This window comes from Mesocricetus auratus, unplaced genomic scaffold (assembly GCF_017639785.1).
Source record: "Mesocricetus auratus isolate SY011 unplaced genomic scaffold, BCM_Maur_2.0 Super-Scaffold_6731, whole genome shotgun sequence".
NCBI lineage: Eukaryota > Metazoa > Chordata > Mammalia > Rodentia > Cricetidae > Mesocricetus > Mesocricetus auratus.
In genome coordinates, this window is record NW_024429185.1 from 15,466,874 (window position 1) to 15,538,008 (window position 71,135).

General features: G+C 45.6%; 2 protein-coding genes and 1 long non-coding RNA gene across 4 annotated transcripts; 1 reads left to right on the forward strand and 2 right to left on the reverse strand.

Annotated features, from left to right (window-relative positions):
• Window positions 1-27,506: 27,506 nt before the first annotated feature.
• On the reverse strand, window positions 27,507-43,889 carry LOC121139161 (collagen alpha-1(I) chain-like). The gene is made up of 3 exons (XM_040742285.1): window positions 43,769-43,889; window positions 33,476-33,999; window positions 27,507-29,108 (listed from the first exon to the last, which is right to left on the reverse strand). Exons 1-3 carry the CDS (start codon window positions 43,887-43,889, stop codon window positions 28,929-28,931), a joined length of 825 nt encoding a protein of 274 aa, XP_040598219.1. The 3' UTR covers window positions 27,507-28,928.
• Window positions 43,890-50,785: 6,896 nt separating this feature from the next.
• Hand2 (heart and neural crest derivatives expressed 2) lies at window positions 50,786-53,239 on the reverse strand. Its single transcript, XM_005075151.4, has 2 exons — window positions 52,606-53,239; window positions 50,786-51,239 (listed from the first exon to the last, which is right to left on the reverse strand). Exons 1-2 carry the CDS (start codon window positions 53,158-53,160, stop codon window positions 51,141-51,143), a joined length of 654 nt encoding a protein of 217 aa, XP_005075208.1. The 5' UTR covers window positions 53,161-53,239; the 3' UTR covers window positions 50,786-51,140.
• Window positions 53,240-54,226: 987 nt separating this feature from the next.
• Window positions 54,227-70,158, forward strand: LOC106021548. 2 transcript variants are annotated; one of them, XR_005876003.1, is made up of 5 exons: window positions 54,227-54,393; window positions 54,810-54,914; window positions 67,104-67,164; window positions 67,880-67,972; window positions 69,992-70,158. It is a non-coding gene; the product is annotated as an uncharacterized LOC106021548 (long non-coding RNA). The 2 variants fall into 2 exon arrangements; XR_002383851.2 differs by having other exon boundaries at window positions 67,880-70,158.
• Window positions 70,159-71,135: the final 977 nt, after the last annotated feature.

Consider the following 71,135-nt stretch of genomic DNA (forward strand, 5'->3'; position numbering starts at 1 on the left):
TATGCTTTCCTGACTGAGGAAGTTCTAGTTAGCATTATCTATAACTGTACAGGGTATGATGAGTTACTTTATTTTTTTCTTTTATAACTAAAAATGTTTATTTGAATGGCAATGTATTTTCTCTTAGACTGCTGACTGTTTATATTCACATACTAACGAGATGGAAAGGGACATAAACATCATCATTCTAGCCAAATAGAATGCAGTTTTTCTTTTCTTGTGGAAAAGGAGTTTTAATTTAAGTATTATTTAATTAGCCACCACTTCTTTTGTTTTATTTTTTGAGACAGGATTTCTTGTAACTCGGGCTGGCTTTAGACTCACTATGCAGTTGAAGCTAGTCTTGAACTCCTCTCGGTACTCCTGCCTTCACCTCCCGAGTACTGGGATTATGTGCTGTGTTGCCCTAACTATTAGTCACCACTTTTCGGGGCTGTGGCAAATCCAAAGCCTTCAGATGAGGTCTTATGTAAGCTGATTATAAAGTAGCCAGATCTCTCCTCTAAAATCCATTTAGGGTAGCAAATAATTTTTTTAAATTTTATGTGCACTGGTATTTTGCCATACTTTTGGAAAGCTCCTTCACACAGCATGTGAATTCTTGAAATTAAGAACTAAAGTCACTGTTTTTCAGAGACAATGGTTCTCATTCAGCTGAGTCTCTGGCTTTCCCTCTGGAGTTAACTGAAGTCATATGATGTCACAGTCACAGACGGCTAGATCAGCTCTGTGTTCCAGGCAGGACTTCCGGTCACTACTGTGTTCATTTCGCTAATACATTTCATCCTGTGTTGGAAGATTGCATTGCAAGGTGAGGGCATTTTTATTTTTTAAAAATATCTGCATTTGAGAAAGAAAGATTGCAAGAATGTCTACTCAGGAGAAGAAAGCAAATAAGAGAGAGCCTGTGTAGCGGTTAATCTTTTGAAATATCTCTCCCTCCTTCTTCTTCCTGTATTCCTCCTCTCTTTTTGACTCCATAAGAACTAGGGCATTCCCTGCCTACTGCATCAAAGGAAGGCTGTGACAAGACAGAGGAAGGAAGAGCTTACCCTGTGATGCCCAGTTGAGACAAAGCCTTTAGGAATCAAGGAAAGATCTCTACACAGACTGGAGTTCCACCTGGGCATGTATCCCTCCCTTTCTTTTAAGGGACGTTTGAAAATGTAGGGGATGGATGAAGAAGGTGTGTGTTACCCACAACTACAAAGTATTATCTCATTATTTCAAAATAGCCAGCAGTGGCAGTCCCGAACATCAAGGAAGGCCAAACTCCAAGTGTGAAAATCACCCTTGTTAAAAACTCTCAAGGGTGGGGGTGGGGAGTCATAGAGGAAATCCAATTTCTGAACATTTCTGGTGGGATGTAAGATGCACACGTGTTGTGAAAAACAGCTAGCAATGGAACATAAATTCACCAAAGGCTCCAGCGGCTCCACTTCTTGTATGGCCCAGTTGAAAGTGGTGATAGGAAGAGAACCTAGGTTCCTAGAAGCATCGTTCGAAACAACCAGAAGTAATGAGTAGCCCAAATGTCTGTCATGGGAAGAATGGCTTCACAAATCAGGCCATACTTACACTAACGAAATATTATCCAGCCTGAAATCGGACATATGCTTCAAAAACGTTACATGAACTAAGCCAGTAACAAAAAGACAAACACGGTGTAATTCCACTTCTAAGAAATGCCTACAAGATTCAAATTCACCAAGATAGATAAAACATAAGACGGAAGCTTGCCAGGGCCCAGCAGAGAAGGTGCTGGGGAGGTGGTGTTTAATGCATAGTTTCAGTTTGAGGAAAACACAAGATTCCCAGGACGAATGGTTGTATGATGTTGTGAACACACTTAATATATCTTGAACTGTACCTTTGAAAAAGGGTAAAATAGGACCAAGGATGTGGGTAGAGAGCTTGCCCAGTGTGTGAAATCCCTGACCCCTGGTCCCTAGCACCAGCACTGCATAATCCTGGCATGGAGGCATATGCCTGCAATCCCAGCACTCAGGAGCTAGAGGCAGGAGGGTTCCAAGTTCAGGGTCATCTTCAAAACCAACCTGTTTGCTTTATTTGTTTGTTTACTTTTCACACAAGGTAGCCCTGTCTCTGTGTAACCCTTGCTATCCTGGAACTTACTCTGTAGACCAAGCTGGCTTTGAACTCACAGAGATCCACCTGCCTCTGAATCCAGAGTGCTGATATTAAAGGTGTGAACCACTACCACCTGGCTTTGTATTTATTTTTAAAGATAAAATGGCAAATTTTTTCTGTGTGTGTGTGTGTGTCCAGTTAAAAAATGGGTGGGGATCACCGATGAAGAAAGCTTGACAGCTTGACATTAAGTGGAAATTTTTTCTGCCATGGGTACCAAAAAAGGACTCACCAGCCTAGAGACAAGCATGAGAAACAAAAAGCAATGGACTTTTGAATAAGGATTCTAACTTCTCTTAAAGGATGAGCAAAAAATTTTTACAGGTTTAAAATAGAGGCCACTTGGGCAACCTGGGCCTTACTCCCCTGACAAAGCCCCAAGATTTCTATTCTATTCTATTCTATTCTATTCTATTCTATTCTATTCTATTCTATTCTATTCTATTCTATCCTATTCTAAATGGGGAAGAATAAAGCTGCGTGTTACAACATGAACATCCAAGTCTTAGTATCACAAAATACATAATCTTCAGTAGTTACAAAAATTATTGTATGCCCTAAAATGGCAAGGAAGTTGCAGAGAACACTCACAGGGATTAAGAGGCGGCCATCAGAGCTGAAGGTGATGCCACTGGAATTGAGTTTGGGTTGTGACAATTTAAATTGGTAAGCAGTGCAGTGTGCACAGACAGAAGCAGAGAAGCCACCGATGCCTTAGTTGTCTGCAAGCCACCCTGGGATCCACATTGTGACATCAGACAGGAAAGGTCCTGAACTGACTAAAGAACAGCTTGCACTAGAATTCAAGCTGCATCATGAGCTTTAATTTCTTGTTCACAAGTCTGGTCTATTACAATAAGCCACTGTTTCATCCTTGCAAGCTCTCTAACCTGCTACTTGACACTTGGGACCTTTGTGATACTATTCCGTAGGAATCTTCTCACTTGCATGAGATTTGCATCATTAGAGACTTTTAAGGGACATCAGTAAAAGACACTCCTTTGTGGGTTCTTTATTTTACCTGCACAAGATGGAACTGGTTGCCCCATCTTTGACAAGTTGATATTGGCAGCGATGTACAAGAGAGGAGCATGTCCAAATGAAACAGGGAATGAAATGTGGAAGCTTGGGAAATTGCCTTCTTAATCAAGTTCTCCTCAGCAAGAAATGTTGAATGTTTGTTACTCCCTTATCTTGTGTCTCATTCTCCAGAATGTAGAAACCTGTAGCAGGCTTTCTTGGACCACCAGCCCCCAGATCATGACACAGAGACTTATTATTAATTATGGAAGCTCAGCCTTAGCTTAGGCTTGTTTCTAGCTAGGTTTTTTTCAACTTAAGTTAACCCATTTCTATTAATCTATCGCTGCCCCAAAGCTCATTTGCCTCATCTACATTCTGCCCATCCTGCTTTCCTGCTTCCTCTGTGTCTGCCTGTCTGGCCCCTGGCTGATTGGTCCCCTTTTTCTCTCTGCCCACCAGTCCTGCTTATCCCCCCTCTGCCTAGCCATTGGCCATTCAGCTTTTTATTAGACCAATCAGGTGCCTTAGGCAGGCAAGGTGAAATAGCAACACATCTTTACACAGTTAAACAAATACAGCATAAATAAATGCAACACATCTTTACATAGTTAAATGCAGCATAAATAAATGCAACACATCTTAACACAGTTAATTGCTCTGCAGCACAAACAAATGCAGCACATCTTTATCTAGTTAAAAAAATACTCTATTCCACAACAGAAACCCTACTGCAGTCAGTTGCTGAATGATTAGTTGCTTATAATATAAATATGTTCTGGAATTCCTGCTTTTTGTGAAGGTGTGACTTAGAGCTTAGAAATGGGGCAAAGGTAATGCATGACTTTAATCCTAGTACTTAGGAGGCAAAGGTGGGTGGATCTCTGTCAATGTACAGCCAGCCTGGTCTATATACAGTTCTACCATAGTCGGGACTGTATGGAGACTTTGTTTCAAGAAAGAAACAAAGATAAAGGAAGGAAGGGAGAGAGGGGGGAAGGAATGAGGGGGAAGTAGCCACTGCATGAAAAAGAGGAAAATTTCCTTCCATTTGACCTCTGTTACATGGATGCTTTCCTATCTCCCATTCCTGCCATTCCCAAAATGCACTGGAGTATGGGTTAACCAACATATTCTATAGAGAGCTGGGACAACTCAACCTGTCACACGCAAGCAGTTTTCACAACAGGTGAATATCTTCTGCTCGGGAGTGGAGGACAGAAAGTGGGTTGAATGAACGGTTAAGCTACTGGTGTGAAACCTTTTCAGTACGTGGCCTTATGTTTGCTTTTCTTTAAAAGAATAATGCTGAACCATACTGAGTTTTAATTGGGTTTGACTTGCACAAACACTTGGATTTCAGTTTCTAAAATGTAAGCTAACTGGGAAAACATAATCCCTACTTAATATAGTTTTCATCTGCCTATACCAATGCAATATGATTATGTCCATGCTGATTACAGGTTCTAACCAGAGTCTCATGGAATAGGTGGTTCCCATGGAATCTCACCTCATCCCTTTTCCCCATTTTTCTATATATAAATGTTCCCTTGGATATTCAGGCAAATCCTTGTAATCCTGGGAATGCGCTCCTTAAGTAAGTAAACCCTTGTTGGGGGAAAAAATATACCAGCCCTGGTCTTCATCACATTCCTGTACAGTGCTAAGCCTAAGCTTGGGTGATTTCCAGTTCTCTGGTGTCTAGAGACTTCATCTACCCATACGACTTCTGAATGTTTTTATTTTCCTCATGTTTCTGTTGTGGGTTTACCTCATGGTTCTCTCCCCCCTCTCTCCCCCCCTCCCTGAAAGGTATGCACCCTGCAGCCTCAGTAATGCTAGCTCTTAAATGAGTCCACAGTACGGAATAATAAATGGGATTTTAAACAGTGTTTGAAGTGGGTGTGAGCCCCACTGCACATTTCAAGACTGACATTCGTGCAGAAGCAACTGTGGAAGATGGCGACTGGCAAATGAATCACAGATGAGGAACAAAAACAAGTGACGTAGAGAAAGTGAACAGACACAGCTTCCAGAAATGATTCTCTATTCCTAATTAGGCATGATAACCGGAATGCTTGGTTATTGGTTTGTGCTCACTTACATCTTTTGGCCTGTTTTTTAAAAAAAGGAACAAAAAAGTCACTTCAAGGAAGCCACATCCCAACTCCAATGTGTGGCACGATTACCCCATGCTAAGAATTAAGTAGCCATCTGACCTACAGTAAAGCTTGTGTTCGTGACACACTGAGTGTTTCCTTGATCTCTCTTTGTTGCACATGGATTCGTTTCTACAACATTCTTCCATTTATGAACTTAGCATGTAATAATCATAAAATAAGGAGAATGGATAAGGAACCATCAAATGACTAAATCACCAGTCAAGGTATACATGACTACTGATAATCAGAATCTCTCTCTCTCTCTCTCTCTCTCTCTCTCTCTCCCTCTCTCTCTCTCTCTCTCTCTCTCTCACACACACACACATACAGAAACACGAGAAATCCACAAATATTTGAGTAGGAAATTAAAAATTACTTTAAATTTTAAATTTTAAAGCAAACATTTGCTTGCTTTAGATTGTACATCACCCTGAAGGAACTTGGAGAAATCAGAATATAGTTCTTTGATAAAAAATCATGGGGTCAAGGGTGTTTCCATGGTAAATTATGTAAGTGGCATGTATGAGGCCTTCGATTCAGTCTCCAGCACAGCATAATGATGTTGATGACATTAATCAAAAGTATAATATTATATTATAAAGAATTGAGTACAGGAACTCACTTTAGGCAGCTGAAAATTTTTATGGCATCAATTATCAGCCCATCAATGACCAACAAATTGACAAGAGGAAAAATTCTCACTTGTTTAATGGAATATCCTAATGATAGTCTTTTTTTCTTTTTTGCATTATGTTTTATTTTGTTTTTAAAAAAATCTAACATCAGGGGCTGGAGAAATGGTTCAGCAGTTAAGAGCACTGGATGCTCTTCCAGAGGTCCTGAGTTCAAGTTCTAATAACCACATAGTGGCTCACAACCGTCTGTAGTGGGATCTGATTCTCTCTTCTGGTGTGTGTGAAGACAGGGAACTCACATACATAAAATAATATATAAAGCAAACTCTCAGCAAGCATTTCCTGATTCTACAAGCAATTAATATTAATTTCTGTTTATTATAACTTTTCTCCCTTCCATTTCCCTCGTTCCAAACCCTCCCTGGCCTCCTTCAAATCTGTGATCTCTTGTTTTCTTGACAGTGAAGTTGAGTGTAGATGCTTTCACCTTAACTCATGGACATCTCTGGTAGTGGGGCCACCGGGCTCATCCAATCCCAACGCAGAATACTATGAAGTTGGTAGCCTCACTATAAGGCATTCTTCACAATATGAAACCTGAACCCAGTAAGACTTCAGAAAAATAGAGTATATAAGGATGAACATGTTAAACCACAATGAGGAAAGAATGAAAAAGTATATACAAATGTGGGGACACCAGACCTTGAGCAGAGACCTACTTCCCCTTCAGCCTGGGAGCAGACAGCTGCGAGATAATGTTTACTGAAAACAATTCAGTGCTATAAAGCTCTTGATAGGGCTCAGATAAGGGCTTGCTCACTGAAACACCATGACTTTGACACCCCCTACGGCTAGATACTTCTTCCTGTTACCCCCGCTGTTTCTCCCCATTCTGGGGCAGGAGATTAAACCACCAGCCAGGAGGGTGAGAAGTCTGGGAGAGTTGTTGGAGAATTGTATGTAGAAGGATGGCAGAAGTCCTTAAAAAGGGAAGCATTTTTTTCTTGGGGAGAGCTGTGCTCCTAAGCTGACTTGGGGAGATAAAGTTTTCTTAAAGCAACCGACCGGTCTCTGTGTCATCTATCCCGACCACCTCGCTACATTCTCGGATGCAGGCTGCACAGCAGATGCGACATACAAACACATATGTGCATACAATAACAGTAGACAAAAGAAGTCATGAATTTGAAGGAGAGCTGGGAGGGGTATTTGAGAGGGCTTATGGGAAAAGGGAAGGAGAAATGTAATTAAAATACAATCTAAAAAATAAAAACTAATATTCATTGCTTGTGTAATAAGGAAATGCTTGCTGCTAGCTTTTTATAAAAACAAAATAAAACATAATGCAAAAAAAAGGTAAAAAAGACTAACTAGGATACTCCATAAGACAAGCGGGCTGGCCTCTTAAAGAGTGTGTAGCCTGGGAGAGAGTAAGGTAGGAGCCTGCATGGTCATAGATGGAAACAGACTGGAGACAGATAAACAGCTGTAACCTGTGTTTTTTACTACAATTGGAAATTGAAAAAAAATCTACAAAATGGAGGTAATAATTTGAATTTGGGCATAGTTTTATATTATAGTAATGTATGAATTTATTAAGTGGGGCATATTGGAATTTGGTTACATGCGAGGGTGTCACACATGCAGAATACGTGTGACTGCTTTGGAATGGTCTTACAGAAAAAATACATGGCTGGGGGTGGTGGTCCATGACTTTAATATCATCACTTGGGAGGCAGAGGCGAACTCTCTGTGAGTTTGAATTAATCCTAGTCTACATAGTGAGTTCCAGGCGGTAGGGCTGCACATTGAGACCCTGTCAAAAGCAAGAAAACAAAAACAGAGAGATGAATGAAAGATGGCAAGCTGATAGCAAGTTTTGAATAAGGGTTTGGGGTTACAGTGTTCATTTACTAATTTTCCATTTCTCTGCATGTTTTCCCTTTTGTACATGTGCTTTTATGATAGGCTGTCTAAAGAGCTCACCTTTAGAACATTTGCAGATTATGGTATGAATGAGGCCATGCGCTCTACCCCTTAGCACTGTAAGCAGAAGCAATACAAACACCTGACAAGAAGCAATTTAGCAGGGGGTGGGGGAGGCTTACAGTTGAAGGGATACATTCCATCACAGCAGGAAAGCCGTGACAGCAGGTATGTGAAGCTCAGTAAGCCTCTTATTACATCTGTGGTCAGGACTCAAAGAATAGGGCCATGCTATCAAAACTCAGGGCCTGCCCCCAGCTCCCAGTGACCCACTTTCTCCAGCAATGACCCACCTCCTAAGGTTCCAGAACCACCCAAAGCAGCACCTCTGGCCAGGAACCACCGGCTGTCCAAACACGAACTTCGGGGAATATTTCACATGCAAACCACAATACCCACCATCACTAACTGAGTGAATAATGTCTGAAAATCACATGTTTCAAAGTCAATGTTACTCCCATTCATTTGGGTCAAATTAGCCTGCATAACTCATCCCTGAAATTAAAAATGAGATAGTAATACTTTCTTAACTGATAAGTAAAACCTGGGTATCTTCATTACTGTTCTACTACTGTGAGGAGACACTGTGGCCCAGGAAGCATTTAATTGGGGGCTTGCTTACAGTTTTAGAGAGTGATCATCATGGCAGAGAGTGGCAGGCATGGCACTGGAGCAGTAGCTGAGGACTCCATCTGATGCATAAGTTACAGGCAGGGAGACTGAGGCTGGGCTGGTGTGACACACCTCCTCCAACAAGGCCATGCTGCCTAATCCTTCCCAAACAGTTCTGCTAAATGGAGATGAAGCATTCACACATATGAGCTTATGGGGGGCCATTCTCCTTCAAACCCCCACACTGTGCCGCCCCAATGGCTAGCTCAATGGTCCAGTAGGGAAAGTCACCTCTGCCACCAAGTCTGATGCCCAGAGTTCAGTCCCTAGGGCCGACACAGTGGAAGGAGAGAATCAACTCTCTAAGTTGTCCTCTGATCCCCGCAGGCATGCGCACTCATATCAGTAACAGACAAAAAGATAAATGCATTTTAAAAAAATGTAAATAAGTAAAATCTAAGCCTGCTGCGGTGGTGCATGCCTTTAGTCCTAGAACTTGGAAGGCTGGGGTAGGAGAATCTCAAGTCCAAAGACCCTGTGTTAACAAACAACACAGAACAGCAGTGAAGTAGAAACTTCATCCCTCTCACGAAAAAGCCCTCCTGGTCACTGGCAACAAAAACAGCCGTAGCAAAAATGATTATTTAAAATATACCACGTAAAATTTCCCTCATGTTTTATCATCCTGTAGAGGAAAACAAGAATTTGAAGTGGTGGCAGTACCAGGTTTTTACATAACTTAAAATGAATATAGATTAATTTCTTGCTGTGGAATAACCTTTCTGCACACTGCGAATATGTGTCACTTGGACTGAAAGTAAAAAGCTGAGTGGCCAATAGCTAGGCTGGACCTTTAGGGCAGAGAGAACCCCGGGAAGAGGAAGGGCAGTGTTTCAAAGTGATACCAGGATGCGGAGCAATTGGCACGGGCATTACGTGGTAAGGGTAACTGGGCCACGTGGAAGAAATGGGTTAATTTAAGTTAGAAAAGCTACTTAGAAACAAGCCTACGGTATTGGCCGAATTTTCATAGTTAATAAGTCCTCATCATTATTGGGGAGACAGCAGTCCTGACGAAAGGGTCTGACTACAATTTCATGTCAGTGTGTGTGTGTGTGTGTGTGTGTGTGTGTGTGTGTGTGTGTGTGTGAGTGCATTCATACTGCTGGGGATGAGCGACAATTTTGGGAGAGAGAGTTCAAGACAGGGTTTCTCTGTGTAGCCCTAGCTGTCCTGGAACTTGTTCTGTAGACTAGGCTAGCCTCAAACTCAGAGATTTGCCTGCTTCTGCCTCCTGAGTACTGGGATTAGAGAGGCATGCACCACCATGCCTGGCTTAAACAATAGCAACAACTTCTTTTGTGTTGGGGATCAAATCTAGGACTCAGTGCGTGTTAGGCAAGAACTCTACCAACAGAGCTATACTCCCAGCCCCAATGTATGCCTTCTAAAAATAGAGGATTTAGCTGAAAACAATCCTGCTTATCACAAATCACTTATTTCAAATAACTTTTCCTTCAGTTGGTTGAAAGACAGAGTATCTGTCCAAATAAAAGTGAAATAGACTTAGGGACCGGTCCACAGCTGTGGCAGTTTTCAGGTTAGCAAAAACAATTTGCTTTTCTCACCTTTTTGTTTTGTTTTGTTTTTGTTTTTCGAGACTGGGTTTCTCTGTATTGTTTTGGAGGCTGTCCTGGAACTTGCTCTGTAGACCAGGCTGTCCTCAAACTCACAGAGATCCACCTGCCTCTGCCTTCCGAGTGCTGGGATTAAAGGTATGCGCCACCAACATCCAGCTTCTCGCCTATTTTTATCCAGCTTACTTTCCTATTTGTATGTATGCACAGACTGTGTCAACCAAATAAAACATTTATATGTTACCGTATACATTTGGAGTAACTTGTCCTGATGTAATAGAATGATGATTCATATTGCTGAGATTCATTCCCTATAGGAACAAGGTAAATATCAGTTGGGCATAATGGAAATGGCATAGAACTGTAAATTATAAAACCTGGGTGAGAGACAACACATGAACATGTACTTGATTTGAGGCAAGTCTCCAGTCTCCATAAGCTTTAGAATCCTTAGTTCTGCCAGGCAGTGTTGATGCACACCATATCCATCTCTGATTTAAATAGATGGAAGGCTCTTTGACTGGGTTGGAAGGATCCATGAGTCTCCTGAAATTAATGTGTGATAGTATGCAAGATTTTTTTGAGACATGGTTTCTCTGTGGCTTTGAAGGCTGTACTGGAACTAGATCTTGTACACTAGGCTGGTCTCGAACTCACAGAGATCCATCTGCCTCTACCTTCTGAGTGCTGGGATTAAAGGCATGCACCACCACCGCCCTACCTGTGCAACATTTTTACCAGGAGAGGTGTGATGAACACCACATTATCATAAATATTCACAGTAATTCCTCCCTAAGGTACCATCTGTTCCCCATTCAGTGTTTTGGGCCGACTCTGTGATTTTCTTCCACCGAGAGACCAAAGTGGGCTTCCAAGCTTTAACCTTAAGCATCCTTGAAGCTTTCATTCTCATTCTCTTGGAACGCTGCTGCCATCAAGTAAATTATCTCCAGTCTTCTGGCTGGTAACTCATGGCCCAGCTTCCATCCAGAAGGCACCACCAAACATACTATGGGGGCTACCTGGATCATTCAACCTCACTTAAGGCATTGAATAATTTAAGATGGCTGCAGGATGTCAGGAAAATACGGGAACCAGGCAGATTTGTCCATAGGTGCAGAATTGTGAGAAAAATAATAAAACAAGTAGTATATGTGTTATCCAAACCTCTTGGGATTAGAAATGCTTCCAACTTCAGATTTGTTTTGTATTTTGAAATATTTGCCTATGTGTGGTGATATATTATTTATGGTTTATTAAAGTTAGCCACAAGTCATAGAGGTCAGGCAGTGGTGATAGACACCTTTAATCAGGAGACAGGCAAATGGATCTCTCTGAGTTCAAAGCCACCCTGGCCTACACAGAGTGAAGAGTAACAGAGGTCATGCCTTGGATCCCAGCACTTGGCATCACATGACTTTAATCCCAGCACTAGGGAGGTAGAAACCGGAATGATATGACTGGATGAGAGAGGAATATAGGGAGACAGGAACTCAGAGCTTTTACCTCTGAGAATTCGTGGAGACAGGCTCAGTCACTTTGGTTTGAGGTAGAGGTAAGAGCTAGTGGCTGGCTGCTTTGCTTATCTGACCTTCAGCTTGAACCCCAGTAGGCATCTCTGAGTTTTTATTATTCGTGCTACACATATGCATAACGAGGTACCTTGTAGATAGGACCCAAACCTGAACACATTCCTCATTTGTGTTTCATATATCTTATATGTATAAGCTGGAGGTAATTTTATTTACTATGTTGAATGTGCCCACATTTGACTGTCTTTTATCAAATGAGGTCAAATGCAATTTTTCACTTACAGCAACATGTTAGTACTCAGAAATTTTAGAGCTTGGCCTGCTGGGTTAGGGGATGTTTGGTATGGCACTAGCTAACTATTTCAAAAGGCTGCTTTGCTTTTATATGATCCTTAAAGCTTAAGAACTATTGGATTGAAATAAGCTGATGTAAAATATGGTTGTGTGCCTCTTCTTTGTTCATGAACTATGTCATAGTCATGATTTAATTAGAAAATCTTAAATTCAAATGGCATTTTAAAGCAAATCCTGAAACTTTTGAATAGCAGACCTTAGAGTTTATAGTTCAAAAATTTTCCTACTTTGCCCTTAAAAACAAAAAATGTGGGCCAGTGTCTGGGAACCTCTCTCGTTCTCCATATTTTTTCAAAGATTAAAGCAGTTGCATCTGCAGATTCTATTAACACTGTGGTTTGTTATTTCCAGACCAATGTTTGAACTTCCTTAGGACAGCTGCCATTGGCTCATAACGCTGCTCCCCTTCAGTTCTTTAGCAAACGCTGTCCAACCGCTTGTCTAGTCTACAGAGAGGCTACATACAGCCTAGGGTGCTCACCTCGTTTCCCTCACCTGAGACACCGTGTCAGCAGAGCCATGTGGACGCAGCTGCCTTCTGGACGTGGCCGTTCTGAGTCTTTCCTTACATATTCCTGGCAGATCTCTTCTGTACTCGTGTTTTTCTTCTCCCCAGACTGTTATTCATACTCGAGACTCACCATCTTCCTACATATCTTATCTCAGTGGACTGTTTCATGAATGAAGACACTAATCTTTCTGGCTACCCCACCCCCACCCCCACCACCCCAGTGCACTTTGATTTTTGCCATTTGAAATGGTAGCATCAGAATTTTATCTGGCAGCATGTCTCCTTGTCTTTTTGGAATTCCAGAGAAGGGTGTGAAAGTCAGGCTTTTACGGTTTCCTGAAATTTTCTTAAGCTCCTGCTTAACAGTGTGTCTGGCAGTGACGACATCCCTCTGGAATTTTCTGATGGCCAGGTGGCCCTCTTCCAGGTTCCTGTCACTTCTGATTTTTCCATTCAAAGCCTCTCAGTTGGCCAGAATTAGAAGCATGGTGTTAGCTCTCCTCATCACTGAAAGATGACATTTTCATGTAGGTTAGTGACTGTCGGCCTGGCTACAGACTTGAATCACTTGGGGGCACTTAGCAACAATAACAACGACATCTGGAGTCCAACCCAGAGAGATGCTGTCTTAGTTAGTAAAGGATCATGGCTTCCTGTCATTTTTCCCCCTGTAGTTTGCTCTTGATTTGTTGAGACAGTATGTGACCAGGCTGATCTCAACTCTCCACCCTCTTACCTCGACTTCCCAAAAGCTGAGGTTATTTGCAAGTGTCTTGTTAAATGACTCAATTTATCTGATTCTTTTTGCATTGCTGGGCTCAAACCCAGAGCTGTGTGCAGGCCAGGAACGTTTTCTACCATCAAACTGCACCCTCATCCCTCTTTTAAAAAATCTGCAGCTATCTTAATGTGCAGTCAAAACTGAGAACACTAATTGAGGAAAGCATGAATTTATCAGCTGTTCTGAATTTAGAAAATAAAACATCTGGCAGATGCCTGAAGAGTCAAAGCCTCCATCATTAAGATTTTTGAAAACTTCTCTTCTCCAGTCCATTAAACTTTAACACAAGCAATCTCGTTCTAGCATGTCTAAACAGGATAATGGCAACCAGAACCGTGATATTACTTTCTGATTGTTGATATGAATCTCAACACAGCTCTAACATCTTTAAACAAGATGAGGCAAAACAGCAAAAACCCTTGGAAACACTCATAAAACATGGTTCAGGACATTCACTATTTTGAAATTCTAAATAACGATGAGCCATGTTTCTCTTGAGACTTTTCTTATTAATTAAGACAAAGATTTGACACAGGAAGTAAATTTAAGAGAATAATTTTCTTCTTCTTTAGGGAGTTTTCAGGTCACTAGTTCTGTATTGGCCAAGAAGTGATTGATATGCCACATGTATTAAATATCAAAAAATTATTTCTTACCACTTACCACACTTGAAACACAATAGGAACAGTTAAAACTTTTACATTCGTATTGTTGCCGTTATTACGTTGTAAATGTGTCCTTCCATGTTCATGGGTTTGAAAGTTATTCTACAGGTCATGAATAGATTAGAGCATGAATCCATGTGAACTAGTTATAAACATAGTGGGCTTGTCAGGAAAGGGTGTTTGGCTCCTCTTCCTCTTCTGCTTTTTACTGTGAGATGACACACCATAAGAGCCCTTTTGGGAAGCTGGGTGGTGGTGGCACACGCCTTTATTTTTTTTTAAAGATTTATTTATTTATTTATTTATTTATTTATTTATTATGAATACAACATCCTGCCTCCATGTCTCTCTGCACACCAGCAGAGGGCACCAGGTCTCATCATAGATGGCTGTGAGCCACCATGTGGTTGCTGGGAATTGAACTCAGGACCTCTGGAAGAGCAGTCAGTGCTCTTAACCTCTGAGCCATCTCTCCAGCCCTGGCACACGCCTTTAATCCCAGCACTTGGGAGGCAGAGGCAGGCAGATCTCTGTGAGTTCGAGGCCAGGCTGGACTACAGAGTGAGTTCCAGGACAGCCTCCAAAACAATACAAAGAAACCTTGTCTTGAAAAATCAAAAAAAAAAAAAAAAAAAAAAGAGCCCTTTTGGGATGCCAGCACCATACTCTTGGACTTGACTTCCAATCATGATATATAAATCAAGTTTTTTTTAAAATAACTTATCCAATCTATAGTATGCTTCTACATCAAGGCAAAGCAGACTAGGGAGACAATTGAGTAAGCAAATTCAGCTTCCCCTAAGGTTACTTTTCTCTTTTCTCAGAGGAAATGGCCAGGGCAAAATTGCCTTTGATACCATTCTCAAAGACAGGTTAAGTGTTGACTAAACAGACATTTAAAATGAATTACCAGTTCACCCCAAAGTCACATGACTTGAAATGAGCATCTTGTAAGGGATCTTGAAAAAGGGGTTGTTGACTTTGACAATCAAGACATTTGGGGGACTGTTAAGTATGATTCAGCAGGCTTTTTCTGTCTGTGTTATTGGACATGATGAAGATGCAGGAAGAAATTGGATTAGAGGTGACCAAGAAAGAGCACAAATGTGGGGTTTTCCTGGATGCTAACATGGGGCAAAACTCTGGCAGTAGAGTGTTTTAAAACCCAACATCTAAGCTGCTCTGAGTTAGCTATGGAAAAATGTCTATTTGGGGACAGCAGAAGTCCAGAGGTATGGTCTATAGGAATCCACAAACACACCAACAGAAAGAGTAAGCAACATTCTCACGTTGAAACACAGCAACTGCTTTCAATCAAGCAGGCCTCTTTGGAATCACAGGCATTTGTCAATAATTCAGTTTTGCAATATGGTTTCATCTGACAAACTCTCAGTAGAAAGCACATGTAGAAAAATGGTGTCAAATAACATTAAAGGGTGTGTTTTAAAATTGTGTACACTAAGAAAATGAGTGTTCATTCTCTCTTCAACTCTAACGCATGCCATCTTGAGCTAGGATTACAGAAGTTTGAAAACAATGCATAAGAAGATGATGGAATGGAAAAAAATGACAAAACAAGTAGGAGCTTAACAACAGAGTAAAGACGTTTGATATAGGGTTTCCCAAACGGGTAGGTTATCCTAGACTGAGTATTATTTAGACATTAGCTAACTGAACAAAAATATTTCATTATTTTTCTCAGACATCAGTACCAAAACAACACACATTTTTCTGTGTATTAGCTCAACAATCATAGATTCATGTATGTGTTCATGAAATATTTTTTTAAGAAAACAGGTTACATTTCTGCTCATGTCAAAATTATCTCCTTCCTTCCTATCTTGCTTCCTTTCTTCTTTTCTTTCAGGCCTTCCTTTGATTCCTTTATTTTGCTGAGATTTGAACCCAAGTCCCGTTGCATGCAAAGTGTACACTGAACTAACATTGTGAAATCTTGTTAAAGAGTCTTGTTGACTTTCTGGAGAAATGAGAAAATTCCCATTGCTTCAGAGTGAGGTCCACATTTTAGCAGAGGAACTATAATATTAGTTATGACTGATTGAAAATAGATTAAGCCTTTCATCACTTAGAAATAAGGAGCCAGGTCTGGGTAATAGGGTTCCTGCATAGACAGAATGCTATCCTGTGTTCAGAGTCATTCCACTGGGGAAAAAATCTATTCTATAAATCGTTTGCCATAAGAAGAAAGATCATGTTCTTCTTGCCTCTTCCTTCAGCAATGCAGGAAAAAGGAGAAAACATACTTAGCACTTCCAATAGTTGGTTTGGGTTGTGGTTGTATAAGGCATACAATCTATCTCCAAATTTCATCCTAAAATAGTAGGTATTCCTATTTGGGACAAATCCAGCCAGGGTTGAACAAATGCTGGGGTCAAAAGAGAAGATATTCTACCTCCTCATCTGAATTGAGTCTATGTGAATTCATTTAAAATGACAGCCCGGATTTAGATAAAAACATGCTTGAGAAACAATACTGCTTGGTAAAGAAAGAGGTTAATGAGGGAAATGCAATCCCTACTCGATGCCATTGGAATGCAGAGCCACAGTTATTTGCATGTGTGGTATCTGTAAAAGGTCCAAGGAATTTTGTTTTTGGTTTTTTGAATTGTTTATAATGTATTCTCTGTTTGTTCCAACCACTAACAATTCCAAGAAATGATGGAAATCAAAAGACAGAAAAATATAAATGAATTTGAGTTCTAGGAAAACTACCAGTTGCAACATCAACCCTAACCACAGTTCATAAAGCAGGTGATTATGGGGACAATAAGAACAAAATGCCATTAAATCAATAAAAAGCCCTGACTCTTGCCAACTCTGAAATAGCGCCTGGAAGTCTGACACTCCAAAATAGTCCATGCCAAATTTTGCAACAAAACTTCACCAATAATGATGTTCATTTCAGGGACTTAGTTTAGATAGTCCAGGCTGCTGAACATGAAACAAACTGGATAATTTTTGAGGCTGTTGCGTTTCATTAAATAATTCCCAGAGTGTCAAATAAAACAAAGCGATTCTTTTTAAAGTAATCCTGGAAAGGTCAACCACTTTCCAATGGACCAATTTCTCATCTCACTTTGAGGTAATTTCCTCTCACACTTCAGGTTCAAGAATTGCTTCATTAAAGAACACTGATTTCACAACAACCCCGTTTGCCTCTGAGGCTCAGCAGCCAGAGCAGAGGCCAACACTGGGAGGCCACAGGAGCCAGGTTTTGGGAGCCAGGATGTCTTGGCAGAATGTCATGTGCAGCCCACGGTTCCCGTTTAATATAGATAGAATGGCTGTCACATTGCACTATGGTGATAAATATTACTTTTACATAACAGTAGAATTACCATTGGTTAAGCTTTTATTTCACTGTCATGACTGAATCCTCCCCCTAGGCTTTAAAATATGCAAGACTAAATATGAAGCAAAAATTAAGCTTATGATGTGTTAAAATTTATATTTCTGGCAAGTTCTTTTAGATGCATACAGTGATAAAATTCTACTGTGCCTAGTTCCCTCTGGAAGCCTCCATTCCCCTCCACTGATATTTTCAGTGGACAGGACTGGCTGTTAGTATGAGGTGACTGTTGAAGGATTCAGAGAGGATTTCACCCCACCCTGCCAGTCACCTCCATTCACACCTTCTCAAGAGGATATACAGCAGTGGTTCTCAAGGTCTGTTCTTTGGACCAGTCTTAGTATCACTTGAGAAGTTATGAGAAACGCAGGTTCTTAAGCTCTGCCTCAGACCAACTAAAGTAGAAATGAGGGCTCAGGCATTTTTTGAAAACATTTATTTAGTTTGTGGGGCATGTGTGTGCCTTGTTATGATGTGGATTGCGGTGATTGAACTCTGGTCATAGACTAGACGGTGAACTCCTCTATCCACCGAGCCCACTCACCAGCGCAGCCCACCCCCCATCATTTTGGTGATTCTGTTACCTTCTAAAGCTTAAAAGCATATGCTACAAGGGAAAATACACCTCTAGAATACCACAAAAAGAGCAGCAATGACTTCTAGGTTGGTAACGGGGAAATTGGCATATCCCTGATTTCAGAGCTCTAGGAAACCTAAAATAGAGTTTGTAGGCAGGTCTGGTCCCTCTTGACCAAGATCACATGTAAATTTCCTTTCCCCCTGGCTGAGCAGATGGCACAGAGACCCAAAGCCATTTGCTTTGTACACTTGCAGGGTAAGAGAGAGGCCGAAGGCCGCACCTAAGTTGGGTCTTAACCCAGCCAGATAACCTCAGCATCTGAGATGCAATAAACAGGGGGATGGCTGGCATCCTCAAGGTCAGGTCCACAAAGTCAACTTTCCAGAAAAGAGTAAAGTGATTTAATCAGTGTCCTGAAATCTGAGCAATGGGAACAGTACCTGCCACTCTTCAACACTGGAGCGGAGGATAGAAACAGAGGTGGAAACCACTGAGCCTCTGAAGTGTCACTGTCACCCAGAACCATTCTACCAGCAACTGTTAAGACACCAGGACCTCTTTTCAAAATTCCCCCACAGTATTGACTTCAGGATGAACCAATAGTTGACAACCTGTGGTTTGAACCCCACTGCTCTAAGAAAGAAAGAAAGGAAGAAAAATGCTGTTCTAAAATGCACATTGCAATAAACATACGACTAGCATTATTTTCTAAAAAATCAACAACACATGTCCTTACTAATGTTGCTGAGTGCTTTATGTGTTAGTGTGTGTTTTTCTGTCACTTGAATTAAAATCCCAAGATTGCTATAGACCATATGCCAACTCTATTCCCGCAACATTCCAATGAATTTAAAAATTACTTTTATTGAATTTATCTTAACTTCAAACTTGATGATAATTTTCTACAGCCAAAATGGCCAAATGTCATGACATTAGTAATTATTTTCCAGATTTCAACTAGCATTTTCATTCAGTGGAATTTGATTTCAAGCAAATTAATCAATGTAAGTGTCTAATGATGGGGTTTCTCCCCTATCCTACTATACAATATACAAAGACTGGAAACATTACCAAAGTGTTTTAAATGGCGTTTGAAAAAGAAATGCATGCACTTTAGGAAGATGCAGCCTCTCAAATAACGTGGGAAAGAACCCGAAACCCCTCCTCTTGATGCTGAAAGATTTCTTCTTTATAAACACGCGTGAATTGCCACGTAGGCCACCACAAGAGACACTCGAAGATATGCTCCTGCACCCACTCTGAATGTGCACACCGAGCGCGCGTGCCCACCCGCCCCTGTGTCATCTGCAACCCAGACAGACTCAGGACGCGCGGGCAGATGGGAACAGGCTCTAACCTCTCCTCGCTCTCTTCCCAAATCAAAACCCACCGTAAACACCACGAAGAGCCAGGAAACCTCACGGCTTTAATCATTTCCTTTCCCCGAGCTCCATGTGGCACACAGGACACTCCGCTTTCCTTTGGGCTTGTCGGCATCTTGCGAGGGGTGTGGGAGAAGAAAAAAGAGAAAAGCAAACCGGTGTCTGCAGAGGCGGAGAGAAAGCGCCGGCCCCAGACCTGAGGGTCCACCCGCCCCCTCGCTCTCAGTGAGCCAGCCCTGGAGCCCTCCGCTCCCGAACGACTTGCGAGTTGGCGCCATCTGGCTTTTTAAAGAAGAACACGAGGCGGGAGGTAGAGGAGGTGGAAGAGGGCCGGCGCCTGATTCTCAGTCCCAGCTCCCGCAGTCGATGAAGGAGCAGCTAGGACGCTCCTCTCCGCCCCCTCCGCCCCCGCTGCCCCCAAAGCCACGGGGCAGCCGGGTCACAAGCCAGCAACCCCGATTTGTGCCAGGAAGCAGTCACCCTGCTGGAGATGATCCACCATCACCCCACACACCACACACACCACACTCATGGCTGAATGGGGAGTCCCGCGTTCCAGGCAGGTCCAAAGTGCAGAAGTAACTGTTACTTAATGCATTATAAATAAAGCGCCACTAACAGGTATGGACTTCACCATCCTGCGAAGCCAAGGGCAGACAAGAGAGAGAAAGGCCATCCAGGGTTATGATCCCTACACGACTTTCCACTCTGTGGAAAGGCATCAGGCTAAAGGAATGCCCACTTGCCCTGATCTGCGCTCCAACCACGTGTCTCATTAATTCACGGACATAATGGGAATAATGCCTTCCCTGATTGTTCCAAGAGACTAATGAGGAAGTTAAATGAAAAGCTAGATCTCTCCCCGTCTACTAATTATAGCAAGACGTTTTAATAAGTCATAGAGACATGGCCGCTGATCTTTGTGAGCCTCCGAGTGCCTTATAAATTAGAAGTTTCTTCTTGACCAGATGAACGTAACAGTTCCACAGGATGATGGCTGATGTTGGTAGAGACTTCTTTGTCTCTGACGTTGACTAGGTTTCAAAAATAATTATTATATAAAGCTCAGTTGTTAGAGTGCTTGCCCGTGCCTTGGGCCCTGGAGTCAACCCTCACCACTGAGAAAAGGTAGGGAAAGTAATTATTATGGTTCTTTTTTAGCCTGCTTTTCCCCCCCTCAATATATGTTTTTATTTAAATTAGAAACATGAATGCTTCACATGTCAATCCCAGCTCCCTCTCCCACCCCTCCTCCCTTGCCCCTCCACCAGCCCCCAACCCAATCCCCACATCATTCCCCAGGGAGGGTGAGGCCCTCCTTGGGGGGGAATCTCCAGAGTCTGTCATTTCATCCAGGGCAGGACCTAGGCCCTTCTCCATGTGTCCAGGCTGAGAAAGATTGCCTCCACGTGGAATGGGCTCCCAAAGTTCATTCCTATGCCATGGTAAACACACTGATCTACTACCCAAGGCCCCAGAGATTTCATGGAGTCTTGATCAGTCCCCTGTTGGCCTCTCAGCCATCAGTCTGGGCTTCAAGAGCTCCCCCTTGTCTGGTCAGCTGTCTTTGTGGGTTTCACCATCATGGTCTTGACCCCTTTGCTCATCACTCCTCCATCTCTGTCACTGGGTTCCAGGAGTTCAGTTCAGTGTTTAGCTGTGAGTATCTGTCTCTGCTTCCATCAGTCACTGGATGAAGGTTCTAGGATGGCATATAAGGTAGTCATCAACCTTATCATCAAGGAGGGGCTATTAATGTCTCTCCACTATTGCATAGTTTGCCAGTAGGTATTATCTTTGTAGATCTCTGGAAATCTCACTAGTGCCAGCTCTCTCCTCAAACCTATAATGACTTGATCTATTACGGTATCTCTCATCCTGCTCTCCTCTGTTCTTACCTCGACTCAACCTTCCTGCTCCCCCATGCCTTCTTCTCCCCTCCTTTTATCCCCCTCTCTTTTTCCTGGTTCCCTCTCCCCTCCCCCTATGCTCCCAATCTGCTCAGGAGATCTTAGCTCATTCCAGTTCTCTGGGGTATCATCTCTCTTGGGAACCTCCCTGTTTTCCAGACTTACTGTTTGGCCTGCTTTTTAAATGATGAAGTTCAGAGAAAGTTGTTGGAAGTTTTTTCATTCCATTGTACCAAGCAGAAACACACACACACACACACACACACACACACACACACACACACACACACACACACACACAGAGAGAGAGACTATGTGTACACTGCATGATGATGTATAAATACATAGGAAATATGGGTCATCATAATGTCATACATGCATCCTCATCAGTTAAGAAGACTTTTGCTCTCAGTTTTCCTGTATTCTTCAGGATGTGAGGGGCTGTTGTCAGTCCCCATTTTACACACAAGAAAACCAAGGCTCAGAAAAGCACTTCCCTCAAATGCTGATGATAGCAGAACTAAAGCTATTCATTTGAACTCTGGGCTAAATCACAGTCAGCAAGCATGTGATGAACACCTATTCTGCATCTGGCAGGAAACTGTGGTGGGAACAAAGGGAAATGATATATTCTACGACCCCACAAGCAACTTTGCTTGAGAAATGGCACACCCCTGAGACTCAGTGTGGGATCTCGAGAAAAAGCAGGCTGAATCCTGAAATAAAATACAGCCTGGTGAAAGAGGGAGGTACCAAAAGCAAGATGAACATAGGGCCAAAAGAAACCAAGCAACGCTGAATGACACATACTGAGTTCTGCCCGTATTCTTTCACCACGTCTTCCTCGGCCAGTGTAAGCAGCCAGTCTGCCCTCATGGTAGCTGGGCTTTTCACATCCATCATTACGAGGACAACATCTGGCAGTGACTGTTGGGGCTGGGCAGCTCATTCTTTCTTATTCCACTTATGGCCTCTGATGAAGAGACTCTCTAAAACCTGGTCCTTCTTGGGCTCCTTTCAGCCTCCGAGCAATCCATGTCTTCTGCCTAAAGGAAAAGACGACTTCAGAGCAGAGAAGCTAGCTCGTCCTCTACACATCCCAACAGATCCTCGGAAACAGTCTGGATTTCAGCCAAGCAGCATCAATCCTGCTCAGTCAAGGTCAACCAGAGAGAGATGGATAGGAAAGAGGAAGTAGGAAGACAGTTCCCTGAGCTATGCTCACACAGGAGAATGTATTACCTCAGTGCAAACAAACTTATCCTTATGGTGGATCATTCTCATTAGTGCCTTCATTTACCCCCAATATTGTAATTTGGGTGTCTGTTGAGAAAGGTCAATTGAATACTATTATGAACGCTGCTTTACTTAATACCCATCCTTATTTGGTTTGACCGGAACTTTTTTTTTCATCTTTCTTACCTTGGACTTCAGTCTTAAAATAAATAAAAAGATTTGCTGCTGCACCTCTCACTAGAAAAACCATAACTTTGTCCTACGGTCTGTGATGCTTTTGCATAGCAGAGATAGTATATTTAAAGATAGACTGTTCTGGTTGGGTATGGTAGCACAAATCTTTAAATCCAAGTACTCAAGAGGCAGAGGTAGGTGGGTGTCTGTGAGTTCCAAGCTAGCCTGGCCTATACAGTGAGACACTGTCTCAAAACTAACACACACACACATACACACACACACACGAGAAAGGAAAAGAGACATATTCCAAGTGAAGGTACTGGTTCTATCATGGAGCTCTGCTTTAAGTTCATGCTCCTGAATTGAAAACCATCACATTCTGTCTCTATTATTTATAACCTGAAACAGAAAGCCACATAAGGCCTGCAGATCATTGACGTGGCAGGTGGAGGTAGCCAGAGATGTGACCTGTGCTGACATAAACCTACTGCAGAGACCAGTAGGCCCCATTTCTGTAATAAATTTCTGGAAAGAATGTGACACTACAGAAAGCCACCTTGGGCTTTCCAGCTGGGTGACCTAAGGAAGCCTCCTTGGGCCCCATATCTTATCTGCAGGATGCAGGGGCTGAAGCATCTCTAAACCCCTTGCAGGTTCCACCTCCTCAGTTTTTCACATGAGAATAAGCTCTAACGTCCATCAGGCATGAGCACATGACTTGTTAAATGTTGATAAACAGAATATCAGAGAACACGAGAAGAGAATTCAGGTTTATATTTAAATGCATATATATTTTATATGGGTATATAAAACCTGTATTCATATATCTAGAGAACCAGGGACCTGCAGAAAGTGGCTGGTCACGGAATACAAGAGGCCAATGACAAATTCAGGTCTAAAGTACAGGTTTTCTGACCCCGGGCAGGGTAATTTGCCCACTGGCCCTGAGTATATCTTCTATGCCACTAGAGAGCTGGAAGATTTGATAAGATCCATGGTTAATGAGCTCCATGTGTGTTGTGCTTCCCCGACACCATCAATATTGTGCTAGATAAAGCTGCGTGTTCTGGCGACAGCCTGAATCTTCTTTTAAATGGGGGTCCTAAGAACTCACCCCTGCCTTTAATACTAACTCTGCATGTAAATTCGCTGAAGGGTAATATCCTGAGATCATTTTTCAGTGGTGCTGAAAGGAGTCCATTTAATGGAAGGGGCTAAGGGAGAGGAAGCTATCTGACTTCTCCCTCCTGGCTGCTCTGGGATGGGGAGCACACAGACGGCCTGTCAGGAGTTTCAAGCTCCGTCCTAGCTGTGTGCCCTGGGCAAATAACTGCCTTCTTGGGTCTCAGCTTCTGCAGGAGAAGTCAGAAGCTGAAGTAGATCAGTGTATTGAATCTTACTATCCAGAATTTTCCTTGACCCCACTCCTGAAGCAATTTACCTGAACTTTTAGCCAACTCTTTGCTTCTGTCTGCTGGATAGTTTAAAAAGAAATGAAGGGAAAAAAGACGGAGTGAAGAAAATTGGGATGGTTGTCTAGAAAATAGTAGTAAAAAAAGGGGTAGGATTGGCACTGATATTCCTTTAGACAAAAAATTTTAAAAAGTAGATTGATAGATTGCTGCCTTCATTTGGTTAGTTCAACAAGCATTCGATAAACAGGAAGACTTTTTACATCGAGAGCCACGTGCTACGGTAGAGACATAACCAGTGTATATTGACCTTGGTTTAAAAAGTGGTTGCCAGCCGGGCATTGGTGGCGCACACCTTTAATCCCAGCAGCACTCAGGAGGCAGAGGCAGGCAGATCTTTGTGAGTTGGAGGCCAGCCTGGTCTACAGAGCAAGTTCCAGGACAGCCTCCAAAACAATATAGAGAAACCCTGTCTCGGAAAACCACACACACACACACAAAAGTGGTTGCCCAAAGGAACACGTGCATCTGCAGGCAAGGGCACCGCGTTTAGCATCTATAAACCCGATAATGCTCCTACTCTGCCACAGTCCCTGCTGGGTCTTGATCAAGTTACAACCTCTCTGCCTTGTCCGGAGAGCCAGCCATCCTCAAAGTCCCTTCCTAGTTGAGATTTCGTTCTCGAAAAGCTTTGGCACAGCCCTAACTGCCTCCTGTAAAGGCAAAATGCCCTAGGTAACCTGAGCCAGCAGTTCCCTCCCATCTGGGGAGGAAAAAAAAGTGGGGGTGGGAGATGGAAAGAAAAGAGAAAAATACTGAGAAACATGTTCTGGCAGACAAGGCCTTCGGAGACTACCATGTGCGCTCCATATTGAGCAAGCCCAGGTCTTTGAAGTTTTTCTGAATGTAAAAGCATTATTCTTTCTCAAACTGTGGCTAAGTAGTACAGACGTTAAAACAATGAGGCCAGAAGGCGCAGACGCGGGACTAAGTGTTTAATTCGTCCTTCACCCAAGTGCCTGCCACCAGTTAGCCCCCCAGTTTGCACCCAGGCAGCTTGCAAGGCTGCCAGCCCCTGCACCCGGTCTTCAGACCCGGGTTTATCTGGGTCCTAGGACACCTTAGCGCCAAGTTCAGAAGAAAGTGCTTTCCCAAACGTCGGGAGAAAAACTTCCCAGATGTTTCCTGTGCTGCGGAAAGCAGGCCAGGTTGGATCTGAAACATTTGTCTTACCACCGCAGGTCACAAGGCCCGCCAGTCGCCCCGCGAGCTCGGCTCCTCTGCGAGCTGCAGGGTGAGCCCCAGGTTCTGCGTGCCCAAGTCTCATGCCCATCCCGAATCACTGGGAGCTTCCTGCAGAGAGGGACACGGGGAGGGGGGTATAGGTGACGTTTTATTGTGTGTGGAATTATGAATTCCATCCGAATATCTCTAGTACATCTATTCTATAATGTATGGTGAGTCTTTTAGTCATCCGGCTCCTATTATAAATTCTTCTCTCCATTTGCATCCTTCTATCCCAAGGCAGGACAGAAGGGCAGCTTAACTAAAATCAAGAACTAAGTCTTCTCGGTTGCTCCGGGGACCTGCGGTTTCTTTCCCTCAGCCAGTGTAGATTCCAAAAGTGGGTGGGACAGGAGCAGCAGGGGAATCACAAACAAGGCTTTACACGCAGGAGCAGCCCATGTCTCCTAGAGAGGGCAGCCAGCTCCAGGTGCTTCCGGGTCTCAGCAAGCACTTCCGGGCTGTGTGCACCACCCTGCTTAGCCTCAGAGTTGGGGTTGGATGTTGGGAAGGACTTGGCTCTCAAAGGGCTTGTTAACCATTGAGGCACAATACTGTCCCAGTGGGCGACATCAGGGCATCCTTTAATCCATAACGCGCTTTATGCTCTTGGGCGTATACTGCCCCAGCTGAGGCAGATCTTGGACTGTCTTGACAGTAAATTCGCTGGGCCCAAGAATGGTCTTTCTATACACAAGACTCTGAAGAAGTGTCCCCGTGCCTAGACATTTGGATTATGCTTAGACTTGGGTCCTGGTCCTGCTCGCTCTGGCCTCTAGGGGTCAGGAAATACGCACAGGGGTCACAGTAATGTCTGCCAGTTAAAGCAGTCAGCCAGAGCCGGTTCCTCCATATATATCTAGATGTGGGTTACTTAGGAGGAACTCAGCTGTTTGAGGAGGCATCGGGAGAGGGTCCTCCTGAGATAATCTCAATCTCTTAAGTGTCCATGAAATGAACTGCACAGAAGTTGATGGGCACTGGGGGTCTTTGCTTCGGTTCCCGCCACGAGAATAATGATTGTTCCTCCTCCCTTAGAACTTCAACCAGGATCGTTGTTGTAGCTGACTACTGTGTATTCTGACCTCTGTCAGGCCTTTTAGGGAAACAAGGTCGGGTTCCCGGTGCATGAGACTGGCTCAGGTCTGGAAGTCAGTGAGTTTGTGGCAGGATGGGAGGGGGAGGGGAAGGGGCACCCATTCAACTGACTGTTTTCTCTGATTTTTTTTTCTGGAATGAATCAAAGGCACACAAGGAATACAATACTGTATGCCTGGACTTCCGGACTGCTTCTTTTTTTTTTTTTTTTTTTTTTTTTTTTGACCTTTCCTCAACCTGGCTTTCCCTGTGCTGAAGGAGATTTGGAAAACCACCAGCTCAGGTAAGCATGGGAACCACATGGTCTGGTAAATGGAAGAAAGGTAAATCATCTCCGAATGCAAACAGTTAGGCAGGGGGGTAGACGCTGGAAAGAGAATAGGAAATCTGAATTTCCGCAAGTCAGCAGACTCCATAGCGGGTGGTGAGGTGCGAGAAACAGTCAACATTCGGAGCAGTGGAGTTAGAAGGTTTTGGCTGCCCTTAGATAACTTCCCGAACCTTAGTAAAGGTCACGTGAACAGAATGCTGTTCGGTTGCCTGGTTCCTTTCCGTGCTCTCTCCGTGTCTTACAAGTTCAGATTTTACTAGGTCCTGGTTAAATGGTGGTGCTGACCAAACACGGACGAAGGAGCCGTGCTGGGGGCAGAGACCGCCTTCATCCCGGAGGCAGGGGCCAGATCACTGATGGCTGCCCTCTGGCTTGCCTGCTAGTATCACCAAGGCGGGTTTTGTTTGTTTGTTGGTTGGTTGTTTTTCAAATTGGGGAATCCTGGGTGCCCCTTTTCCAACCACCAGTCTGTCAGTTCTTGACCCACTGCAAATGGTCTAAACTTAAAAATAAAAAAAATCTATGTGACATTCCAGGCATCTTCTGAGGCCGGCGCCTTCAGGCTGCAGCCATCATGTTGCCGGAATCATGCATAATTAGTGCCTGACCACTATGGAAATATAAGCAAGATGTTTACTCTCCTTACCGAAAAAAAAAATAAATAGAAAGGAGGCCTGGTGTTCAAAGAAGGTCTTTTTATGAAACATCAAAAGGGCGCAATACCTGTGGCTTTAAACACTTCCCACCCAGCCAGGGCTGGGGGAGGGGAGGCTGAACTCTGTCTGATCCAGGTGTTGCCTCTTGGCTTGCGTTTCTGGGTGCTTCCCTGGGTTCCCGAGGGGCTAAGACCACAGGTATAGTTACAACTTGAATCCTGTGGCCAAGCCAATTCCAGATCTCTCTCAATTTCAGATTCCCTGGTCATGTCTTTGCGACTGGCCTAGAAGACAGGCAGGGAAGAGAAATCGTGCACCTAACTTCTAGGCCAGTCTGGGGTAGGGGAGCAGAACATGGTTCTTCGAAATCAAGCCTTGCCCCACAAGATTGGGAAAATGTATTTGGAGGCATGCTTGAGAACACGCTAGTGAGATCCCAGGGAAGGACTACAATTCTTAGTCAAGGGTCTCAGGGTGGGGAAGGCAAGGCGAACTGCAGGTCTGGCAGACTACACCCTAATACCAGATTCTAGATTTTCCCTGAAGGCTTGAAGGGACCGCACAGTGGTGAGGATAGCCGGGGGTCCAGAGATGGCACTTTAAGGTTCCGGTTTTGTAAATGCAAAGTCTAAGAGGCCACACTTGAGTTCAGAAACCAAAGTTTGCAACACCTGATCACATCCTTCGATTGCCACTCAGCCGAATGAACGACTCTTATAGAGGTTTCTAGATCTACGGGAACGCCCAGTCTGACCACCCATCTGAGGACTTTTAGGACAGTGTCATTATTAGTAAAGGAGAGACTTACACTGAGTCTGCTACGGAAGAAAAAAAAAAGCAGTAGTGTTTTCTGAAGTATACCAGAAATGTCTTCAAGTTTCCACAGCCGGTTGTAGCATAGTTTAATGGTTCAGACAGTTACCTTCCAGCCGCGCACGACTGCAAGTCCTAGAGCACGGAGCCCACCAAGGAGCATCACTTTGTCCTACAACCGGGAGATGTCTGTGAAGCAGCAATTCTGTCGGGATTCCCCGACTCTCAGCCTTGGCCAGAGCCAGAGCTGCAACTGTCTTACTCGTTGGGATCTCTTTCTTTGGGGACTTGGCTTAAGAAATCTCTCTGGTCGTTAATAAATGCAGCACGATCACTCTGGCCCAGATCACCCCCATGGCCAGCAGCCCAGGGGCTCAGCCTCCGGCGGACGGGCGGGCGGCAGCTCAGCCTGCTCCTGCGGTAGCCGGGAGGGGAGTGCCTTAGACTGGACCCAGGGCGCCGTCAGGGCTTTCGCTCCCCACCCAAGTCTCCTACAGGCTTCAGACTTCCCCTTCTACTGCCAACCGGTACAGCTTGCAGGAGTATGCAAACGTGCAATTCCCAGGCAAACAAAACAAAAGGCTTCAAAATACGAACACGGTAAATGGGTTCTGGGAACTATGATGAGAAAAGTCAGAATGCCTTGTTGCAGGAACTAGGCGCAAAATTCTGCACGTCCTTCAAAAGTGGTGAATAATTTTCTTTTCCGTTGCCGGTCCCTCTCTCCATGGTTTCTTGCTTTCCTTTAAATTTCCCTCTTGGTGGTCTTGGTTTTTCGTTTCCAGACAGTTGTCGTCTCCCTGGGAATCCAATCTGAGAGGAGGGAAGACGGAGCTTAATTTAAATTAGCAACCCAGTTCTAGTTGGGTCTTGCACCTTTGTGGCCACCACCGCCTGGTAGCAGCAGAACCCTCCACAGAAGACCAGAGAGGAGCTTCCTAAAGTACATCCCACCTGTAGGCCAGTTAGCCTTTAACTGCCCCCGCCAAGTTAAGAGTATCAACACCGTGTACTGAGGAAAATCAACCACCGTATTTCCTCTTCTCACCTCGGCAACTATAAAATGAATTAACATAGCCTTGCATGATTTAAAAAAAAAAGTCCCATTAAATAACCACTACCTCCAGGTTTGGCTTAATGCTACAGGAATAATTAAGGCCCAGAGTCTTTCAATTAGTCACAAATGGAGGAAATGCACTGCTGCTGCACCAAACACCACACACACACACACACACACACACACACACACACACACACACCACAACTTTTTTACACAAGGGGGAAAGTGGTGACTCAACCTAGATGGGAATGGCTTCCAGGAATGTTCATATCCTGGTCCGCACTGAAGAGTAAGGTTCGATTCCCCAGGCCCCCAGTTGTTCTATTCCCTCTCCTCCTCTGCCTTCTCCTTTTTTCCGGGGAGCTTCCTCAACATCAGCATCAGGACAGTGAAGAACATAAGAGGAGTAGGGCTCCTCTGTAAACAACCCCTCCCATCATGGGCTGTGGAAGCAGGAGATTTACTAGTCACTGTGTTCTGTCACATAACCAACTTGGGCTACATGAGACCTTGTCTCAAAAAAAAAAAATGGCTGTGGATGGCTAGAGAATGGAGAAGGTGTGTGCAGGGACTGTATCTTTGTAGGAATGGAAATAAGAGGGAATAATTTCCTTCAAGAGATTCCCATATCACCTACCAGGAGAGCACTGCCCACACAATCAACTAAACAAGACTCATCGGAGCTCATAGTGACTGAAGCCTTCACTGAGTCTGCAAATATGTATGGTAATTTGTTCGGTGTTTTTGTGGGACTCCTAACAGTGAAAGTGGGGGTGTCTCTGACTCTTTTACTGTTCCTGGGCCCTTTTCCTCCTTCTGGGTTGCCTCACCCAGTCCTGAGATGAAGGTTTGTAGCTAGTCTTATTGTATCTTGTCTGGTTGATGTTTCTGGGAGGTCTGCTCTTTTCTAAAGGGAATTGGAGGAGGAGTGGATTTGGTGGGGGGAGGGCAGGCTGGGAGGATTGGAGGGAGGGGAAACTGTATTTGGGATGTATTGTATATAAGACAAGAATAAATAAAATAAATAAAAAGAAACTCCCATGTTACATCGCTTCTCTCTGAAGGCTTTGCTTTGCTTCCTGGCTTTTCATGTTCTGTTACCCCTCCTACTTTTCAGACTCCTCAGACCCAGAACTTAAGATTTTATTTCCAGAGATACCCTCTTTAGATATGAGGGATGTTTGCAACACCTTGAAGGTTGGCAGGTAAATTTGCAGATCATCACATCTGAAAAGTGCAACTCTTAGGGCTTTGCTTCCAGAACCCCACCCTGAGCACTCTGCCCTCTCCCAGTTTGGAGGGAGGTAATCCCTTCCCCTTACTGAGCAAACTCTTGGCCTTGACAAGTGAACATTAGACATTGTACATTAGAACTAAGTTAATGGCCTAATAGGTCTCCCCAGTTTTGCACTGTTCCTGCCGCCCCAAGTTGAAGAGGAAGTTTTGGGCTCAGTTTAAAAGGCAGGAGCAGAAACTCAAGTCCAATAAATTTGAGTGTATATCTTCTCAAACCCTAAGAGGTGGAGAGAAAAAAAAAGTACCTCTGTATGGAGCCATTGTACTCTGGGTTCATTTAGTTGATGAGTGTCTCTGCCATGAGTATTTTAGAGTATATTTGGGGATCACAGTTTAAAATACTTCAATTCTTCAAGTGCTTAGCAGAATATTTCCCACTTTAGCCTCACTCCAGGGGTGTGCGGAAGATGCTCAGAGAAAGCATGTCAAGTTCCTCACATGTGGTCAGGAGACCTAGCCCAGCCTACAGGGCTCTCAGAGCCATCCTGTCCCATGAAGCTGTGAGTTTTTTTTTTAATTGCACAGACTATAGCTAGGGCTGTCCTCTTTGGACTGCAGTGTTTTTTTCAAGCATAAAGGATTCAAAAATGTCCTCCTTGTAGCTTGTGAAGATTGAACAACATGAGCCTGTAAATTGTTTGGCACTTAATAGGAACTCATTAAAAGTTAGTTCCTTTCCTCTATGTCCTGGAGGTAGGGGTTGGGCAGGTTTTATTGCCCCTCCAGATGGGTTGTGGGGGAGCTACAGAGATTCCCTTAACTTCCCAGAACATCTTACACTGAAGTCCAGTGGCCACCAGACTCATCAAGAAGCAGACTCAGCCCCAAGAAGGTGAGGGCTAGTATAGGGATGTGTGATGTTCCATTCCAGGTCCAACCCAACACAGTTGGGCTCCCAGAATGCCACTGCCATAGAAGATCTAATCACCCCTATCCCTCACTCCCTCTGGGTTTATAGAGCAGCCCCACCCCTAGAGCTGGAGAAACTTCATGGATATAGCTGATGGAGAACAGAATAGGGGTTTGGGAACACTGCATTCTGCATCCTTAGTGTCCAAATGCTACTCACAGGGTTTGGTGCCCACAAAGGGAAAAAGGATGGCCACAAACTTAATTAAGATGCTTAGGCCCCATTCCCTGTTTGTTTGTTTATTGCCTCTGGGGGAGAGAATCCAGTATTTTGCTCATGGCAATAAAATGCTGTGATTTTTTTTAAATTGCCAATTTAATGTCAGCTATTACAAGAAGCCATACATGTTCCCAAATCTTCCTAAGTCTGACCCTTCCACAACCCCTTGAAAAGACTCACTAGACTTGTGTACCCAGCACCAAGTTACTAAGCTGGGGCAGGGTGGTCAATCTGAGGAGCGAAGAAGGCAACCTTCTTCGAGGCTGAAAGAACCACTCTGAGATCTGGAGTGCTGTGGGGGGCCTGGCTTGGTGCATGGAAGTATTTAGCAGGTCCAGTGCCATTACTGCCTAACAGGGTGTGAAAAGTAATATGGATGTGAAATACTGTGGGAAGATGGAGAGTTTCCAAGCAGGCAGCAAGGCCCCTCTGGCTGGCCTGGAAGACCCAGAATCCCTAAGCCCCTTTGTGGAGCTCCAGGAGTTGTGAACAGGAAGGTGAATGGGGGGAAGGGGGTGTGAAAAGGGGAGTGAAGAGAGGAGAGGGGCACACATACACACACACACACACACGCACACACACACACACACACACACACTAAGAGACTCTGGAGGCAGACAAGGACCCTGCTGACGGCTGGGGGTAAAGTCTTGCTCCCTCTACTCCTCAGCTCCGCCTTGTGCTATGCATGAATGTGTATAAAAGATGAGAACAACATTTCACCCATCTTATTAAGCATCCTATCAAACCAGCGAGGGCCAGAAAGTGTGTGAGGGCTTCCTCAAGAGGCGGCGGCGAGGGTGTGTGTGTGTGTGTGTGTGTGTGTGAGAGAGAGAGAGAGAGAGAGAGAGAGAGAGAGAGAGAGAGAGAGAGAGAGAGAGAGAGAGAGATAGCTGGATGCCAAGACCCTAAAGTGATGGAAATGTCTCAGTCCAAACCCAGATCTAGAGTTCCCAAACCTGGCTGCCCAATAGACAAAGACTCGCTCCCATTCTGACAAAACCTCTACCTCTAATATACAGCGAGGGGGTTCTGACTTTCCCACCTTGGGACTCAGCAAACCCTGCCTCAGGCTATAGAGGGAGCCAGACCTCCCACCTTCTCAGCAATGCTTGAGAAGGTGCGACTTTTTCCGAGTTTGTGGGGGAAGGCGGGGGAAGGGCACAACACTTTCCTCCCCACCCCTGCATGGGAGAGCTCAGAGATAGGCTCTGGGCTGGATTCCCCTGGTGCAGAGTGGAATTAACCTCAACCTCCGCATCCCTCGATGTCCCCGCCTCGTTCCAGACATGAATGCATGCATGCGCTCAAGGTCCTAGAGGCTACTTCTCCACATTCCGCTGAGGAAGCCAGGAAGTGAATTCCTCCCTAAGAGACCGGCAGCAGCCCCGCACTCTTGCTCCTCGGCCAGTTGTGAGAGTTTGTCCAGTGCTTCCGCAGCACAGGACTTCATCTGGCAGGCGGGCCAGAATGCAGATGCTTGCTTCCAGACTGTAGAGCGGGTACCAAGTCTGAAAACAGACTCCCAAAGCTTAGTATTCAATTGTACAAGTCCTCAGTCACTAATTCAAACGATCGATCGCTAGTCATTAGCTTTCTCTTGCAAACCAGGAAGGGCTGTGAGGGACCATGAGAAACGAAGCCAGGACGCCGAGGCCCAGCAGGCCAGAAAACGACCGGCCGCTCTGTGCTGACCTCCGACCTCCTTCCCCGGGACTGATGCTCCAAGGTCACACCTGGCGCCCCCTGCTCCCAGGGAGCACGAAGGACCAACCGCGCAAGTCCAAGGGAGTCGACCGCATCCGAGGCCCCGGGCGAACGGGCCACGTTGAGGGCCGAGGCTGCGAGTCGCGAGCTCGCCGCTTCTCCCCGCTCCGCGACCTGGAAGGCGCGCGGAGGGCCCGGGCTCCTGGCTTTCCATCCTTCCCGGGTGAACTCACTTCCTCCGGCGCCGCTCCGGCCTCCCTCCCGCGGCTGCCCGGCGGGCACTGGGCCTTCCCCCTCGCTCCTTTCCCGGCCTAGGGGCTGGTTGGACCCCCGCCCCGGGCCGCGGGGGGATCCCTCGCGGAAGAAAGCGGAAGTGGAAGCCTCGGAGCTCAGAGGAAGCGGCTTCTCGCGGCACCCGCCGAAGGCCGGGCCTGCGTCCTTCTGGATGCCCGTTTGACTCTGGGCCAGGGCCCGGGGCTCTTTTCTTTCTTTCTTCCTTTCTGCCCCGCCCCCTTTCACCCTGTTTCTCACTTTAGTTCCTTCGTGTGTGTGTGTGTGTGTGTGTGTGTGTGTGTGTGTGTGTGTGTTATTCATATTAAAAGGGGCGACTTCGCGTTTCAAAGTCGGCAGCCGCACGGGGGGGGGGATTACACATAGGATGGGGTTTAATTAGCTGGTAATACTCCTCTCATGCCTTATAATTAAACAGAGATTCTAGTGGCGCTTCAGGGCCCCCGCAAGTGATTATTACGAGCATATTTTACGTTTACATTAAAACTCTGTCCCCGGAGTGTAATATGGGATCTGACTCTACTACTTATTCGTATTTCAAAACTGAGCACTGAGGCCAGCACGCGGCTTTTCAATAATGGAAGGCTGGTGCGTGCAGGCTGTTCGAGTTCCTTCGATGATTTTAAATTTTTTTGCCCTATCTTGTTGTTTCTGAGTGTCCCTCTCCTCCAAAGCCAAAACACCTACAGTCTCTGTCCCTATCCATGGGGGGAGGGGGAAGTATTTGTGCAAAACCAGAGCAACTTGGGTAGCTCCTCCTCATAAACAGACACACACCAGGCACCTCCAGGCGTCCCCAGTAGTGCCCTAGAAACTCAGAAGCCTCAGTTCAGACCTAAGCAATCTCCAGTGTGCGCCCTTTTGCCGGTTCATCTTTTTACATATCTTAGAGATTTCTTGTTAATCCACCGTAGTCCCCTAGCAGGCCTACAGCCTCTCTCCAGCCTAGGGGCAGTACATAGTTGGCTTAGCCTGGCAGTCCTCTGGACTCACCGTCCCAACCCCACCTCAGCCACCCTGGGCTTTAAGGAAGCCCATACTTGTGTTGTCACCAGACCCACCAAGTTTGCATTAGAATTGCTTTCTTTTTAGGACCAGTATTCCATTTTCCCAGGAGAGACCAATCCTTTCTCCTGGCTGGCTTGGGAAGATTTTACCCAATATATATAAGTATGTGTAGTGTGAAGATAACAGCCTCCCACAACTGTCTTGGAACAGAATAAAGACATTTAGGACATGGTGGGGATAGGTCTGTTTAATTATATGACCCCCAATGAGAATTTCTACCTACCTAGCTCTCTATGATGCCTCCCCTTTAAAACATTTCCTGCCAAAACTTCCTCTTGTTTATACTTAATAAACAAGACATCCCCGGAAATAACTACGCACAGAAGGAAGAGAAACCCACCACTCCCATTTTCACTGATTAATGAGACTTGCTGGCCAAGCACCACGAGCATCTCCCAGCATATCATATGCATGCAAGTGACCGGACCAGATGAACTCTGCAGGTCCCTTGCTGCAGCTGAATTGAATTATTTTGTCCTGTATTCATATTGTATATGCACTTCAAATGCACATGTTCAGAAATACACACATATACCCATTTGTAATAGTCTGTGCCAACATGCAGAGGAGAAGGAAATTTTAAAATTCCCAGGGCCTGCTCTTTGGTTGGTCCTTAAAGACTAGTCTCCCCTTCTGGGAGTGGAAAGAGACCTCCAGGGTGGAAAGCCTGAGGGTCGGGAGGAGGATAAGCAGGTCCCCTTAAACATGGCCACCACCCAGGTCTATTCATAGTCACATGATTCATTAGAATCCTTAATCCTCACGAGAACACTAGCATCAGGCCCTCTGACCCTGCCAGGGAAACCTCATAAAACTGGCCAAGAAGCTGGCCAACATATGCACACGTTAAATTAGAGTGACATGGTCCTTTGGCTGTGAGTCTGATGAGCAGTTTCAGGGCTGCAGGGCGCAGAAGGTTTGGGGTCCCTTTCACCACCAAATGCCCTTTGGTCCTACCAAGACATCAGTGGAGCATTGCACAGGCCTGAAACCTAGTCCACTTTACTGGCCAGCTAACCCTAAGCATCCAAGACAAACTGAGTCCTAAGAGAACTAGACAAAAGCCTGTGCCAAGAAGTGAAACAACAATCTTTGCTGTTGTTGATAATTCTCCTTAGTGTTGTAAAGAGAGTCCAAAGGGAAAAGACACATCTTTTGTTATTAATAAATGTGTAGATACTTAGTAGCCCTCCTCCCTCATGGCTATAGTCTTCTCAGGAACTGAAGTCGCTTCCAACATCATTTACAGGGATGAGTAAAGAATGGTATAGCAAGGAAGAGCATGGACTTGACTCAACTCAGCTACAATCCCGGTCAAGTACTGAAAGTCAAGAACACCCAGAACTACTCCATTTCTTGTTTCTTACATGTGACTTCTATTTTCCTCTAAAAAACATGTATCTTCTCCATTAGTAAGGATAAGATGCCCTCTAGGTTAGAATCAGGAGTAAGATGCTTAAACTTTTCCCAAGACCACAAAAATGTAGATACAAGTGTTACTGAGTATTGGCTTTTTATAAAAACCAATCAGCTGGCTTTATCTTCATCTCATGTGTTATGTGTATGTACTGTATATTATTGGAGGTCAAACCCAGGGTCTCGAGCACACTGGGCGAGTGCTTTAACCTGAACTCTTCATCATTTGTTGAATTGGAAATAACAAAATGCCTGAGGTCTAAGTCTGCATGGTTATTTCATTTCAGAATTTATTTCAACTGTTTTATACAGTGAATATGTATCACCTAATCCTTTGCCTATCCATTTAGAACCTGCACAAATTAACTGCAGGTGAGGACATTATAAAAACACTCTTATAATAAGAGAAAATTTATTCATGATTTATTTGATGCATGACAATTTAGCTGCTTTCAATTTGGAGGGAAGAAAAGATAGATTGATAGAAAGGGGAATTCTTAGCATGTGACAGGCCTGAGACTCAATCCTAAGCACTCTAAACAACAACAACAACAAAAACAACTTGAGTTGGAAGGAGAGCCACACACACACACACACAAAACAGACAAACAAAGTGTGAAAAGCCACTTACACAATACTAGATATAATTTTATAACCCAGAGGTGGTGGCATACTCCTTTAATCCCAGCACTAGGAAGGCGGAGGCAGGTGGATCTCTGTGAGTTCGAGGCCAACCAAGTCTACAGAGTGAGTTCCAGGACAGCCAGGGCTGTTACACAGAGAAATTCTGTCTTGAAAAACATCAAGTCCTCCCTCCTAAAAGAATTTTATAATCTCTGCCTTTCTAATTGCTTTCCTTTCTCCCCTTTCTTTTCTCCCTCTCTTTATTTTTTGGTATCAGTTACAGAATAATATCAAATATGGAACCTTAGTGATCATTTTTTTCTACATATACCCCTGTGTTGTAAAATTTAAGTTACAATCAGGTCATATCTTACACTATGACTGCATTGTATTTTGTGTGAGCCTCTCCAGAGCCTCCAAGGATCTGCTCCATCCCCACCATTTCTATCAGCTGAGCAGACATAATCCCGGAAACTTGCAATGCTAGGATCATAGAAATGATACCACTTTTGGCTTTGCCATATATTAGATAGCTTAGAGAAGATGAGCAAGCAGTGAATAACAGTAAAGATAGCTGGGAAAATGTTTTGCCTGTCTATTCTGTATACATTTTGACTCAGAAGAACATCATACCTTTTGTTAGGCATCTCATGAGGGGAGATGGTGCAGATTTGTAATACCAACACTGGGGAGATGGACATAGGAGGAGGAATACTTGTTTAGTTAAGGACAGTTTAAATTACAGGTGGATCCTATCTTTACAGACAAACAAAATAAGTCAGAAACGCTTCCTGGGGTACACAAGAGGTGCTAAATGTAATGTGTTTAGCATCTGTCACATACTGAGGAATTATTAGTTGCTATCTACGGAGAATCTAAGATTTAAAAACACATAGTTTGCTTTCCGTTTTGTTTAATAGGTCCAAAATTGGAAATCTGACCAGGAAATACTATTTTTATGAGAAGAAAAGCATTTTAGGTGAGTCCCTCCTTCCATCCTCCCAGGCAAGGGGACCAGCCAATTTAAGGCCACTTACAGCTCCAGTTAAGTCACTGCGAAAGTAGATTTGTAGGAGTAAGGGCCTTTAGTGCCACTGGGAAAGACTAAGCTACAACATAACAGTTTCTAGCAGATGTTTGGAAGTGAACATTGTTTTTTCCATGAAGAAGATCCTTGCCTAGAAATGGCTTCCTCCCAGAGACCCTTCCTTGCACATATAAGCAGTCACACCTCTCAGGGTGGACCATGCACTTTGCCTCTTTGCCAGAACTCTAAAGGGGTAAGAGTTAGGCAACTACTACTCAGGAAGGAAAACATAGTGCTTTAAACTGTTTTTTTTTCCTTTTAGTGTGTGTCTTTTGTCTTTTGTTTTGTTTTGGAAAAGATAGTCATGCTATACAGTCCGGGCTGGTCTGGAACTTGCTGTGAAGACCAACCTGACTAGCACCTTTTGGGGATCCTCTAGTATCCATGTTCCAAATGCTCACATTTTAGACTAGACACCAAGCCTGGCTCAAACCTACATTTAAAAAAAAAAAAGAAGACGAATAGAAGCATCAAAACTCAGGGTGAACTCAGAAATCAAAGGAATCAAGTATGTTTGGGGTTGGATAATCATTCACTTTCATTACTTCCAGGTAATTAAAGAGTACTTGCATGCCAAAAATATTTTAATTTAGAACTGCTGTGGTCTTCAAGAATGTGCAAATAAACAACCCGTCCTGCCAAAGGACACTGCTCTGCAACTCAGCTCTGATGTTTATGTCTCCAGAAGTTTTTCATGTTGCAGAGTCCCAACTAGTAAACAGCCTAAACTGCTCTGTTGGCAAAGGTCAAGTTGCAAAATGAAAGGGACTTAGAGAGAAAGGGTCTGGTTTGGATGTACATACAGTATATATGAAAGCATACCGGGAAGGGACTTAGACAGAAAGGGTCTGGTTTGGATGTACATACAGTATATATGAAAGCATACTGGAAAGGGACTTAGAGAGAAAGGGTCTGGTTTGGATGTACATACAGTATATATGAAAGCATACCTGGAAGGACCTCTGATGCTCTGCCCGTTTGTGCTCATCAACAGGTTCTGCCCCAGACTTAAAATTAGGTTATCTTTGCCCCACAAAACAGGTGTTCATGTGATCCCCATGCTGTGCTGGGGGGGGATTTCATAGAATGCCAGGAGAAAGTGTGGGCCCCAGACCCCAAAAGGTAGCAACATTTGGGGTAGGAAGGAAGTGAAGGGGAGTTGACGGAGCTCTTGGTTTCCCCCAGCTGTTGGAACATATGGTGCCAGGGTTTTTCAAAGATGACAGGGAATAGATGGTAAAATTCCTTCCCCCCCCCAAAGAATGCCTTCCCCACAAATAAAGATAAGTCTTCAGGCTGAAGCCATTTCTCCTCCCACAGGGAATAAACAGAGGTCAGTAAGAAAATGTTTTTCATAGTCTGGTAAAAATAACAGGGCGATTATGGAAACAACAGAAGGACTCAAGGTGTTTGTGCTTAAAAAAGAAAGAAAGAACCAAGACCAGGCCAGACCCTGTTTGGGACTATCCAAACCAGCTCTCAATATTTCACATTTTATAGACAGTCTTTTCCCTAAAGGATATACTTTCATTAGGCCATAAATGCACCAGCAGATGAGAGAGGGAATGGTGTGTGTGTGTGTGTGTGTGTGTGTGTGTGTGTTCACCAAAGACAGGTGTGATGGCTGAGGCATGTATGTGGGTTGAGTTCTAGGTGTCATCCTGGTACAGGGTATGCCGGATGCCTCTCCACCTCCATCCAGGATCATTTCCCCTGGGTTTTGCCAAATTTTCCCAGCTACTAAACTCTCTCTCCCTATCTCTCTCTCTCTCTCTCTCTCTCTCTCTCTCTCTCTCTCTCTCTCTCTGTCTCTCTGTCTCTCTCTGTTTCTCTCTCCCTCTGTGTGTGTGTGTGTCTGCGTGTGTGTGCTTGCTTGTGTGTGTGCATATATTGTCAAGTTCGTCAAAATTGTAATTTTATTAGCTTTATCAGTTGGGCTCTCACTGCCTGAGCTTGGACGGAAAGAAAATGTGCTGTTGAGGAATTTTCAGTTCCCCATATGCACGTTGGTCTGTGGATCAGAGAAGTCAAATACGCCAAAGCCTAAGGAACCTAGTTGGGTGCCCTCAGCACTGGGTGCCCTCAGAACTGGGTGCCCTCATCGCTGGGTGCCCTTGTCTTCCTGGTTCCTTCGCTCTAGCCCTGAGTCTACCACTTGAGAATCATACAGTCTTCGTAATCAAGCTAACTTCTTCAAGAATGTTTCTCAGAGTCAGGACTTTGCTCCTACCAGCGGCCTCTGAGAGACCGGTTAACTCCACAGCACAGATCGGCACTTAGAGGTGGGTAGCAGTTTAAAAGTTATTGTGAAACATCGCCTGGATGATATATTGTCTAGGCCAGATTAGCAATCACACCCTGTGTTTAACACATACCCTGAATTGTGGAACTACACCCAATGGGGAAGAGTTGGAGCAATAATTACTTCCTTCTTGAAAAAAATATGTTTTTAAAGAAAGCTTTGGAATCAAGGACGAGTTAGGTAATGTGTATTAAAAGGCAAGCAGGTCGCTGTCGTTGAGGCCCAATCACAGTTCGTAGTTCAAGGCAAACCGCCTTTAATTGACATGGTGTATATTCCCCTGTTCGTCTCAGGGCTGCCCGGGCAGGGACGCCCCGAGAGTATTTATTTCTAGGGTGGAAACAAAACAACCACCCCCCCATCTACCGCATTAAGAGAGCGCTCCAAGATGGACTGCCGGAGAAAGGCTTTTTGACCCGGGTGGAAATTAGTCATATTGACAGACGCGCAGGAAAGGTAAATTACCCGGCGCGCTGACGTTATGCAGAAGCGCTCCGGGTTCCGACTCCGCCGCGGTGCGGAGGGGGCTAGAGGCTCCCAGGTTTTTTTTCCCCCAGACCGTTACTTCTCCGGTCACGGAGTTTCAATGGGAAGGCGACCCAGAGTCCTAATAAGATGCTGGACAAGTAAAAGATGCACAAATAAAGCAAACACAAAAGGAGAAAGATTTACCCTTCCGAGCGGGGGCATGCACAAAGTCCGCAGCTAGCAAAGTCCGCAGAGGAAGGGAAGGGGGAGGAGGCTCAAGAGCCGGGCGCCACTTGGGAGGTCCCGGCCTCAGTCTGGCCAGGCCAACGGTATCCCCCCCCCCCCCCCCCGAGAATCGGAGTTAGGGCGGGTCACAATTACACCTCGGCTCCAGGCGAGGACTTAACCAAGTGGAGGGGATTGCAGTCTGGAAGCGAGGCCCCCGCGGTCATTAGAGGGGGGGCCAGACCGGTGCACAGGGACCTTTTACAAGACAAGTGGGTACAAGAAAACAAAATCAAAATAAACCACTTTCATCCATCACGGGCAATGGAAATAAAAGCTGCCTTCTAGAGGAGGTGGGCGGGAGTTTTGATATTCAGCATGTTTTGTTTTTGTATAAGGAATTTTTCAGTTTTACACGACAATTGAAGCTGGAATTGTGTGTGTGGGATTATTGCATTGGGAGAGGTGGGTGGGGTGGGGTTCATAGGTTCCCCCTAAATATGCACACGCGTAATTCTTAACACAAGCTGGAGAATGCTTGCCACCAGATGACAGTGACATTAGCAGGGTCCACCTCTTTTCTTTCCAAAAATTACACTTTAGAAGGGACAGATGGGAAGGCATTAAAAGTGTGACATCTAGATTTGACCAAAGGGTCTGTTTAGTGTAGACACCACGGCAGGCCACACCAGTCACCAGGAGCTGCAAGGTGACCCCGGTAGGTGTCCCTGTGACTGCAAGGTGTGGCCTCCCTACATAACTCGGGTTTAGGCCCAGGACTCAAGACAAAGAAAGACCCTGGGTGAGGAAGGTGCCGCACGGGCAGGCAGGGTCCCCGCTCCACAGAGGCGGCGGGTGGTTTCTTGGATGCTGAGTGTAGCCTCTCCGGTATTTTTAGTTTCCCCGATGCTCCGATGGTCTCTTATCTCGAGAAGTTGTGGGAGAAGGATGGTGGCGACTGCCGGTGTGTTTAAAAGGATACACTACTTACTATTAAAGCAAAACAGAACAAAACGCGCTCTCTAGATTCCTCTCTCGGTGTCAGACGTTTCGTCTGAAAAACGTGCCAAGATTCACTAGCAAGAAAACCTTGGGGGAGAGGGATGGGTGGGGCCTAGAAACCACTCTCGGTTGGCCTCGGAATGCCGGCCCTCTCAACCTTTCCTCCCTCCCTGCGGCCTCTAGCACAGAACCGGCCGGAGCATCTCTTCCTGAGGACACGGATGGGGGTGAGGGTCGGGGTAAGGGAGGAATCTCTGTTGCTTCCGGAGAGCAAAGGTTCAAGACATTTTTAAAGTTACTTTTAAAGAACAGTTTATAATAAGTCCATATTTCTGCAACACAATTTTCAACCCCGACAACGTCCGGGAATGCTGGGGGGAGTATTGAGTAGAAACTTGGGCTTCCACGCCCCTCTCACCTTCAGAAGGCCCGAGTCTGGTCCCACCGCTCAGATCGCTCAGATCAGCTCGGATCCCCGCGGCGTGCTCTCTCCCTCTTCCTGCGGGTAATTGGCTCCTGCAGACTCTCACCCATCCTCAACGGGAAGACCCAGCCTCCCTTCTCTGGGACTTCGCACCGCCTCCCGCCTCCCCAAAGAGCCAGGCCGACTGGAGCGGGACAAGGTACCTTCGGTTTCCTCCTTTACACCCCCCCCCCCAAGCCCAGCGTCTCTATTCCAGTGTGCGACTCACTGGATCCACCTCGACTTCCCCTAGCGTGTCACAGTCTCACCCCGCATCGCTGACGTCCGGCTTCTACCCACCGCTTTGCCTTCCCTTTGGGGGCCCCTCAGTGCTGGTTCGACCACTTGGTGCCCTGAGCCTGGTGAGCGGGAACCCCCAAGACCCACCGCATCTGTGCCATGAGTGGCCCTCGCGAGTCGAAGATGCAAAAAAGGAGAGGAAATACAGAGCAAAAGAGGAAAGGAGAGGAAAAAAAAAAACAAACCTAGCGTACATGCACGCACTCAAAACCAACTTTGGGGTTGGACTGCTTCTATTTCAAACGACGAGACTGGATGGATGGAGTATCCGGAGAAGGTTTTTTGAAGACGTTTAGGAGGAAGGGTGAGTTTTCTGTTGAGAAACTCAATCTGCCACACAGTAGCGGCCCCATCTGGGATCTGTCACCGCTGACAGCACCACAGGGCACAGCCGTGATCTTCTGCACAGCCTGCACTCCCAGAAATGCCCTCCTTAATCAAAGGATGTCTGTGCGCCGGCGCTCAGCTGACCGCTGGAGCAGAGAGGCCTGCGGGTTCCACCCCGCCCGCCCGCCCCCTCCCCAAGCTCACAGCCTCCCCCAACCCCGTCTTTCCAGAACATTAATTAAAAGCGGAAAAAAGACAGAGGCTGATGTCATTGCTCTCAGATCATAAACTTAAGAGTCATCCTGTGAGAATCCCTGAAAATGACTTTAATGAATAATTTCAGAGACAGTTATGGCTTTGGGTGATTACTGAGCGAGAATATGAAAACCAGATTTGCAAGGGAAGGCGATGGTCAGGCGGTCTGACCGCCACTTTCCCTCCATTAAACCCGCATCAGCTTTTCTTTCCCGACTACTAGCTGCAAATGTAGATTTTGCTTTGGGTTTTCTTCTTTAAAACAAAAGCCACAAGCAACACACACACACACACACACACACACACACACACACACACACTGTCCCATCTTAAAAAGAAGGCACAGATGTCAGTGGTCATTGGCATCTTAGTTTAGAATACCATCATTTCTGGCATCCTCTAGGCAATATGCCTAATGAAGGCTGAAAACTCTCTGCCCTTGATTAAGCGCACTGTCTGAAGCGATGTTTAGCGTGTCGAGCAGCAAATAGCAGGATGCTGAACAAATGATGTGTCTCAACGAACAGGTTTCCTGATTCTTCAGTTCTTGGTCACCAATGTTGGGAGGTGGCATGGCGTTACAACGCAGGATTATATTTTGAAGCCCTCCATCTAGTTATGGAGAAGCACTGGGTTAGTTGGGGCTGGATATGTCTGGTAGGTTGTGCATTAAAAATACTATTTGAAGTTGAGCATCCTGGCATATACCTGTAATCCCAGTGCTTAGAAGGCAGAGGCAGGAGGATTGCCATGTTTTAAGATTAGCATAGTCCACATAGAGATTTCTGGGTTAGTTTGTGCTATGTTAGCAAGATCTTGTCAGACACAGACAAGACTTTGAAAACCAAAAACTACTGGAGGAAGTGGCTGGGGTATTGGTTGGAGGTCAGAATAGTCAAGTATCACTGGTTATTACCTGAAACCCTCAGCTTTCTATGAATCTAGATTCTCTGCTTGGAGACATAAACTGAGGCTCTCTGGCCAGTGGCTCACCTAGTTTTTTCCCATCCTCATGTCATTTGTACCTGGAACAAGAAAATACTGTAGGTGAGAATCATGTGGATCTTTGTGGTTTTGAGTGACCTGATTCAGAAATCTGACTGGGAGGTCGTGGGACACACCTTTGATCCCAGCAGTTGGGAGCCAGAGGCAGTTGGGTCTCTGTGAGTTTGAGGCCAGCCTGGCCTACAGAGTGAGTTCCAGGATAGCCAGGGCTCTGTCCCAGAAAATCTAACCCAACCCAAACAAACAAGCAAGCAAAAAAAAAAAAAAAAAATCAAACCAAACCAAAACTCAGAAATCTGGCTGGCTACACTAAGCAGGCTCCCACATTAAGGCAGCCTCTATAGAATCCACCGACAGTGTGGAAAAACAATGCTTTGCACAGCCATTGCCCCCTTTTCTCAGTCAGCCAGAGCCCTGAAGTCAGCAAGGACCATTTCATCAAACCACACACTTCAGAGTTTCCCTCTTACCCTGCTGAGAGTAAGAATGAGGGAGCGAGCCATTTGCTCTGATGGGAGGAAATGCCCCCTTTCCATTCATGATTATGCTCTATAGAGTGGCTTCAACTGATTGTGAAGAACTTTTGGGGGATTCTGAATTCCCCAACTCATTCTTTATATTCTTGGTTCCCTGAAGTGAGTTTTGTCATTTTATAACTTCACTCAAACCAAGGCTGTCTTCTTTCCCTCTAAATTGTAAACCTCTGACTAAAGATGCAGCTTGCCCGGTTTAGTGTGTGAGGAAATAAATCCCACTCTACCAAAGGATCTATTACTGACTAAGTTAAATTGAGATGACTAACTCTCTCTTGAGGGGTGTAGAGTTCAATAATGGAGGCCTTCGCCTACTCTTTCCTCGTGTGTGATAATGGCGCCCTTACCCACACCGGGCAGTATCTTTGGAGGGTCAAGGAAAACATTCCTAAGTCTCTGGACTAATTAAGGTGGTTGATGTAGCCCCAGGCCCCTGCGAGAGTTCTAAGAATTGCAAACTCTGGAACGAAGTCCATGGCCTGCCCAATCAGAACGTTTGGAAGTTTGAATGAAATAGGGAGTAGATTTGTAATTTGGTCAGTTCTCTGGGGGATGGGAAGCTCCCTCCTGAAGAGTTCAGATACTGGGTTCAACACTGCACCTGTCTGTCAGCCAGCAGCAGGTAGGCAGGGTCTTGAGGGTCTAGGATCCACACACAGAGATCTCACACCTCTGCTCTGCACAACATAGGACAAAGGTGCCGTGCTAGTCGCCTGTCCTGCCTGCTCCAGAGCTAGCTGGGCAGCTCACTAGACTGGAACAGCAGGTGCAGAGGCGGCAGCCTCAAGAGAAATCCGGCTCTGTAACCAACTGCTGCCAGATCGTCCCCTTCCTTAGGCTAAAATTTCCACCATTTTGGTCCTGGAGACTACAGAACACGCGGGTGCCATAGGCGGGGCACTAGCTACGTCTAAGAAATTTCTTGAGAGTCCCTTGGCTACATAAGGGCCACTAGCATCCACGTGAGTCCATGTGATTTTTTGCACTGGTATTACCTCCCAGGCTGCCTCCGTTGGTGAAGGGAGGAAGCAGCTCTTGGCTCAGGAGTAGCAGAGGAACGCCGGTCCATAGGGACCAATCGTCGGTGCCTTTTCTAAGAGGAATGCACAAGACCCAGAGGGTTGGAAGATTGCAAGGAAGCATCGCCAACTGGCCCCTTCTCACCCCAAACAAGGGAAACAAAACAGTGTTCTGGGCTAAAAATATATATATATTTAGAAGATCTCTTCGCGCAAGCAGATGGAGTTATCCAGCTGCCGGCCTGGCCCCGGGAGGACTTGGCTGCTCAGCAGCCGATTACACCCAGCTCTGTTGGGATGGCTCCGAGCCGTCTGCCCTGACGTCAGCGAGGCTGTGGGCCCCGCTGCGGCGAGATAGGAGAGCGCGGCCCCGGCGCAGGCGCGGCACTAATCACTCCCAGATGTCCCTAATAGCGGAGATAAAGACGGACAGAGAGGCCGGGAATAAATTTGTAATCAGGGCTCTAGCATCTGATCATCAAAGGGGCCCAAATGCCGGGAGAAATTTGGAGGGAATGTACGTGGTGCAGGGGTTGGTTGCTCGCGCTCCTGCATCTTGGGCAGGGGAGAACGGTGAGAACCCCGGGGGTCGGGGGAAGTTCAGAACTCCGGGACTTCTAGGGGCCCGGCCGGCCGAAGCCCCTCAGCGGTCACAGGCTCCTTAGAACCGGGGCAGACAGACAGTTGCTGTGCGATGTAGCACACAGGCTGGGTGATGAGGCGGTGCTCTTAGAACTGTCCGGCCCCCGGAAACATGGGATTGGTTTCCTCTTTTGGAGCAGCCCCCTTCTTCCTCTTTCAAACAGTTTAAAATACCTAATGGGTTCCCCCCCACACCCCACCCCGATAATCTCCACAACAGCAATTCATTGCAACGTTGAACCTTTTAGGCTGTTGGGGCCTCCAGCCGATTTCTGAACCCCAGTCTGAGGGCGGTTCCTGGTTTTTTTTTTTTTTTTTTTCCTTTCTGTTCTAGAGATCCAAGGGCTGGGACTGGAGCTTCCGCGCCCGCCGGGAAGACTCATTAGCGCCCTCTTCTCCTGCGGAGATCTGGGCCAGAGGATTTGACTTTCAGGGGGAACGGTTCTCCCAAGTTAAGATATGATGACTAGGTGGGCAGCGGCTAGGGCCCAGATTCAGCGGTCTATGGGGCTTATGCCGCCACAAACTTCCTTTTAAAACTCAGTCTGTTTAGCATGCGCCAGCCAACCCCTTTTCCAGGCTCACGCACTAGGAGAAGCTAGGTGGTGGTTGAAGAGAAACTCACTACCCGCAAACGACTTTAGAAACAGCGCACGTTTAAAGATCCAGGAATAATGCAGTGGATTCCTGCGGTCCGTAGACCAATGCAAGTCCAGGCTTTTGTGACGTCCTTTACCTGCTGTCCTTGCGAATACACTTCAGGTCCTCGCACCTGGTCCAGATTCTCTCCCCCAAATCTCAGGGGTAGCCCCAAAGTGCCCCGCTCCTTGCCTCCTGAGGTTTTGCATTTGAAATCCCTTCTAATTCCCACACCTCTTCCTGCGAAATCTGAAATCCTCGAGTGCCCCCTGCCTCTCCCCCCTACTTTGACCCCGCGAGAGGCTAGTTCTCAGATCCTCAGTCGCTGTGGGGCAGCCGACAGCAGAGCCACAGGTGAAGGGGCGGGGATTGGGCCATCACTTGGAATTCAGGCAGACACATTTTCCAAGAGTCTCCGAGAGAGTGCAGCATCCATTTTCATCGGTGACATCCAAAGCCCGGGAGATTTCTTTTACAGCCCAGCAAAGCTGCCTAAATCCCGAGGCACACAACGGAAAATGCTGCAACCAATGGGCCGAACCATCTAGAACTCCCTGACTCCCTACTTCCTCGGTGTGCCTCTGGGGTTCAGGAGGCAAGCAAAGTCCCCTCGGTGACCTAGCTGTCATTTCGGACACGCAGTCTGGAAGCTGCTGTCAGTACGCCTCTCTTGGAGTGAGAGTCCTGGAAAATGGAGCCGAGGAGGATGCTGAGATCCACTCTGAGATTGCCAGGTTCACTCCTAAGCTGGAGAGAGAGAGAGAGAGAGAGAGAGAGAGAGAGAGAGAGAGAGAGAGAGAGAGAGAGAGAGAGAGAGAGAGAGAGAGAGAGAGAGAGAGAGAGAGAGAGAGATCCTCACTTCCTCGCCTGCTGGCCTGCTGGCGCGTTCCAGGGTTATCAGGCTTTCGTCCTGTGCGGAGGTCTGGGGCCAAGCCCTGACAGCCAGATCCACCATCAATTTACCTTCCGCGCGCCCCAGCTTCCCATTTAGCTTTTAACGTCAAATCCTACATTTTTGCCGGCTCCGGCCTGTCTAGAATGCTTGTGAATTCGCTGCAGGAGTGATTGCTCTTAACAAAATAGCAGCAAACACATTATCGGAGCAATTAAAAGAGGCCTTTTAGCTGGTCCCACAGGCTAAAGGCTCGGAGTCTTTCTCCTCCGCTGCCTTTAAACAAAGGAGAAAAAGAGAAGAAGTTGTGCAGACGAGAAAAGAATGGAGAATACGGCAGAAATTCCTGCTCGCCCCACCCGAGTCCGGCAAGGCCGAGCAGGGTTGTTGGGTGGCTGGCGCTGCTGGAACAGCTGAGAATCGGGACTGGTGTCAAGGATAATCCCTGTGTTCTGCATGTAGAAATGTCCAGCTAGTTCAAGATTGTGGCTAGTTAGTGGGGTTGTTCAACCGAGATACGGGAGCATTTAGCGCTTCCTATCAGCTGAAATATTAAGCCAGCCGCGTTTCCAGCCAGTTGGGGTTCCCTGGCGGGTCGGAGGGTTAGAGTGGATACCGTGTCAGGACCTAGTTCTGGTAGGCTGAAGGGAGAGAAGGCCCTGCAGCTCAGTGGTCTTGGGCAGTGGATGCCTGAAGTGGCCATCTGATGATTAGCAAAACAGCCTCTGTGGACAGCGCGCTAGGGTCTTTGGGTCCCCTGGGAAGAAAAGGTGACTAAGCCAGAAGTATCTCAAGGCCCAAAGAGAAGACCCAAGCAGGACCAGGCATGTGCTCACGGTGAAGAAAATGAACGAACGTCTTTAAACCGCCTCCAGTCCCTTCAATGGCCGCTCTGGCTCTCTTAGATTCCTTTCTTCTACCTCTAGAACCTGGAATCTTCCTTCTTAGATGCTAAATGTAAAGATGCAGTAGGCCTCTGCAGGCAAAGGGAGAGAGCGGCTTGGTCAAACAGACAGGATCCAGAGAGCTACGGAAAACCTGGCCTACCTCCCCCCCTTATAAACAAAGGCAAGTGTCTGTAAACACAGGCCCTCGCCCACCAGGTCGGCCCAGCGCCGGCTGACCTAAGGGGAGAAAGTTCAGATCGCTTTGGTCTAGTTGTTCTAACCCCTCGCCCTCCTGTTGTCAACCACCCGCAGAAGTCCGAACACCACTCACACCCCCCACCCTCACCCACGAAGGTCTGGTCAGGCTGACTGCAGACAGCCCGGGTCAGAGAAGCTAGGAGTGAGCCTTGTGAATGCTCGAGGGTCTGTGCCCGAAGGCAAGGTGTGAACAGCACTGTTATGCCTGGCTAAAGACAGAAACACTGTGGTGAGGCTCTACCACGCCAGATTTATATATATATGGAGTTTCATGAAACAAACCGCTTTTAAATACTACTCATCTTCCTTCCTTCCTCCCCAAAATCCGTCCCCACCCCCCAGGAGCCCGCCCGTTCTTAATAGTATTCCAGTTTCTTTGATTTCCAGAGCTCAGGGTGAAGCTCTACCTAGCCAAGCCCCCCTAGGGGGGAGGGCGGTGTGAGAAGGAGGCAGCAGGGACTTTCTTCTGGGGTGCAAGACCCGGGCACAGCAAAGCCGGGGACAGGGTTAAGTTCTGGGCGGCCAAGGAGAAGTCGCCACTTGCTCTGGCTGCAGCGGCGAAGACTTCAGACACGGAGCAGTTAATATTGAGTTCCCTGTAGCTCCTTGTAAATCTAACCCAGCCTCTCGCCCCCCTTTAAATCTGTGGTCTTGTTCGCGATTTCTTACTTGACGTAAAATTCCTTGTTACCTAATCATAGACTCTTTTTCAAAAGACTCCCCTCCCCCACCGCCACCACGCCGATGAGAATCTTCCGAGCTGGACCCCTCCTCTCCTTTTTTCTCTCTCTTAAAAAGAAAAAAAGAACTTGGATGAAAGCCCTATATTTTGAACTAAACGCCCCAGACTATTTCCTGTGGCTGTAATAAGGCCTGGGATACTCCTCACACCTCCTCCACAGAAGAAACGCGCTCCCCAGACACAAAACGAAGCACCAGGCACAGGGCTTCCGACCGATGCCTATAAAACCAGGGCACCCTGCCCCCTCCTGCACCAAGCACAGACCCTTCTCCCAAACAGGCACTCCTGAAGACCGCGCAAAGGTCTCCTGGGAAAGAGACGGCACGGGGTAGGAGCCCGGGCCTTTGGTCAGGGTTTTCACCAGGACATTCCACTTTAATAAAATCACTCCTTCATGGAGGCAGCCTCAGATCATACTGATTGATTAGAACCACTGACTCTTTCAAATGAAGCTGGAGGCAATTACGATAATTTAGTTTACTTCTGAATATTTTAAATATTATGAAAACAAGTATAACAGCTTCGCTTTCAAAGTTCTTTTGCGGTATCACCCATATAAAGATTAGGGCTTTTTTTGTAAAAAAACACACAGTGGTTTATTGAATACTCACAGCGTTTACACCTTCAATATTAATTAGATTCCACTTAGTTTTAGAGGACAGGAGTGCACAAAACAAGTGGCTGATGGAAACATCTTCGAGTAGGGGACAAAACATTTGACATGACAGCACTGAATAACTGACCCCAACAGAAATGTTAGCGGCCCTGCTTTCTGCTTTGAAATAAAACTTTATAACCCCCAGGAATATTTATATCCAAAGGCCGAGTAAAAAGATACACTTCACACACGCACTAGTGTCCACTTCTTTATCTGGAGGGAGTTGGGTAAGTGGGGGAGGGGACAAGGCTGATGCCTACACAGGGAACATTCACGCACAGAGAATGACGGGATCCCTTACCACACGGGAGTGTCCTCTTCATATTAAAATATGGAATGCTTTTCTTCAAATATCCACTTTTTTTGGAGAGGGAGGTGGGGAGCAGATGCCTCAAGGGGGGCAAGAAGAGGGGGGAAGGAAATTGCACATAAATAAACCGGATGATCCAACTGCAAGAAGTCCTCAGAAGGGAGCCCGATTGCTTTCGGGGGAGTCCTGGGTTTGCATCTGGTGCCTTGGCCCCGGGTTCCCTAGCTCCCTTGCTGCTCATCACTGCTTGAGTTCCAGGGCCCAGACGTGTTGCGGCCAGCCTGTCCGGCCTTTGGTTTTCTTGTCGTTGCTGCTCACTGTACTTTTCAAGATTTCGTTCTAAACAGAAAGAGGGGCGAAGGGGAGAGAAATGGAAAGAGAAGATCAGAGAGGATACCTAGCCCTTTGTACCTCAGGACACAGCCTGAATACAAGAGGGACCGCTTAGAAATGGCCCCGGGTACCGACCCCTGCAGAAGCTATGCAGGTTTCCAGTGTTTTAACTATCCCGGAGGCCTCCCCTAGCAACCCACAAGGACACAGCCAGTCAGGTTATAAACAATGGCCAACTTTCTAGTCGTTTACAGGGAAGCTCGAGGTCTTATTTTCCCTTTGACTCTTATTGTAGGAGAGGAGGCAGAGGCCGGTACTAAATCTGCCTTGAGTTTTCAATGGCGATCCCACATCCAACGGACCCCCTGTTCTGGCCTGGGCCTCTCCCACCAGCCAGCAGAGGTCCAGTGCCCCCAGCAACGCAGTTCTTCTCCAAGGCCCTGGAAAGCTCTGGTTCTTGGGAAGGTCATTCCATTGCGCAGCAATCAGAGGGCTGCAAGCCACAGAGGAGAAAATCTCCACAAATGGAATTGTTTCCTAGGTTCTTTCAGGCCGACCCAAGCACCACCACTTCCCAGGCAACTGGTAATATCCTGAGAACACTTTAAATGTCCCGGCATAACTTCAGGTATTAGAGCTAATAACAATGACCATAATGTCTACCTTAAAAAAACAAAACCCTTAAAACGCACAAGCTCATCCAAACAAAATAAGAAAACACTCGGGACGAATAGCACTTGGGAAATTTTGCTTTACCATTGCAGCCAAAGAGAAACTAAAGCTGCATTTTCACGTTAAAGGTAACCTAACATTTACAGTCACCTCCCCTGTGCCGTAGCAGGGTGGACAAGCATAATGTTTTCTTATCGTTGGAGCCAGAGGCAGCCTCGGTTTTGGAGTGGGAGAATGCGATCAATAGTGAAATAATTGGAACCCAGAGATCACTGACAACTTATTATAGAAACATTTAAAAGAAAGGTTGGATTGGAAGCCAAAAGATAGCTCTGATGGACTCAGAATGAGGGGATCCGGCCAGTGTGACTGGGAGATGGGTCAGTTCCTACAGTTTGGGAGGCCGGTCCTAAATGACCAGAGGCGCAGAGAACCTCCGGGGAAGCCCAGAAGCTAGGAGGAGCATAGGTCTAAACCCTTCTCTTCCCGCAGCTGATAGCCTCAGTGGTCGATCGCCCTAACTTTTGCAGCAAACCATCCCTGCCATAACCATCCCTGCCAGAACTTGGTGAAAACTTCGGCGCGCTCCTCAGCCAAAGAATGTGGTATGCCATTTTTCAGCTCTACCGGGAAGACCCACGAGCCCGAGACCCTCATTTCCCTCTGTCCTCTCCTCCCTCCACCCCCACCCCGTACTGACCAGCTCCTTCTTCCTTTTCTCCTCTTTCACGTCGGTCTTCTTGATCTCCGCCTTGAAGGCCTCCGCCTCGCCGTTCTGGTCGTCCTTGGCCAGCAGATCCATGAGGTAGGCGATGTAGCTGGTGGCCAGGCGTAGTGTCTTGATTTTGGAGAGTTTGGTGTCGGCGGGCACGTTGGGGATGCACTCCCGCAGCTCGGCGAAGGCGCTGTTGATGCTCTGAGTCCTGCGCCGCTCCTTGCGGTTGGCGGTGCCCCGGCGCTTCACCGGGCGAGGCCCCCCCAGGCCCGGAGGCCCCGCACCGGGCGGCACTCCCCCATAATGGGAGTGGTCCAGGCCGGCGGCGCCGCTGGCATACTCAGGGCTGTAGGACAGGGCCATGCTGTAGTCGGGGGGCGACATCTCCGGGTGGCCAATAAGCCAGCCGTGGAAGTAGGGGTTCTCCTCGTGGCTGCAGCGGCTGGCGGCGGCGGCGGCGGCGGCGGCGGCGGCGGCAGCGAACGGGTAGCCCTCATGGTGCACCACGGGGTGGTGGGGAAAGCCCCCCACCAGACTCATCTCGCCTTCCGTGGCCCTCCACGCGCCCCAGCGTGCGCGCAGCCCCGCCGCGCCCTCCGCCCGGGCCCCGGCCTCGACGATCGGCGGCCTCCCCCACCCCCCAACCCCCAGCCCCCGGGCTCCCGGGCCGGCCCGGCAGCCGCAGAGGGGGCCGCTGCAGCCCGGGGCCCTCGCCTGGCCCGCAGGGCCCGCCTCAGCTGCGCCGCGGCCGCCGGCTCCCCATGGGGCGCGGCGAGCTGGTCCCGGCACCGTGCGCCCCTGCCCGCCGCCGCCGCCGCCGCCGCCTGCCCGACTCTACAGCCCGCGCGCCGGCTCCCGCTTTCCCCGCTGCAGCGTCAAGGCAGAGCGCTCCGGTGCTCATGCAAAAGTGCCGGCCGGCCGGCTCCCGCGAGGTTGTCCGGCAGACGCCGGGGCACGGGACTCCTGACTCCGAAGCTGACCTGGAATCCGGGGCGAGTCTGAGCCGGGGCTGGAGGAGCCGGCCCGGCTGTGCCGGGAGGCGGCGGGGTCGCTGCTCGGCGTGGAGCTACCTCGGTGCGACCCTCCCCTTCCCGCCCCTTCCCTCCCCCACCAGCCCGATCTGGGTTCTTGGGCGCTTATTGTTTTAATAAAATTTTTGGTTGTTTTGGTCCTTGGGTGTGATTTGTTTTTAAAGCCTCGAGTAACGTGTCGGTCCTCGCTTCTCTCAGGCTCTCTCGGAGGCTTTGCAGAGAGGTCTCAGCGCATCCATTTTCTAAGATCCTCTCCTCTCGCGACAAGAATCTGGGGCCCCTGAAGGCGCCTCGGAGCTGGGAAGCGGCGACTGGGCTCTCGGAGGGGTGTGCACAGTGGCCAGTGGGAGCTCCCGGGTGGCAGCGGCGGTTCTCCTGGGCTGGACGCGGTGAGGGGAGCAAGCCGATTTTCCCAGCAAGATCTCCATGTACAGCTACATCTTTAGGGCAGCTCGGGTTAATATATGTCGTCAGAGGCTCCTCACGCCAATCCCGGGGCAGCGGGGGCGGCGCCTCGCGCTCTCCGCAATAAAACTTTTTGATGTTCGCGTTGCTAATTGCCGAGGTCCTCTTCTAGGATTGGTTGTCCACTCATAACCATAAGATAATTAAAACAAGGGGGGGCAGGGTTAAAAAAAAACCCTTTTTATCAGCCATAGGTTAATGCAAGTGTTTAACAGATGCTTCGTTATTAAAATATCCCCCTCCCCCCTCCTCCCGCCATGGAAGAATCTCAAACCAGGTACCGTATTATCTCACTTTCTTTTCTGGTTCCTGGGGTGGGATGAAGAGGAGAAGGAACGCAGATACTGCTTTTTTCAAGTGTGTGTGTGAGTGTGTGTGTGTGTGTGTGCGTGCTTTGTAGGTAACTGAGGCACAAAACTGAGCAGGCAGCCTCCTGTAGTTTTGTGCTGGACCGGGAGGTGGGGGCGGTATAGTGGACCTGGAGGCGGCAGTCGGGATCCCGATTAAGGTGCGGTTGGGAGCAACCGGATCTGTTTGATCAGGCTGGTACCCAGCACTCGCTCCTTTGAGCCGGCATACGTTGGAGAGATTTCAGTGATTCTAATGACCCAGGTTCTAGTGACAACTTGCAGAGACGGTGGATGGGAACTTCAGTTTGAAAATGCACCCAATTTGCATATTCTTCTGGTGCAGCAACCCCAACAGAGACTTTGGAGGTTTTCAAAATGGGGCACCTCGATTTCTCGAATCTGTGGTGTGGCGAGTACCCGTGTTCCGCTGGTTTAACTAGCCTGTTTGGTAAGTAACTGAATAGTTTTTACAGCGTGTTCGGAGCTTATTTTCTAGTTTTTATGAACAAACATATAAATATATCTCTGCATTCCTGCCTCCCCCATAAAAGCGGGCATCTGTAGAAAGCAGGTTTAGTTATCGGAGGGGAGCCATTAAACGGCTGTTTAAGAGGCAGGCAGGGAGGACGGCTCGTGGATGTTTAGACTGCTTGCCTTGGCGATCTTGAATGCATTAGAACGGAAAATGGATCTCTACTTGTAAGTGAGCCGGCCTCAGGGCACCCAGGCAGACCCCTAGCAGCGCGGGTGGAAGAAGCTGAGATTACCCTGCGGCCTTGGCCGAGGACGCCCAGAAAGGCCAAGCGTGTGCGAAGATTCCTTCTGCTCACCCGCTTGATGGAGGTCGGTGTACAACAGGGTGTGCAACAGAAGGCTGTAAATTCGATCAAGTCGAGGGCTGGCCTTGGACTAGTCAAGCAGAGGGCACATCAGTGACTCCACCTTGGGCATCGCTCTTTGGAGGCAGGAGCAGTCTGCTTCCAGACATGAAAAGAGAACCCCAGCCATGGACGGTCCTTGCCCCCGAGCCTGGCTGACTATGGTTCTGTGTGGAAGGCCAGATCGGCAGGAATTGGAGGGCGCCCAACTGGTTGCTCCCATGGTCTCCTGGCTGAGACCTAGCTGGCTACTGCACTGTGGTTGTCTCAAAGGGTTTTAAAATATAAATGTATGTAGCGGGGAACTCGAAGACTGTGGCCTTTATTCTGTCCATAGGGGACAGTTTCCCTCGCCAGCCCCCAGTAGAGGTCCTAAGACAGAGAGCAAATCCTGGATGGGAAATGGATGCATCCCGTCTTGCTGGTTAGCCTAGAGGCTTGCCCTTGGTATCAGAACAAAATAATGACTTACATATAGTTCTACTTCCCAGCGTGAGTGGGTCTGTAGTTTGGGGTACAAGGAGAGTTTTCTAAAGAACCACTTCTTCAAGGGAAGAATAGGGGTAGTGTGGCGGAGGACTCTGTTTACATTTACACCAGGAGGGTACCCTGAACCAGTAAATACTGGTAGTTCAATCCTCTGACATTTGATACACTTTTAAAAAACGTCTGTTTATAAAAACATGTAGGCCTTGGGAACAGGTAGACTAAGTAAAATGACTGCACTGTGGCCAGCAACAGATAAAAATAAAATTAGGGGAGGGAATATCTTTGCTGCCTCAGGAAATCAACTTTTAGGGGGTTGGAAGATTAGAAGAAGAATTCAGAGAAAGATAGGGCTAGGAACGGATAAGCTGTTTGTTCCCCAGTGCCACCTCCCAAGCTAGGGACCAGAATTTGCTGCTTTTAGCCCCTTTTCATGCGTCTTAAATGGAAACCAATGACAACAACCACAAAAAGTGGGGGTATGGCTGCATGGCTCCAGATAGCATTGTCACAAGTGATAAAAGCAATGGACAGCATGGGGCCCTAAAAGAGGCTAATCTCATCATCTTTCCTCACTGACAGCACCATCATCGGTTACGTACTACAATTTGAAGCTCCATGTATCTCAGAAAGCCAAACCCAGAGACTAGAGCCTTAAAAAGGCAGTCTGGAGGTAGCTGGAGAGAGGGACAAGCCGGTGAGTTTTAGTGGCATCTCCCATTTAGAAGCTGGCTGACTAACTAACCAAGCTGTGTCCTTAATGGCTCTGCTCCCCTTCTCCTTTTAGTATCTTCTGACACACTTTATTTCAGGAATCTTGGGTTAGCTTGCTGCTTTGGAGAACTACCAAGCTAAGACGTTATTTTAAATTCATCCCTGCGTTCTGTGGCCTGCCCCCACGCAGGGGCGGGTGGTTCTAAGAGAGCTAACAGTGAGACCAGGGGGAGATTGACAGGGTTCCTCAGGGAGAAGGTGGGAGAAGGCAGGTGTATAGTCATCAGCTTCAATGTCAGCTTGCTCCCTCACTCTTGGCCTGTTCTAGAAAGGCCTCTGGTGAACTTTACTCCGTTAGGGTACACATTTAGCATCCCCAAAGACCAAGGAACTGTGATGATGCTTGTTGTGGGCCATTCTGGGTGCCCAGGAGGAACCCCCACAGAGGGTCATCTCTCTCCTGGGAGGCTGAGGGCTGAGTGGTCCTGGGTCTGCACACTATCACAGGAAGGCAGTCCAGGTTCAGGGTGGTGTTGGAGATTCTGTGTTCATAGTCTTCTCTGACACTGTGCTGCGACAGTGTAGCCACAGTGTTATACTCTACATCTTCTTTCAGCCAGACAAACAAGGCTGGTTTCAAACATTTATTTTGTGCCCATGTCACTTGTCTCTTCCCTGTTCCGACCATTTTCTTTCTCTGGAAAAAAAATCAAAGAGCAAGAAAAAGGCTGGGGAACCCCCTTGCAAACATTTTTGCCCCTGTGAGATATTACTTTTAAGCTCTGTTTAAACTAAATATATATTTTTAAAACTTCAGTGTCTTTTTAGGGGAAATACACATCTTTTCAATGCATTTATTGTTTCAAAGGCAAAGGCAATTTTGTGTCTTGTGCTTTGCTCATGAGTACTCAAAATAAACTGGGTCTGAGAAGAACCAGGCCAGAGGCCATACACACACATTTGATATTTGCAGGAATTATGGCTCAATTCCCTTCATCATCTTTCAAGCCCCCTCGTACCTTCCTTTCCTAACTAAAGCAGTACAGGATTGATTGCGGACATTCCTTTAGACATCTATGACAAGGTGAACTCCAGAACGTGCTAAGAACCCAAAAGGAATACCAAATCCAGAAGGCTACAGGAGAATGAATCTGCTATTAAAGACATAACCTCTGCCTCACCTGCTCCCCAAAAACTGCTTCTGTCACACTCTGCAGGCCTTTTCTCTACTGGGGGGCACTGTGTCACCCTACTTGTTAGCCACTTAGTCCCACCGTGTTTTAGGACATCCAGAACAAGGCCTACCGGCTGAGTGGCAGCAAAGGTCTCCCTCTGATAGGGCTTTCCTCTTTTCCTTTTGTGGTAGTTGTCTACAGGCAACCATGTTTCAAAGTAGACACCCACAAAGTAGGGACTAGACACCCACAAAGTAGGGACTATAGTCGATTGAACTTTTATGTTTGCTTCAAAAAAGCAAGGGCAGGAGAAGGTGCCCTTGACTCTCATGTGGTTTTCTTTTCTTCTGAACAATTTCTTCTTGGATTTTGGGGGAGGTGGAGCATTTGGGGAGTAGACCCCCTTCCTAGCAGTTCTCCATTTGAAACAGATCTTTGCAGATGGAAGAGGGAGGGGCTGGTTCAAAGGCAGGGGCGACTATGAAGGGGGTGATTTTAAGACATGAACTCTTCTCTTCAGTTGTGCCTAGCAAACAGTAAAGCCAGGACTTGCTAAGTGCCTGGACATTTCTCCCTGCATTTTTCTTCTCCTTTCTCCTCTCCCTTGTCCTTCCTTCTTCCCCTACAATTTATCCCCCACAAGAGTTGGGGTTTGTACATTGCTTGCCCTGTCACTGAACATGAGACTTGTGGAAGAATGAGGCACTAGTTTATCCTTAAGTTCTTTATGCCCTACTATCCATTATGGGCAACAGTAGAGCTTCCATTTTCTTCAGCAACCCATGACTACATTCCTGCATTAACTGGAAGAAATGTTGCTTCTGTGGAGAGTTCTCACTGATGAAGAAGGATTTGGTACTTTGGCAGGTATCCGTAAATTAAAAATACTCATTCAGGCTAAAGGCTACATAAAATGTGCTGTGAACAGGCATTGCAAAGGATAGTATTATATATAATAACATTATATATAACATGGACTGTTATTATAATAGTCTCAAGAAGTATGATAAATCTGATCTTTGCCACTTTGTAGTAAAATATTGGGTTTAAAATAAAAATGTCATAGACAATACATCCCTCAGGATTTATACAACATACTCGAAGAACTGCATACACAGAAATATTTCAGATGTGGGCATATATTTGAGAGGTAGACCCTGGCTCTCACTCCTAGCACTTAAAACAACAACAATAACAACAAAGCACGACAACACAGCACAATGATAAACTAAAAATGAAGTATACAGAGAATTGTTTTCTTCCAAGCTGTAAGGAAACCATTCTGAATTCAGATGAGAATGTGAGTGTGATTTGACATTCATGCTCTTTGGAACTAGCCAGCAATGAATTTAAGCTAGCATGCAACACAGTCTGGGCTTCAGAATAAAACAGGAAAGAGATGGCTGCTTAACACGTGGGGCTTCTGAAGCATCATTTGTGGGTCTGAAGAATTCACTTGTGATTTGAGTCCTGTTCCTTCCCAGTTCTAGCTGCCATGTTGGGGACACTCCTGGGAAGTCTCCACAATGTGGCTTCGTTTGCAGAACCACATAGATGGATTTCTTTAGCTCTGGCAGTTCCTTCCAGACCTTTTCTGCATTCTTCTGCAGTCTTTGCTTATAGACAAGGGACTTGGGCCAGGATGGTTAGGTTTCAGGTTAACAAAAAGAAACACTTTTATTGTCAATATTAATGGCAAACTTCGATTTTTACAAGCCTTGGGTTGAGCAGATCAAAAGCAGCTTGTCCTGATCTCTCAATATTCTCTGGCGCTTAGACAATTACCTGTAATTTTGGTTCTAATGAAACAATACGAGAAAGTTAGTTGCAAAGTTAGTATTTGAGTACCGATTTTTTACCTGTACATATTATGATCTAGCGATTTATTCCTTCAATGGGAGCTGAGTTTTGAAGGAGAATTCCTTTAAGAAAATATGTTTAAGCAGTGGTCCTCACTTGCAATGTCATGAGTCTTTTTCAGTGTGTGCATTCCACGGTTTTCTTTCTGGCCGGGTAAGGATCCGGCAGACTGAGGTCTTCCTGGTAATTTGGGTACACCGAGTCTCCAGTTAATGATAGATAATCAGCCCTTGGGTCATTCGGTCATTCTCTTATTACAAACCCCTCCTGCTCTCTCTGATCTCCTTTCAAACTAAATTTCACACAAACAAATAAAGCAAGACAGGGACAAATTCTTAAAAAAAAGAGGGAGAAATATTAGAAACTTCTGATACAAAACTCTAAACAAGCAGAGGCAAGCTGCAAGAGGGTTAGGAAAGAACATCTTATCAAAGTGAACATGCTGTGTACAAAACATTAAAAGAAAGGATCTGGTTTCTGTTAAAGTGACAGAAAATTAAAATAAAAATAATTGCAGGCAGCAAAGTTATAATATAAACAGAGAAGTCAGGATGCTCGCTGGGAATGCGCAGCACCAGGAGGCAAATTTGTTGTTGCCGATTATGTTATCTGCACTCTGATTGGAGAAGCGCTGCTTTGTTCCATTTTCCAAAAAGAGAATGCTTTTCTTTTTCATACTTGCATGAGTGCTCATTTAAGTCAGCACAGGCTCCAAACTCGAGGAATTAAAAATTGGGACTGCATCTTTCTTTCAAAGCATCCGACTTCAAAGGAAGGACTTATTTGCATACAGGAAAAGCAGAATTCCATTTAGAATGCATTTGCATACTTCTCTAAATCCGTGTGACTGGTGCTTTCTTTCTTTTCTTTTTCTTTTTCTTTTTTCTTTTTTCTTTTTTTTTTTTTTTGCTGACAGAAGGCACAGTTCATTTTCGAGCAAGAACTACAAAACCAGCCCTCTTCATCTCCTGTTTTTTTTTTTTCTCTCTTGCCATCTACAGAAGAGTGTGACTTCAGAAAGAAACCAGATTGGCCAACGTGCATCTCAGACTAGACCCCAGGGAAAAGAGCAGACCCAAGGGCTCAAGCAGTCAGGGTCTCCGGTGAGAGCGCCCCTAGTGTCATTTTACTGTCTCTGCCCTTGACACTTCCCTTTGATAGGGGTTCCAAAGCTGGCCAAAGACTACCAACTTCCAAAACGTGGGCTTTCAATCTTAAGCCAGGTTGGATTTTTGGGTCAGGACTAGATCAACCTGCCATTCGCCAAGCTACAAGGGGAGTGTGACATGGGTGCTGGCAGTAGGCCGACCCTCACTCACATTGTCTCCAAATGTGGGTCTGGCACCCAAGCTAGTGAAGAATCCACACTTCCTTGTTGCCTCTGGGTCCTTCCTGAGTGCTGAGGCTTTTTGCACCCGAATCAAGCACCCCCTCTCCCGCCCCGTTTTCTGAACTCCTTTTTGGTGGGGTCATGCATGCACTCTCGCAGGTCTCTGAGCACACAGCTTTCACTACTGTCCTGTAAAAATGCAACTAATGCTTTGCACACGAAGGTGCCCCACCAGAAAGGAGTTCAGATAACGGGGTGAGGGGGTGGGAAGGCGCTTTGGAGAAACCGGGACGTTCTAATTGCAATCAGGTTGTTTTATTCTATTTTGAAGGCCATTTTAGGGCCCGTGAGCGACTTGGAAGTCAGTTTATGAAGGAACAGACCTTCCACCTCAAGCCTTTGCGGGCACTGAGGAAAGTATCTTCCATTCTGGTTTGCAGGCTGTGGGACCAACCCGGCTTGGCTTCTCTGGTTCCCATTCCAAGTAGCCCAAACTCAAGAGTCTGAGGGGGCTAAGGCCACCGCGCTCAGTGCTCAGTGTTCTGTACCTTAGTTTCTCCGTTGGAAGAAACAGTGGGAAAGAACAGGCCGGGGATTTTAGCTCCACTGAAAAGATCAAGGGGCCCTCAAGAGAGACGCCTGATATCAGGCTGTGCTCAATAATTATTCATGTATTTTCTCCTGCCTCTTCGTTTATTTTTTTCCCTAAGTTTTATTTATTTATTCTTATTTTAAGTTCCCCTCTGGATCTAGCTGCCTTATGTAAGATCCACCCCGACAGCCTTGGGCATCAGCGGGCCAAGTGCACCGTTCCTGTGCGGCCTAACTCAGGGTTCTGGTCTCCTTGGCCCCAGCAGTATAAAACCTAGTCTCTTGAGAGATCGCAGCGTCCTCGAGGCTTCACTGGGCTGCAGCGGGCGGGCGCCAGGGCAGGGGAAGCCGGGGGCAACAGGAGCAGCTACCGGCTTAGGCTTACAGATATCTTGCGGTCCAGGCCCTGACGCTAGTGCTGGGTCTTTCTCCTTCCATTCTGGTCAAATTCTCCTTCTATCTCCTTGCCCCTGTGTGGGGGCGGGCGGGCAGGAGGAGGACAGATCCCTGGTGGGAACCCTGGGCCGGCATCTTCCCCCAGGCGTCACCGAGAAATTTTCGCCCGATGAGGGCAGGAAGGGGTTAACCGCACTGCCTCCCTTGCTCACCTCGGAGCTCCTGGCGCGAGGAGGGTAGGCCACCGCTCCCCCTTACCCCATAACCCGGTCTCATTAGGGAAACCCTGACCGCTATTTTCAACATTTCCTCAATCAAGTGCCCCGAAATAGAGCTGCACAAACAAATTGGCGGCAAAAGCGTACATCTTGTCACGATGGAGGCGAATCCAACATTTCAGTCTTGTTTGCTTTGCAATTACGGGCTTGGCTTGTGCCTCTGGTGCCACCGGGGCAAATTTGCTGCCGTCCTCTGACTCCTCTGCACCCCTAGCCGAGCGCTGGAGGGAAGCGACCCGGGGAACCATTGATGGGAGAGCCAGGGGTGGAGCGGACAGGGGTGACCCGGTCGCTAGGGCATGGCGGAGCTCTAGTCTAGACCCCTGGGCAAAGGGCGCACAGGTTTCCAGGTTTCTGACTGAGCTACCGAAGTAAAAGCAACAATAATAAAACGTAGAATCCACATATGGAAACCAGTGTTGTGTCTTCAGCCTCCTTTCTGTCCCCATCTCCTCTTCCCCTCTTTCCTAACACTTTCTACAGTATGGGTTAGTGGTTCTGGATTCCCCCCTGCTTCCTCGCTGTTAAACTGCTAGCATGATTTGTTGTATTTTCCATAGCTGTTCTTGTTTGACTTTTTGTACATAGCTATTTTAAATCTGCTGCAGGAATCAAACCCCAAGTTCTCAGGTCAGGCTTTTTATCCACACATGAGGTTGGAGGCATCTAGCTCACTTTTCTTTCTTTCTGGGGTAGTCTCCGAGTGCCTTCCCTGCAGTGCGGAGGGGGGGGGGTAGAACCGACCTAGTTTGTGTGAGCAGAACAGTAGTTAAGTCAGTTCCTAAGCCTTATATTTCACAGACAATTAAATCTTGGCTGCTGTTTAACGAAATTGTAATATTTACTCTGCTCTATACTGAGGCGCACTTTTGGAGTAAAAAAAATAGCAAATATTACGTTTCAAACAGAAAATACAATAATAAATCTCTTTTTTAATGGACTCTCCCTGCATAAGTGGAAACAACATGATTTAAGTCCCTCCACTCCCCTTCCCAAGCACGGCTGGACTGGAAAGGAACTATTGTGACCGCTCAGTTCCATCCCTGATGGGGAGACACCTGCATCAGAATGCAGTGTGAAATCTCTGATGTTCATCATGTGCAACAAGGATTATTATTGAGGGCTTGAATGTAGTCTTCTCTTTATATAGATTTGAGAAAGATGGGTGTGAATTGAGTAGCTCTGACTTCATATCACTTGGCCAACAATGGCTTTTTCCCCTTTATGTGGCTTTGGCAGTAGCGGAAGTTGAGAGTATCTGTATGAGGCTCTGGAGTCCATTGTGACACGAAGTCTACTGTTTAAGTATGCCTAAGATGCAGTCTGTTTTTGTTTGTTGGTCATAAACTAAACTCACAGTCACTATGGTCAATAAGCAATCTTTTTTCCCCCCACAATTGAAAGTTTTTTTTTTCTTTCCAGTTTACGATCCCAGCTAGATTATACCTATAGCATCCTCTCAGTCTCAACCAAAGCAAATCTCAAGACTGATGGCTTCATAGATTCTGCAGCCACAAAGTGGAAGAACGGTGTCCGATGTCCACAGTGTCACACGCTCCTGTTCATGTTTCCTGTATCAGCGTCCAGGCAACTGATCCCTTTAACAGCCTAAGGAATAGGAAGCAGTAGTTAGAAAGGGCACTATTTCATAAGAATTCTCTTTTCACCATAAGAATTGGTCTGGCATATTATTCCGTGTACAAATTATACTATTACTTTCATGTGTGTTAATCTGTTTGGTATTAAGATGGTGAGAGTGTCATAACCATTAACATGTTTTTACCATACCACTTTCAATTGGGTGATCTCAGATAATTATGAAGATGTTGAAGTTAATCCCACATTAAGTGAACAACTATGAAAATAACCGTAAGGCATTATTATTCTCATATAAATGCCAACAAACACGATTGTATGGGAACATGATTTTTTTTCTATTTGTTTGACATTATCCTATAAGGATATGGCTATATTCATTTCTTTTAAAATCAGGGCAGTTTTCAACAGAACTTTTAAAAAACTACATTCTTTTGCAATTCTCATAAACCACAGCAATTTGATACTGACAGATACTGTATTTTCTACATTATTATTCAGCAATCTTTTTGCAGACTAAAACAAAAATAATATTCAAAACTATCAACATGTAAGTGCAATTATTAGGGTCTACATATTTACTTAGGTAAGCCAAGCTATCAAAATTAAAAACATGTGCTTGGCACAAGAATGTTTCTTTGGAATTCCTTTTTGGATGTACAGTTATTATTTTAAAAACTAACTCAGATTTCTAAATACCAAGATTTCACCCTGAACAGGGATTGCATTGTTTTAAACAGTAGCTCCTGGAACAGTATCTTCCTTAGCATTTTAGACTTTGGAACAATTGGGATTGGGTAAATGCTTTCAGCTGGGAACACTTTCCTAATACTTGTGTAGGTAACAGGATTCTTTATTCCTGCTGAGTGACAAACAGACAGTACACTGGACAGACTGCTCACACTTTGCAGAACCTATTAGAAAATGGGATCCCCTGCCTCCCCAGTAAGAGACTGCTTGTGATCCATCTAAAAACAAAAATTCTGTTAAATGTGAAATCAGAGAAAATGAACAAGTGTTTCCCCAACTACAGTTTTGGAGTGATGGTTTAATGAAGTGCATAATGAGCAAGACAGGAAGGATGCAGAAAAGAAAGACATGAAAAAGAAAGTTGGCTTGGATTTTGAGATCTGCCTGTCTATAGACGGGAGACTGAGAAGCTAAATCCAAGAGTGTTGTTCTCTTCAATTCAGTGGATTTTAAAAATTGTTGTCCCCTGCCCACCCCCCCAATCCTAACCCTAACCCTGAAAAAAATCCAGTCAAGAAAATATATGCAAATTCTTGTATATATGTAAATGTTAGCTTACTGTGACTTTACATAATGTTTAAAATCCTTCTAACTCAATGCAGGGTACATTTGGTGTCATAAAATACTGATTTGAAAATATACATCGGTGAGAAGATTTCTATAAACTTCAAATTGCTGAGCAAAATGTGACAAAGCTTTCTTTGGAAGAAAGCAGGCAGTTTAATTGTTACTAATATGGCACAAATAAACGAGGAAGCTGTCTTCTTACATTCCTGGTAATTCTTTCTACTTTCCCAAACATTGTTAGGTCCTATGCATCTTGTGTTATTCAAGTAAAGATGATGTCAGTAATCAAATTACAGAATCTAATCAAGTAGGTATTTTTGCTTTATTACACAATTTATGCATCATCTTGGGCTATTGAATTGCTTAGTTGTTTTACTGTTGAATGTTTTCTCTTTTTAGACATAGTGATATTTAATATTAGTTCTAAAGACACTTGCTACTTGCAAAGATAAATGTGAGGGGTTATCAAAGCTAAAAATAGTCACAGTAACAAAGTAACATTTAAGTCTGTCTGGTGTTGATTGGACTTTGTAAATTATACTGCATTCAAAATCATAACTTTGGTATTCATAATGGCGGCATCTAAGGAGAGAAATTCGAGTCCTTAATTTGCACAGCTAAGAACATATAATCATGTTAGGGAACCTTCCCTCAGAAGCATTTTTCTACGGGCATTTTCATTTCTTTCCCTATACCATACTTCTACTTGCATTTTATTAGAAAGTTCCAGAATGAGGAGGACATGGATGCAGCAATTGTCTGGGCTTTTCTCTGCTTGAACATCTTAATATCATATGGCACTATTTTAGCTGTATTAATGATTGGCAAGTTTTCTCAACTCTTCTTTTTTTCTTCTCATCAATAACTCTGATACTTGGAAATAACTGGGCCACATACTGCCTCTTTCTCATTATGTTAGATGGTAGGGATTTAAATTGTAGAAGAAGTAATCCGTATGTATTTTGTCGTGTTGTTATTTTTGCTCCACTTAGTTTTGAAAGAGACTTATTTGTTTCAAGAATTGACAAGATGATTTTTTCAAAATCTGTTTATGAAAATAGTTCGTGAAAATATGATTGTAATTGACCTTTGATATTTAGGTCAAGGTCAGTGATGTACTCTGACAATTATTTTGATCACAGGGAGAAACAAAATCAAAATTGTGCTGCAACCTGTCTTAAAAAATTTTTCATTTTGTGGTTAAAAGGCAAATCTCAGTGATTCCTGGTGAGGCTGTTGCTATGTATGACAAGCAGCAGCGCACTGTGATTAAGAACAGGGTCCAGGGAACATGTTAGCATGGATAGTTTGAGAACAGCCATTAACTGTATAATCTCAGAAAAGCCAGCTAGCCATTCTCTGCCTCAGTGATTACACGTGTAAAAGATGGATAAGAACTGCAGGCCAGGTAAGGAACATCAGCGAGAATATTCACATGTAGTTCTTAGAGGGTCAGTACTCAATAAACATCAGCCATTTTTCTTTGGCACGGCTCTACAGTGAGTGTCATGCCGCGGCTACTTTCCCGATAGCCACAGAGAAGGGGGATGCTGATAGTCCACAGGCCTCACAAACTCTCTGTGAGGATCTGCCTTGGTTTCCAGCCCCTAAGCTGGCAGGATGAAGGAAAGTGTCTGGTGTCTTCAGTGGTTCAAGGAGGACTTGGGAACTGGGTGTAGCGGAGCATGCTTACAATCCCAGCAACTCATAAAGCTGAGGCAAGAGGAGTGACATGAGTTCAAGGCCAGCCTGTGGGACTGTATGACCCAATCTCAAACAAAAAGACGGGAAAAAGATACGGGAGAGATGGGCCTGTGATGTCTGCCTTTGTGTTAGCTTCAGCAGTGTAACTGTGCTCCATTGTGCCTAACACAAAGGTCTAACTGGGGACAATGACACACATTAGGGAAATAAAATACCCCAGGGAGTGGCTCTTTTTATTTATTACAAACCTCTGCAATAATAAATTTTATGCATATTTACTTGAAGAAATAATTATTTGATCTCTTTTTACAGATATTTAATATGCACAATAAACCCATGAAGAAACGAGCAGGACTAAGATAAAGAAGATCAGGTAACAGACTTAAGTATTTTAGGGCACATTTTAGTCTTGTCTGTCTAAAAACACATGGTAGGATTAACATGATGAATTTCTGCCTTGTTTTGGGCATGGCTTAAACTCTTAACTGGGGGGGGGCACAGAGTTCCTTCTGCCGTCCTTTGTAGATAGTTTCTGCCCACATCCTTTACATGGTATTGCATGGAAGGATCTTTGAAGGAATCCTTTTAAGCACTTTATCAATGATGAAGGTTTGGATTATATAATCTTCTTCTACATAGTGGAGGCAGACAGACGGCAGCACACCACACTCTCTGCACTTAAGAAGCCACTGGAAACTCATCACAGGGTCATCTCTTTCCAGCTGAGACCTTACATGCCCAGAGCATTGGCTGACACAGGACCAACAGAGGATGCTAGTGCCAATGGTTATACTTACTGCTCGTGTGTAATTTCTGAATTTTGATAGTAAAGCAAATACAAGAGGCATTTATAATACAGTTCTGGTATTTCATGCTTTGGGAACCATTGTGCTAGACTCAGAAGCCATTGCGTTTCCTGCCATTTCACTAACTTGAAGTTCTCTGGCAAAATAAACTAGAAATTTGGGTACCTTGGATATACTTTCTGTATCTTGTCTTTTTCTATTTCCACATGGTGGTATCACCCTTTTCTGTTTACAAATTATTCACATAATTTCTCATTTGAACTCTACATCTTTCAATCTCAGGTCTGGTTCTATTTATTCTAAAGACAGAGTTGGAGATGAGCCATCATTGGTGTTGACTGAGTTGCCAAGCAGTCACCTGAGTCAGTACCGTTGGTAAGCAGAAGATCTAGGTTAAAATTTTTGAAAATAATCTCATGCTGTTTTGCTTTGTTAACCATTTTTAAGGCAGCAGCTAAACTGAAGGGAGAAAGAGCAATAAAATTGTAATAAAGTTTTACATCCTAGAGATGTTCAAATATATATGAGTGTCAAGTCAATGATGCAGTCCTTGTTGAGCATGATTGAGACTCTGGGGTTCAGGCCCTAGAACAAAGCCAAAGCAACACACAATTAAGCAGTGTAAAGGAAGGGAATTCATACTCATTGACCACATTTTATATCTTACATTCTTTACATGTAGTATCCTTTTACTATAGTTCTTGACATAGAGGTTCAGATTTGTTCAGTAATTTGCCCAAATACATTTTTATTAGCTTCTGGAGTTTAACATGAAGAGACCTGATGCTAAAATGCATGTCTAAGTACTATTAACATAACACCACAAACTGAATATTAAACTCTTCTTGCACGCTTTTGCCCCAAATTTGTTCCCTGGATTTGGCTAAAAATTAACCACAACAAAATAGAATACCAGCAAATATGAAGAGAATCTGATTGCTAATACAATGCAAGTGGGGTTTTAAGCGATGATCTCCTCTTGGAGATAGTTTAGTTTGGTGGTTTCTAAAGAACTAAACACGCACTACCATAGAACTTGCATTGTGCTTCTTAGCATTTATGCCAGATAAACAAATACTTAAATTCACACAGAATGTTTATAACAGCTTTATTCTCAATAGCTAACAACTGGAAATGACCCAGATATCCTTCAATGGGTAAATAAACTATTAGCCATTTTACTAACATTTAAGTAACCGCTATCAGTCATGATGGAGCCATACCATGAAATACTACTCAACAATCAGAGGCGGCAGAATCATTGAAATGTGCAAAACCAGAATGAATCTTTATGGAATTAGACTGGGTAAGAAAAATGCCAACCCCTAAAAGTTCCACGTAATGCTCTCACATTCTTCTGCCTTTTCATTCGAGTGTGGTGTGAATGTATAAGTTAATGCATGTTTTGTATGTAGGTTGTTGTACACTTGTACATGGAAGTCCAAGGCTGATATCAGGAATCATCCCTGCTTGTTCTTCTACTGTTTTCTTTGTGTCAGGGACTCTCAGTCAAACTCAGAGCTCTCGGATGTGGCTAGTCTTGCTAGACAGTTTGGTTAAGGGATCATTTCAGGAGGCTTGGGGGACCTGACTCCAGTCATACTTGTGAGTCGAACTCTGTAACCACAGAGCCACCCCCCTGCACATATTTATGTAGTAATACCGAAATAACAAAATCAGAGAAATGGATGAAAGATTAAAGGTTGCAAAGAGTCAAAGAGCAGTGTGGTGAATGGGAAGAGGGTGTGGCTGCAAAAGGAACTTTTTGTTAAAGGAGTCTAGTCACAAACCAAACAGTTTGTACTCAACTGCATAACGCCAATATCCTAGTTTGATGACACATGAGACAGCACCGTAGAAACTAAGTGAAGGGGAAAGGATCTCTATTATTATTATATTTTTTAAACACTGCACAAGAACTTAAAGTTACCACAAAAAGCCTAATACAAGGTCAGTGGACATTCTAGGAGGCCAATTCCATACTTTCTAGAACTGAGCTCAAACTAGGAGAAAGATGGAATTGTAAGTCTTAAAATTCAAGAAACTTAGATCATTCATTAAACTCGTCTGATTTTATTTTTCTCTGACTTTATTATGGACTATAGTACTACTAAGAGAAAGAGAAGATGCTACCTCCTGTCACAGGACTTCTGTTTTGCCTAGAACTTTAAAATCAATTAGCTGATCAAACTATATGTTAGAAGACGAAACCAGATTGCATTAGGCCCTACTGTCATAATTTTTTGCTTATATTTTTGATTGTGAGCCTCACCCTTAATGGCTGAGCTGTCCCTGCAGCCCTATAATCTATTTCTAAAGGATTTTTTTTGTTATTCTTGTCTTCTTCTAACTTACTAAGTTTCTTTTATTCTATTTTGGATCTGTGTTTCCAAGTTGTATTGATTTGGTGGGAGTCAGTGCTCGCTGTCAAACTTAATAAGCCCGGGAATCCACATGAAACGAAGGGAACCGACTCCAGAAAGCTGTCCTCAGAGCTTCATATACTCGCTGTGGCACATGTTGCAGGCACCCCATACAGCCGTGCATTAAAAGTGTTTTGAAAATAATCCAGTAAGTGTTTTCTGCTTCTTCTTGTTTTTGAAACAGTGTCTCACACACTATGTGTCACACTCAGGCTGGCCAGGAACTTGCCATCCTCCTGCCTTAGCCTCCTGATGCTGGTATCACAGACATGGCCCTTGGTGAGCTACAACAAGTGTTCTCATTGCTGGTTAAATTAGAAAATGATAGCATCGTTCAAATGGGAAGTACAAGCGTGTATTGAGTTGCAAATAATCCGCGGTGCAATGTGCTTGCCTGTTCTGATTTTCAGAAAGGAGCAGCGGGAAGCATTATCGAAGACTTCATTGGTATTGTGTGGAGAGAGAGGATACAACACAACAGGAGGGCAAAAAGTGTAGGCTCCTCTCCCCGACTACTGGGGGCACCACAGAGCCCTCTGCAGCCACCTGCCTACCACTGCAGGAAAGAGTCAGTCCCTGCAGGGAGCTGCCGGCTTAACGAGTAGGGGTTAAAGTGTGAGAATTTCAGAACCTACTTTGGGGAAGGATGAAATAAATCAGAGGGCCTGCTGACAGTAACAGCATCTTTGAGAAGCTGATTTGAAACAGAATCAGGGAACTGAGATGAATCCCAGGTGGCCACTGGGAGCTGCAAAAAGTCCCGATGACTTGGGTGACTGTTCGTCGGGCTTCATTTTAGTGCTATGAATAATCTTTAAGTGACAGTTTATTAGAAAAGGTTATAGTCAACACAATGGTAGAATAAAGATATATCAATTTAGAGGGCTTTTTCTTTCTGTTTCCTTTTTTGCTTTTGAGACAGCATCTTTCTACAGAGCTTCGGCCGCCAGAAACTCACCATGTAGACCAGGCTGGCCTTGAATTCACAGAGACGTGCCTGCCACTGCTTTCTGAATCCTGGGATTTAACACATGTGCCACAACCATGCCAGGACAATTCAGAGAGTGTTTCATTTAAATAATTTCCCTAATAGGATGTTCAGAATGTTCTAGAAC

What these genes read in the sequence shown, in the direction of transcription:
- Hand2 (XM_005075151.4), bottom strand. Translation starts at nt 53,160, where the DNA reads ATGAGTCTGGTGGGGGGCTTTCCCCACCACCCCGTGGTGCACCATGAG. An exon ending in AGAAAAGGAAGAAGGAGCTG is followed by an intron (nt 51,240 to 52,605) that starts GTCAGTACGGGG and finishes CTTTCTGTTTAG; the next exon opens with AACGAAATCTTGAAAAGTAC.
- LOC121139161 (XM_040742285.1), bottom strand. Translation starts at nt 43,889, where the DNA reads ATGCCACCTCCCAACATTGGTGACCAAGAACTGAAGAATCAGGAAACC. An exon ending in GCTAAACATCGCTTCAGACA is followed by an intron (nt 34,000 to 43,768) that starts GTGCGCTTAATC and finishes ACAGGGTGAAAG; the next exon opens with GGGGCGGGGCAGAAAGGAAG. An exon ending in CCCGGGGAAGGAGGTCGGAG is followed by an intron (nt 29,109 to 33,475) that starts GTCAGCACAGAG and finishes CCCTCCTCTCAG; the next exon opens with ATTGGATTCCCAGGGAGACG.